This window comes from Pangasianodon hypophthalmus, chromosome 23 (genome assembly GCF_027358585.1).
Source record: "Pangasianodon hypophthalmus isolate fPanHyp1 chromosome 23, fPanHyp1.pri, whole genome shotgun sequence".
NCBI classification, from domain to species: domain Eukaryota; kingdom Metazoa; phylum Chordata; class Actinopteri; order Siluriformes; family Pangasiidae; genus Pangasianodon; species Pangasianodon hypophthalmus.
The window spans coordinates 7,247,251-7,319,339 of record NC_069732.1 but is presented as its reverse complement, the minus strand read 5'-3'; the positions used below and the strand labels follow the sequence as shown (position 1 = coordinate 7,319,339).

At 39.5% G+C, this 72,089-nt stretch overlaps 1 protein-coding gene across 1 annotated transcript; it reads right to left on the bottom strand.

Annotated features, from left to right (window-relative positions):
• Window positions 1–19,799: 19,799 nt before the first annotated feature.
• tshz1 (teashirt zinc finger homeobox 1) lies at window positions 19,800–61,938 on the bottom strand. The gene is made up of 2 exons (XM_034298549.2): window positions 61,378–61,938; window positions 19,800–24,367 (listed from the first exon to the last, which is right to left on the bottom strand). Exons 1-2 carry the CDS (start codon window positions 61,415–61,417, stop codon window positions 20,994–20,996), a joined length of 3,414 nt encoding a protein of 1,137 aa, XP_034154440.2. The 5' UTR covers window positions 61,418–61,938; the 3' UTR covers window positions 19,800–20,993.
• Between the last annotated feature and the right edge of the window lie 10,151 nt (window positions 61,939–72,089).

The following is a 72,089-nucleotide window of genomic DNA, read 5'->3' as shown; positions in this document are numbered from 1 at the left end:
ATAAACTGTGTGCCATGCCCGTGCCAGCGTCCCTCTCTCTGTGCCACTCGGACAGGAAGTAGCGCCCAGCACTGCACTGAAAGCCTCTGTGCCAATCTCGGGTGCTCCAGGCTCCTTTCCCTGAACTCAGTGTGCCCTTGAAAACACCGGCCTTTTCTTACACCTGCCATGCCGTCACGCTGCCACTCATCACACTTTACATACACCACACTGTGATTACACGCCAGTGCATGCATGGGCCTAAAGTGGGTGTGTGTGTGTGTTTTTTGGGGTAAAAGGATCACTCCTTAGCTCTCTATTGCATATTGTAATCATATAAAAGTAACACAATACAGGCCAATTTAGTGTCTCGGCTATTACTTTTTGTATTCACAGTTGCCAGGCAGACAAGTAGAAAAAAAAACATTTAATTTGTTATGTTCAGTATGTTTAAAATTACATGCTTCATGGTGGTGTGATATTCTGAATCCCAAAGCCTGCTGCACTACACACATAGGCCAAAGCGATCTAGCTAACAGTTAAACAATTTTTACTAGGTGAATGAATTAGCATGCACAAATGACAGGCTGCCTTATACTGTAACTCTACTGCTCACTACACACACAACGCTGTTAAACATATCTAGAGACAAAGATGCTAGTCAGACTCGCATAAAAACTTATGTGCGATGTGAGTACAGAACACCACAGAGCATAGGCCAATCATTCTCCAAAGATTTGTTAATTTTCAGTTGGGTGGCAGAAATACAGTAAATACTTTTTCTTTTTTTTTTTTTTTAAGGAGAGGATATGTTCAGTCATTTCTTAGCTGACTCATTTGTTAGCTTCCTTTAGTCTGTATTAAAGCACAGAACTAGCTCGACATACACCATTACATTATGCAGCCCAGTCAGTTAGGTTAGGGAGCCAAATCATCGAACTGGGCAGCACATTGGAAATTTTACTTACCCTATGGGTTAGTTAATACATTTTTTTTTTGTTGTTGTTCACCCCAGTAACAGTTTTCAACATGATGGCCAAGTTTTTGACAGCTACTAAAGAGGTTAGGCTGTAATGTTACAAAAATAAGCAAAAATGTCTTTTCAATGTTCTAAAAACATCAGGTTTTGTTTGTTTGTTGGAATTTTTATCTATTCACTTTTTGTGATACTTTACTTACTAGATACTTTACTACTTGTTCAATTACTATGATGAAAGCTGTTTAGTACTATAAATAGCAGTTATTTCTTTTTTAGTTTGTATTTTTATTGTTTTAGCTTTTTATCCAGTCACCCAACAGACAAAACTAGAAAAGTTAACCTGACCTAGCTCTATCTGTGCTAAAAAACCGATAAATATTGCCATATAACTGTAAAAATGAGATATCAGAAAGGTGCAAAAGTAGATATACACCTGCAAACAGCAAGAAAACTATGCAGCAAAAATCAAACAAGCAGATGAACAGGCTTCAAAATGAAGGCATCCATATGAGAGAAATATATACTGATAGTGATTAAAGTGAATGGGCAACAGGTGTGTGTGTGTGTGTGTGTGTGTGTGAGCTTGGGTGCTGGAGAGCTTGAGTGGGTGTGGCTGCTGGCAGGGGATTCTGGGAATTGGAGTTCTTGCAGGACAAAGCATTCATGACAGTAATATTTACACAATATTTACATATGACAGTAATATCTTAAATCAATATGTAAAGACGTCATCCAAAAACTAAAATTTAACATCTAAAATTGGGAGATCAGCTGTTACATTACGAAATACCACGGTGCTGTTAAATTCTCTGTTTTGATTGGTCAGAGAGTGTTGATTCATTTTCTAATAACAGCTGCTCTGACAGTAGATCTAATTGCTAATAAATTATAATTTCTATAGTAAGAGCTTGTATGGTGGATGCTCCACATAAGTATATTTTTAAAAATGGTGTAATTGTTGATATGGTAAAGTTTGGAAGGAGTCTCCAGTCTCAGTGCATTTACCAGTCAGAAGTAAAGCTATAACTTCAGATTTCCAAAAGTTTTTATGGTGTGTGATACACGATAAGGCAAAAATGAATCCACCTATGTGTTTAATTTGAGCTCACTGACTATGTTGGTTGCACATAACCATCATTTATGTTATGCACCAACAATGCACTAAATTATTGCTTATTATGATATTCCATCAGAAAAAGGAGTCCAATGTTGACTCTAGCTTAGTAGCTATGGAATGGAAGCAGTTTCTGAATTCAGTTCTGATTTTTTTTTTTTTTTTTTGAAAAAATAACATAAAGGCAATTAGAAAATCTTTAATATTAATTAAAGATTAATATTAAATAATAATCAGATTAGTAATAAGGACACTGGAAAATAATTTACCATCTGGCAAAGATGGTCTACCAGTTTGATCAACTCTGCCAGTTTTTTTGGCAGTTGGTAGCTGATCAGACCAATCTGATCAATCTGAGTTTTTAAGCACAAAAAGGATAAATTATACACCAAATTATGTACAATTTTTTGTTATATTTGTATATTTAAAGCCATTCATTTGTACATTTATTGTGCTATGGTGTCGTGCCATTCAAATTCTCCCTCAGATTTGCTTATAGACGGAACAGAAGCATTTCCAACTCTAAACTCATAGCAGCATGTGACAGCATTGTAAGCCTCTTAATATTAACACCAGCTGAAGCACTCGTTGTTCATTATTGTCCAAGTAACAGCAAAAGTGACAGCTGTAGATTAAAAAAAACACAAGAGAGAACACACAATAAACGAACACTGCAGAGAATAAAAAGCCAGCGCCACAATGGCGGGAAATTGATTTGGAGTTTTGTCAGCCACAATACAGGCGACGTTCCTTCAGAAACACTTCAGAGAACAAAATGTGCTATTAAGACAATAATAGGATTATTATTTCTGTTTGTTTGTTATGGTGGATCAAGTAAATCGGGGTTAAAAGAGAGGAGATTAACTCGCCCTCGTTATCGCCGCTTGACGAAATTAGTGCCAGCCGCACAACTCATCTGCATACGCATTTATTGTGGTGCGAATCTGCCCCGTTAATTAGACATCAAGAAGAGATCAGGGCCTGTTCTGATAAACACACAAAGCACCAGCTCCTCGCTGCCTGGGTTTTTGTGTGGCAGGAGAAACCTGGAGGCTTTGCGACACCTAGACGAGTTCAAGTGTGATAAAGAAGTGGGAGGTGATTTCTTCTTATGTTACATCAGACTCGAAAAGCAGGCACGTGCAAACTGAAGTGCGTCAAAGAGGTGTGTGTTTGTGCACGTGAGAACACAAGAGCGTGTCTATATATGCATGCAGTATGTGTGTGTGTGTATGCGTGTGTGTGTGTGGTTATGTACGCATGTTCTATGATCCTTTACAGACACGAGTCACATGAACAAGTCACATGACCTTCGCATGTGAATAATCACGATTCGTATGTGATATTAAAAACAAATGTGTTTTAGACATTTCACATGCTATGTTTCACATGTAATTAGCTTTCACATGTAGTGCACATGATTTATTTTCACATTATGTTCTCACATGATATATTTATTCTCATGTGATTCTTTTAACAATATATTTTTTACATGATTTTCTCACACAATTCCTTCATTTTCACATGTGATTTTTTTTTAAATCATTTATTTACACATAATTAATTTTATACCTGTGATTTTTTTACACTTCATTTATTTATACATTACTTTTTTCGTGACTTCTTTATTTTCAGATGAGTTTTTCACAATTCTTTTATTTTTATGGTTCATTTATTTTCAAATGTGATTTTTTTTCACATTATTAATTAATTTTCACATGTGATTCTCCCATGATTATTTTTACAGTCTTTTTTTTTTCATTCATTTATTTTCACATGATATGTTTTTCTCAATTTCTTTATTTTCACATTTTTTTTTACAATTCATTTATTTTCTGGTGATTTTTGATCATTTATTTATTTTCATGTATGATTTTAAATTAATTTTGTGATTTTCTCACATGATTAATTTTACACGTGATTTTTACACTTCATTTATTTTCACATTACTTTTTTTCATGAATTCTTTTATGCATGTGATTTTTTTCACATGTGATTTTCTCACATGATAAATTTTTCCATATGTGATTTTTTACAGTTATTTTCATGTGTGATTTTTTTTTTTCATAATACATTTTTTTCAGGTGTGTTTTTTTAAAGAATCATTTTCATGTGATTTTTTTTCATATTTTCTTTATATTCACATGTAATTTTATCACATTATCGTCACATTCACATCACATTTATCACATTTATTTTCACACTTGATTTTTTCCAAATGCTTCCTTTTTGTCCACATTTTCTCACATAATTATTTTTTTGGTTGAATGTTCATTTATCACATTCAACCAAAAAATATGCTTTTATTTTTCACGTTTATTCACGTGGAATTCATTTATGCAATTTCAGGGCATTGGGTGGCAAAATGTACCATCATGTTTTTCACATGTGAAATGTATGTGATTTTTCTGCAAGAGATTATTCACATGTCCTTCCTTTTCTACATCTTAAGTGCTAAATGGAGAGGCAGAAGTTTTTTTTTTTGTTTTTTTTTTTATCATGTGTGAATTGAGAGTCCTTGAAGCGGGCTGATTTTTAAGACATGTTCTTCACCATGAGAAGATAATGTGACAGGTTGTTAATTAAAGTTACCAGTTCTTGTCATTCGTAGAGGCTAAACACTGCCTACACCTTTTGAGTCGCACTGAAGAAAAAGAAAAGCACATTCTTGGAGAAACACACACAGTTTTGTCTTAGGGCCTCTCACCTGGGAGCAGGTTCGAACTAAAGAGTCTGAGTCAGATACATGCAACAATGAAACATTTATAGGATCACCTGAGGGCAATTGGAAGTGTGCTTCACAGCTCACTCTGGCCACTACAGGTGAGATTCAGGTGGGAGCACCATCTGTGCTATAGCCAGGAATATCCAAACATCTCTCTGTCCTCAGTTGTCCACTGTTCATCTTCCAGGCTTTCTTGTTGAAGCCAGTAGTTCTTAAAAATGTTTCCTTCTCTGCACTTGAGACATAAGCTGGCATTTGATTTCCCAGAATCAGAGGAGGGCTATGGCAAAGCAGGTATGGGTAATACAACCACAATCCAAATAAAACTACTGTAACTATACTTCTAATGTTTCACATAACTACTTGAATAAGAAATGATCTAGTGAAAAGATGACTCAAATGGAACATTACTCACTACACAGAATGAGATTTACATTTCACATAAAGCAGAGTTGCTGCTTCGGCTGTGATCAAGACTATTAAGGCCAGCAGCAGCAGCTTGTCCACAGTGACACCATTTATATCAGCCATTCAACGAATGTTAATCTTCATAAAGTCCTCATTCACAACTCCATACGTAATAAATTTCATTGAAATCCTACCTCTTTTGAGTGACCAATAAGTTAAAAAAAAGGTTACCATTTGGCAGATATTAGCCGATTTTCCACTGATTTGCTTGCCTTTCTAGATGTTATGCAGTGAGTTCACTGCCTCATTTAGTTCCACAGAGTTATTATTGCACCTAGTGATCAAAAATGGGAACTGCAACAAGCACTAATAGAGGCCCTCTAGGGCAGGAATCACACTGCCACATGTTCAAGGGAGGAGCAGCGGACAGGAGAATTAGTGAGGTTGCCATATTGGTCAAGTTTAAAGTTTTACTCTTTAGCCACCAAGATCTTTTTTCATAGCAAATAATCAGAATTAAATCTAATACATTTCTGCAGACAAAGGCAAAGTGTAAGTGCAGTCAGTGTGTATATGATAAACAGAACCATTTCTACTGTAAGATATGTTGCAATGATTGGGAGCGGGAAAGGGGGATTATGTATATATAATGTCTGTAGATCAGAAATGTGTGTGCACCACGGTGACCTTGTTTCCATTGCAAAGGTTAAAAAAAATAATAATAATAATTGACTCCCTTTTCCAATGCCTGATTTTTTTTGGCTAGTTTCAGGTTTTGTGTTTTTTTTTTTAGATGAGCACACCTGCTGTATGCTGGATGACTCGATATTGTTGACTCTGAACTGCTATTTGCGTTGATTTACTCTAAAAATTCACTAAATAGTAGCCTATAGTGTAAATCAAGTGTTTTGGCATAATGTTTTTTTGTGGCACAAAGTAGGCAACGTATGTGTGGAGGTCTGGAAACATCCATCGCAAATCTTTTTATATACCACACTATAACACTTCATCTTTAGGAAACAATAAATATATTTTGCAAAAACAATGATTTTGGAAAAGATTTCATTTTATCGCAAAAATGCAGAAGTAAAAATAATTTAAAGATGTCTAAAACATTGCAAGCTAAATAAAAGTGCTATATCACACGCACATTTTCCATGTGATTATGTGAGTAATATGTGATCACGTGTGAAAAAACATGTGAACGTGCATTTCAACATGTTATGGCCTGAAATTGAATTCAGGAAAAGCATGCTACATAATGTGAATAATATGTGATGAATAAAACCATGATGAATGTGAATCATGAAAAAACCACATGAAAATCACGTAATTATTCAAATGTGAAGGTTGTGTTTGTTTTCTGTAAAGGATCTTAAGTATACTGTATGATATGAATATATTGTGGCTCTGAAGGGCTTTCACGGCAGACGAAAAGACTAAAATATTGCTTTTTGTTGAAAATCTGTAGCTGTTAAAGGCAGTCAGAGCCCTGTGTCCAAGTCTCTTATGTTAGAATTATATTTTACATTTGGGTTTTTAGTTGACTTGTTCTCTCTCTTCCTCATGTCTGCTCTCACTCTCTCTGAGCACGATGTTCTATTCACATGACTGCACTGCGAGGTTGGAGGAAATGGGGCTCTACCTTGCATTATTCTCCAAAGGGTAAAATCAGGAGCTCAAGATAGACAAAGCCGATGGAACATCGAGAAATGAACAAGATGGCACACTGCATCTCCCTTTCTCCCTCTTTCTTCCTCCTTGTTTCACACACACACACTCTATGTCTGTCTATCTCTGTTTCTTTACTTACAGGCTTGTCCAGCGAGTGTTGAGCATGTGTCCATCACACAGATCAAAACCCTTTTCCTGCAGCCTGCAGGCCCTCAGGGTAGACAAGCTAAATTAACCCTGTCTCTACCAGAGCACAACGAAGATCCAAGTTAACAAAGTAATGCTAACCTACGCTAAACTTACGCTTGCTGCCTGGCAAGCAGTGCTTTAGAAATCATAGCTGTCGTTTTGAATTACGTCTTCTAATGTCAATGCGATGATGACAAGCACTTCATTGTTTTAGATGGCGATCAGATCCAATGACATTTTGTCCTCGTTGGAGTCTCAGCCTCGGGTCACTGGCGTAATGAGCAAGCCTACGTCGGCAAAGAACAGGCGAATGTTCACAGATTATGCGCATTGGCCATGCTGTGATGCTCGAGGCTAAATGCCTACATAGAGCCAAGATGGAAAATCATATGTAAAAGCAAGATCCAATCACTTATAAAATCCAAAATCAAACCTAGTGCTCTCCTAGTACTTTACTGATCACTGTTCATGCTAATGTCAGTGGGGAAATAATCCTTAATTCATTCAGTCAGTTTTGTTGGCTAAATTTCTTATTATTAATGTCTTTTTATTTGGTCATGTAAACATTTTAAAACTTTGTCTGATGTTGACTGCACAAAGAGTCAAAGCGTTCCTCTTTGTGTTGATGCTAATGCGACAGCGCAGGACAGAAAGCCAAGGCAAGGTAAGAACGTAACCTTAATAAGAACATTTCCATGTCATGTTGGTAAAATATATTTATGTTTTGCTAAAATAGAGAAGTCAAAGTATGTTACTTGCAGAAGAACCCAACTTTTGGTCTAAATCTGGTTTTCCAGACCTCCACACATATATTCATTCATCATTCAGCTTCAGTAACCACAGGAATACTGGGTGTGTGAGGCAGGAATACACCCTGAATGGGACACCAGTCCATCAGAGAGCACCATGCACACACATTCACAAACTCATTTACACCTAGGGGCAATTTAGCATCACCATTCCATCTCCTGGCATGTTTTGGGGTGGGTGGGAAAAAACTGCAGAACCTGCAGGACATCCACATGGACACAGTGTGAAAGTGCACAGAGACAGATAAGATATAAGGGCAATATTATAACATTAAGAAGCCTGCATATAACGCACCTCCTGTGTGAAACAATGTCACACTATAGCTTATTTTTAGACAGATATGCCTTTTCCAACTTTCAAACCCCGGATCTGTTCATCATTCTTTGTGTGCCGCACATGGCTCCGGTGACATGTTTGATTTGTCGACTTGCTGGGTGTGTGTACGTATGTGTGTATAAATACCAGAAGTGACTCTCCTGACAGTGCTTTGTGAGGAGGAAAAGTGAGGATTGCCAGTTCTCGGCTCATCTCCTGGCCGCCTCGGCTCTGACAGTTCTGATCACAGAGTGATGACAGCCTATGATTGTCAAAATACGTGTCACTGACTGGCAGCGCCAGCTTTGGCACATGCTGAAGCTCAATTTTCCTCTTTCTTTCTGTCTGTCTTCCTTTTTTTGTCATCCCTCCCTCCTCTCTTGCTCTACACACCACCACCACCCCCCCTCTCTTGGCATCTCGGTTTGGGTTAACACCAGCCGAATGTGGACAAAGAAACATACGCGGGCGGGAATTAACTCGCCACGTGGTTGTGTGTGTGTGTGCGGCTTTGTGTGTTGCGCTGGAGTTGTCACACATTGTGGTGGTGCGTGTGTGTGTGGGCGTGTGCTCTGTTGGAAGTGTTGCACGTCGAAGAGCATGTGCGTGCGCGCATGTATATGTGTGTATGTGAGGTGACAACGAGCAGCGAAGGGACGTGTCAGCCCGGGAGTGGAGGCAGCAGTGACTGAGCCATGTTGGAGATTGAGCAGGCCCTGCCTCTCAGATTTGAAGAGAGCAAAAAGGGGAACATGACTGACAGCTTGCCTTGTGGTTGTTGTTTTTCAAAGGGTGTCAATAAAAATAGTGCCGTGTTACAGCAGAGCCTGCTGAGAGGTGTTAAAGAAACACACTTCAGAGAAAGCTCTTTTTTTATGAGTGCCTCTGTTGATGGTATTTTAAAAAAATCTTGCTGCTATGGCCATGATTAGCTAATGCTTAATATATTTATTTTTTGATTACTATCCTCACATGAATATCTTTTTTTTCAAAAAAATGGCCTACATTCAGTATAACACCTTATCCAATTTGGCACATATCAGACTATTACAGCAGGGTGCAAATGATATTAAGTCCCTTGAGAGGCCCTTTTTTCACTATACAGAACAAAACAGAACAGGTTCTAGTTCATTTTCCATCAATGTGAGAGACGACAGTAAAAGTGACACCATTGTTAAGTCCAACCTGAAAGAAGTGGTTTCCCAGCTTAGACTAGCTGCAATGATATGACTAACAAAAAGGCTTGTTGACAACAGTTTTCTAAGAAAATGTGAAGCAAACCCAGGCGATGCAGGGAAAACATGCAAAACTCCATACAGACAGTAATCAGAGCTCAAGATCGAATTCCATCAAGGCACCAACACTACCTGCTGTGCCAACCAATTTCAACCAATTGTTGGCAAAAAATCTCTTTAAAGACAGAACCTAAGATGAACACATTATAACTACTCAGTGAGGTAACAAATAACAAACAGTGGTATTCAATCAGCTACCACCATCAGGTACCACAGTTAGATCAGGTACCACCAATCATACCACTAGAATCTTTGATATTGAACTGGTAGCTAATGGAAAAAGCATTTTTTCAGCTTTCTGGTGCCAAAACTTCTGTTGTTGTGTGCAGTCAGAAAGACCTTAAAAGAGGTCCTGTACTAGAACATTTTAGGAAAACAATAGCTCCATGTGAAGCATGGCACAACATGCTTTTATTATGGATGATGAGGAAGTTTGACGTGACACCCACCCGATCGCTCTACTCCTCAACTTCCCTATTATATATATCCATTCATATGCATGAGACAGGGAACACCGGTGCATTTAACGTTATTGCAAAGATGAACTTCACCCCCTCTGGCAGCTGACAAAGAGAGATTACTCTGGCCGACTGACAGGCAAGTGGCAGCCAGTGCACTAAATCAGCACATGGACAGGATCTATGAAAGCGAAGCTCATCTGCAGACTTGTAAAAACGCCTCTTCGCTTCACTTTGGGCATTAAGTGGATTGTTTGTCTCCCTATTAATACAACTCTTAAAGAAGCATATGTCCGAGCCAAGCCGATAAAACTGCGACGCGACACACTGTGATTGACGTTCATTTATGGGCCCTTGCTGTTATTTCACTCAATGTGCCCGGTGGACTCGAATAAACTTTGTCCGTGCTTCATCTACGTGTTTAACACGCGCCGTGACTGAGAAATGCACTCTTCACAAGCAAGGAGGCAGTTAACCTTTAAGCAGATGGATAATTCCAACTTGCACTGTAAAATTAATAGACTCTAAACATCAGCGCCCACAGCAGTCAGCCATGTCGTCCTGAGCGTGCATATATCATTCATCAGAGAGCATCTGTCCCTGACAGATATGGGACATGTCCTTTTGAAGAATAAAAAATGTTAACGGCTGATGCGTTTATGGACCTCGCATACATTCAGGGCATTTCCAAGCTTGAACACTGATGTTGATGCACCCAGGATTCCATGAAAAATGGAGACATTCTCGGAATTGAACACGGAGTCAGACTGTTTAAACGCACCAACCATTATGTTCATTCAGAATTAGGTGTGGACTTGGGAATGGGGCTGACAGCTAACAGCTGAGTCACTGGTGGTCTACAAAGACCTATTAAATGCTTCACCAAGCACTTGAATTAACTACTATTCTTTAATGTTGTACTAACATCTTTCAACAGGGTTTTAGCTTGATGGTATTTTAGTCCCTGACCTACTGAACAAAGATGAGGACTAGAGCAAAGTTCTAGCTATCACTAGAAATTCTGGCATTTTCCATCATTAAATGTGACCAAGAACCATCTAAGAAGAGGTCACAGAAGTAGAGGCCATTTGACTAACATTGCAAAAGACTAAACACAGAATTTTTAAATTGCCAACACATCAGGGTATCTGATTTACTCACCACTGACTGCTTCAAACTAACTTTTTAATCATTTTTAAAGATGAGATACCATGAAATTTTTCAATCCAGCAGCCTTGCTCCAAAACTGTTCAGTGAAATGTATTTTGCAAGAGTCTGAAGCTTGTGGCCAGAAAAGTGTGTAATAGGCGTGGAACAATTAAGGCTGAGACAATACAACACCATATACCCAGACATTCATTCCTTGAGCTTCAGTAACTGCTTTATCCTGCTCAGGGTCATGGTGATTCTGGAGCCTATCCCAGGAACTCCGGGAGCAAGGCAGGAATACACCCTGGATGGGATGCCAGTCTAGCACAGGGCACTATTTACTCCTAAGGGAAATTTAGTGTAGCCAGGTTGATTATTTTCTTATAACAACATACCCCATCATGTTTTATTCCTCTTATACCACAGCAATTTGCTAATGATAACAATTTTAAAAATCTATTTATTAAAGAACATATTTAACATACTTTTTACCTGTTTATAGTTATGTCATTACCTCCCTCACCTACCTCTCTTTCTTTCTTTCTCTTGACGTTAAAAAGACAAAAAAAAAATCAGGTTGTCATGTTACCTATAAACCGCAAAGTCTTTCTTATGTCAAAAACTTACAGCTACAGCATTGCCTCTGACTGTTAGAAAGCTCTGAAGCCAGAGATTCCTTCCAGAAACCTTCCCCATATCAATATTTACACACGTTTTTTAAAACAATTGCACATTTTTATTAGCACCAGAATCAAGTGTAAAATCATCACCCTTGAAAATTAGCATGTCTACAAATGGGTTCGTAAGACATATTCTGATAGGTAAAGTATTGTTTAGCACCTCAGGCTAAACCTTTTGTAGTATTTCCTGACTCAGACTGTGCGAATTCTGATGATTCTGCAGTAGTGTGTTTCCGTTGGTTTAACCTTTTTACCTTTCTAATTCCGAATGAGCCTTATGACTTTAAACGTCCATGGAGTATATAAACACTGGAGGCTTTTGTCTAATTGTTATTTTAAACCATTAAACAATTCGGTGACATTATACCACTCAGCAAGGGCCAAAAATGAAATGCCTAAAATCATTCTTAGTCACAGCTTGACCAACCACAACCTACGTCGCACCATTTGCATGACATTGGCCCCCGCTGTGTGTGGCTAGCTGCCATTTATCTGACTCCAAACACTACTTAGACCCAACCCCAGGCCTGTGTAGTGTGTTAAGGTAATCAATGAGCCAGGCTCGGTGGAGTGCGCGAGATCTCCTCACTGCCCTGGCCTTGTCAACCTTGCTGTGGTCAAACCAGGACCTTCTGTAAGCCCCCGTACCTTGGCTAATCTTGTTATTACACTTAAGATAAGGATTAGCGCCTGTGCAGGAGGAGGCAGCCACCAATATGACCCCTGATATGCATAATGCATGGATAGATTGATGGATGAAGGGGACAAAATACCTACAGAGCAACAGTGCTGCATACATTAAGTGCTGGGCTGGAAAACAGGAAGAACTCATTCTCAACGTTGATCGATTGTCTGTGGATGCAACGTGAAGGTTTTCATACTGTACATATAAGATGAACTATGGGTGCTCACTAAGACATAATTAAAGTATATAAGAATGGATCGGCTTCATTGTAAAGAATGTTCCTATTTATTGCACAGTAGATGTCAGAAGATGGGGAATAGGTATGTGTCCTACAACGCTTTCTTTTTTACATTTGATCCTCGTGGCTTTTCTTGTTGCTCGTCCCGACCAGAAATAAGCAGCATTGTGGCGACATAAAGTAACCAGCCATGCCTTATCTGTCAAATTATGCTGATTCAATTGCATGACAATTGGCACTGGCCTGAAAGGTGATGTCTAACTTGCCAAATAGTGAATCCCAGCTAGGCCCTGTTTGAGGAGGAACCACATTGGCAGGTCCTCTCTTGGACGGAGACTATGATCGCTGCAGTAGCTTTTTGAAACGCAGCCCCTCCGCTTCTCTAGCGTCAAGGGGAAGCAGTCGTTTGAGCCCAGCAGAACTCCCCCATATAAAACCCTTCCATCTCTTCCTCGCACCGATTTCCCCCCCGTCCCAGTGTCCTCTGCTCCTGCTGCACGGCTGACAGCATGCCTGCACACAAACGTGGTGTTACCTCCAAATTATGCGCAAGCGTCCGACATGTGTCAGGGCCGCCATGTCTCCACTGAGCTAATGATGCTGCGCCGGACAGCCCACTGTCCTTCTGACTGTATGCATGAGTGCGAGTGTGTATGTGTGTGTATCTGTGAGCCAAGGCATGTCAACGTCGGTAGGACCCTTCCATCCGATTAAAACAAACCAAAACAAGCAAAGGCATGTGGAAACTAGCATGCGTTAGTGTCAGGTTAAGCTAACGGTGAGGTGGACATGCTAGTGCTCTTTGTAGTACTGGAGAGGATGGTGTGGCGCATAGGGCTAAAATTTTCACTCACAACCAAAGAGAGGATGACTGCACTCACATATATCTACACTTCTGATGCATTGAAACATGGTTGTCCTGCTAGGTTTACATGCTAATAGAGCCCAAACTTATGCATTTGTGCAGGAATTATGACAATAATGATTTTGAGTTTGACTTTTGTTCTGCACAATAATGTGAAAAAAAGAAAGGAATTTGAACTCTTGCAGTTCTGGATTCATCTATCTTGTGCGTGGTATGCTTACATCGTGCAACCTATCAACCTGTCTCTGGTAGAGAGCTGTCATGGACCCCACAAGACAGGTATTCACAAATGTACCAGTGGCACTGATTTCTTGCTGGTAAGAGCATCAGGGACAGGAATTATATTATATATTTCTTCATAAACATGGGTACAGACCCATACTGATCTATCTTTTTTTAATTGTTAATTTGCCAACACACAATCTCTCTGTCTTTATTTCTCACTTGCTCTCATTTTTCTTTTTAAAACACCAATTTAAGTAGAGATTGCACTGAAATCCCATAGCAACATGTGCAGGGGCTTTTGTTCAGTATGCCGCCCTCTGCAATTACATGCTGTGCAAATATCACTCAGGCCTGGCAAAATTCAATCATTCACTCATGAATGCATGTCAGTAAATCACTTTAAGTGGAAAATATGTGCAGCCACCACAGGAAAGGAGGTTTGAAATTATAAGATGTTTGCTGTAAAGAGAGCTCTGCCTGATTTGAATCAAATGTTTAACATTCAACAAGGAATTGAAAATTACAAAACAAGACTAAGGAGTGAGAATAAATAGTTCTCATGATGAGGGGAGTCTAATAAAATTGAATACATTGTATGGAAATGGGAAGGTCAGGAAGAGATTCCCTTCATGTCCAAAGCCTACAGTTTATTAAAGCACAATAATAGTGCTTTTTTAGTTCTGAAGTTTTTAAGTATTGCTTGTCTGAGAAAAAAAAAAACATTAACACCTGATCAAAGTCAGTATGTACGACGGTCTGGGAAAAGTCGTTGGATGTCGCCGAGGCTGAATTCTGGAAAACAGCCAAAAAATGATGAAAAAATTGGGTTTTGACAAAGTAATATTTTGACACCTCAACTTTAAGAGAACAGAAATATATTTCACCAAAACAACATGAAAAGCTTTTTATTTACTTTCTAATCTTGCCTTGGATATCTGCCTGCAAAAACCATGGGAAAGGAGCCAGTCTAAACGTCTAAAACCTTGCTAGCTAAGGGTGATTTCCTCACACAGTGAATGGCATGCTTTGATCAAGTTGTTGGAAAGTTGTTGGTTATAGCAAAATATATATAAGCCTAATCAGTTTGCAATCAGATACCGACTCATGCAATGGCCGCAATGCTCCTGCACCATCACATCATCATCAAAACAGACAACTTACACACTCTGTACAGATGACAAAGTGTTAAAGAGATCTCTGCAAACATCATGAGGTTTAAATGCTGTGAGTGACTTTTAATGAGGCAGACTAATATGGTTGATGTTCATAATACATACAAAAGGGAAACATATTTCAGTTCAGGGGAGCATGTAGTTTTTAGAAATATATCTATATATAGAAAATGTTAAGTTTTGACCATGTGAATAGTTTTTCCAGGCTGCCGCACGTATAAAAGAGCACTTCACAGAGGATATGAGAAGTACTAAAGCGTCTTTGCAACCCAAGGGTATCCCATCCTACTCACATTATCAAGACGAGTTAATAGTGTCGAATGAAGCTGATAGAACAACTTGCGTGGGGTTGGTGTGAGGTGTTTATTTTGCCTGAAGTTTGAAAATATCAGAATCTTTCGATGACTCACTGTGTAGGTGGACAGCACCAGTATGGAACGTTGGCTTGTTAGAATCAAAAGATACTGCATGATATACACTACACAAGAAGTTTTAGGTAGTTGAGTTGTACAGACACGTGGTACCTTCTGCCCAAAATCTCAAGTGTTTTTTTTTTTTTTACAAGGTTTAGCAAGATTAAGAAGGTCACTGCACCCAGTGCTCAGGGTCAGAGAATACTAAGCCCTCTTTGTGCTTTTCTAAATCAGAAGTGCCAGTGCTTTAGAGAAGAAGGATGAAGTCTTGTCTGCTGTGTGTAAGTGATGAGTAAGAGAAGAGACGGGCTGTCACAGCACACCTGTAGGCCTGCCAGCGGAGTCCATCACGAAGCCAAGATTAAAAACACTGCATCCATTAGGCCCTGTGTCAGCCATCATTATTCGATAAAGGAGCGATTTTGTCACATCTCCATTCTTCACAGTGCCGTCCTCGCTCTGATGAATAACGCACACATCCCATCTCTAAACACGGCTCACTTTTGACAGCAACACAACCATTTACAGCGCCGACTTCCATCGCGGCACGCGTCAAGTCCTAAAGAAACTTCAAATAATTCTCATTGCAATGATCTCGCAGTCCATCACAGGAAGGGATGCAAAGTATTTATTCTCTGAAATGTACGATATGTTCTAGGGCTGTCGATCAAAATGGCCTCACAATTTATCAGCCTCATGTATTTAGCTGACAGGCTTTTGTTTTCTTCTGTGTGCTCAACTGTGATTCAATTTTACTTGATCTGATTCGTTTGACAGCCATCATCTGCCTGCGAGATAGACCTAAATGTGGTTCATTTTCGAAAAACAATTTCAGACTAAACAACATTCAGGAGAGAAAGTGGATTTTAAAGACATGAATAGGCCTTTATTTAATTGATTTTGTGTATGTACAGGAACATTTTTTTCATAGCTGTCTCTGTGAATTATAAGATCTTCTGACACACTTGGTTCTGAGCGTTGTACTAGCAGTTGCTGATGACAGCTTTGTGACAGCATATGGGTATGATGGTGTACTGTGACAAAACCATTTAAAATAGTACTACCATTAACATAATGCTATATTCCCATGTGCAGTGCATAGATTGAATGATTGAGGAGACATTTGTGTGCCACTGATGTTACATTTACAAATATGTATGTAAGGTAAAGCTAAAAGACATTCTATTGCAAACTGTTTAAATGTGCATGTTTTACACAAATAATATATAATATTATTTAAATCTACATAGCTCTTAGAAATCCTATTTTCCCATTAACTTCAGTTTACCTTGAAATATAATCATTAAAATACTTCAGAAATTGTATTATTTGTGCATTAATGCATGAATCCATTTAACATTGCGTGCTTGAAACATCCTTTTCCATGAGTCATCCTTTTATAGCTTATAAATAGTGCATTTTAGTTCCACAACATTCATTTACTCAGCCATGCTGAAAAAATTCACCCCTATCAAATATTTGGAATGTTCCACAAATCCCAACAGGAAGTTGTCTTCCAGATTTCCTGAAGATCATGGGACAAAGAAAAGTAGTTGCTTTCATTCTTTTTTCCTTTATTTTCTATGGTATTGTGATATTGGCTGATGCGATCAATTTTAAAATATAACCCTGTTACCCAAACTATAGATTGAATGTAAATTATTAATTTAAAAAAATAAGTAAATCATCAGAGTGTCCTTAAGCTCGTCATGCCATTAGCATGGATGATAGTTAACCATATTTTGTGTATTTGATCATTCTAGGGTTAAAAAATAAAACCAAACAATGCTACCATGCTACTCATTTAAGAGTAAACGCAGTCATTGTCAGCAAGGAAACTTTAAAAATGAGATGATGTTGCCTGAGATGGGCTAAGACATTTTTGAATGGTTAAATGCATTTTTTTTACATTCAATGTTGAAATATTAAAATGAATTAGAAGAAAAGATGCCGCTAAAAATCCTGAAAAAAGCCACTCTTGCAAACGAGCAATTTGCATCTTCCTTGCTTATCAGTATGATACAGTACACAAGGTAATACTTTACAGAGAAAGCAGACAAAATATAAAGGAATTTTATTATTCTACTTCTGCTTAATTCTACTGAATATGAAATTATATATTCAAAAAAAAGACTGGCAAAACATACCTGTGAGGGTGCTTAAATCTCTAAATCTCTAAGTGTTTACCTTCTCAGTTGTCTTTGACTGTTTCACTCTAAGCTTCACCGCTTATATAGAACTCTAGCTTTAAGGTACAGAACACCAGCTGTGTTCAGTGTGAAGCGATTCAGTGTGAAACACGGCGTTGTTCTATTGTTTCTCAACGCAGTGCCTCCGGCAAATGTAAAAGTAAATGGCAGGCAGGCAGGAAGTCGCTCTGTGAAATTCCTCTGGAGAGAAACCTGGTGTGTCCTCTTTATCTTCACTGAGAGTCACGTACCCATGTGTCGGGAAAAATAGAAGGCTTAATTTAATAATACACCTGAATCTGCTAAGTCTCCGAAAGGTATGATTTTAATAACAATGTTTCTTTCGTCTTGTTATTGTGGAGGCAAAAACTGCGCCTTCATGCATTGTTAAGTCTGTTTAACTCCCAACTTGGTCTCAAGGTTTGCTTGCACCTTCACTTGAATTGAATGGATGGCATCAACTTTTAAATCTCCTTCTCTCTCCTGCAGATTGGAAAATTAGCACTTGAGTTTTTTTTTTTTTAAAAGTTTCTTTTGCATTTACAACACCATTTTATGACCTGGGTTGTAAAATATATTTTATCCGTGCGCATTTTGATTTCTGACAAAATCCAAAGTAAATTTCTTGCAGCAAGGGCCATTTGAATGACAAATTGCAGTAATTGAAGAAAAGCAGAACTTCTACGCTGAGGCTCGGCATACACGCTATGGGACTACTGGGAAATCAAAACATGCCAATTTGAGTGAGATTGTATTCTCAAATAGGACAACTAACAAGAGGTTTGCAACGGCAACTCCCCAAAGCTGCTTCGAATGGAGGATTAGATTATTGTGCACACACCATGTATATCAGTCATTGGCTCCCTCAGGTTTTCTAACGCTCTAAAGCCCCGGTGTCCATAGGCATAATCACCCAGTAATTGAGTTGAAAAGAGTAAATTGTTGGATTCCCAAAAGATATTGGCCATTTTCCTATAAAGTCAGAAAACCTTGAGAAATACCCTGTGGAAAATATTTGTTGGAGTAGGCAAAAGTTATGCAAATCTGCTTAAATGGCATCTATCTGCTGATGTCTCGGTTGGCTCTCCAGGTACTTGCATTGTAACATTTTTCTGTGATTATAGTAATTTACAAAGAATATATACGGGGGCTGTGTTAAATTCCTTAACAAAAGAGGGATCTAGATCTGTGTCTGTTCCTGCCTGCAGTCTTGGATAGACACGTTTAATGGAGGTGCATTAAATCCAAAGTTTTTTTTTCCCTCTCTTATTTTTGGTGAATGAGTGTTTGCAGCAGCATTTGTCCCTGGAAACATTCCCTCATTTACATACAACACAAAATTTTAATGCTGAATTGACAACTTTCACGAAGGTGAAAACGTACTGGAACATTTAGACTGAAAAAATATTTAATAATGTAACAACTCAGTGCTGGCACACTCTCTGGCTCTCTGGCTCATTCAAACCACAGCCCAAAAAGTTTAGCATTGAACATAGCATTTTGCAGGGTGGCATGGTGGTGTGGCTGGGAGCATTACTGCCTCACAGCTCCAGGGTCCCTGGTTTGATACAGAGGTTGGGTTACTGTCTGTGTAGAGTTCCACATTTTCCCTTTGTCTGTGTGGGTTTTCTCTGGGTCCCCTGCTTTCCTCCTACCTCCTGAAACCATAGCAATAGGTAGACTGGTTATATCAAAGTGCTCCTAAGTGTGAATGAGTGTGTGAATGTGTGTGCATGGTGCCCTGCAATGGATTTTTGCCTCGTCCAGGGTGTATTCCTTCCTTGTGCCCAGTGTTCCTGGGATAGGCTCCAGATCCACAACACTGACCACAATAAAGTGCTTACTAAAGACAAATGAATGAATTACATTTTGCAGAGATTCTAGGCCCCAATTCAAAATTGTCCTGCCCCTCTAGGACTAATTCTGAATTTACTACAGAGCACATATAATAAGATTATTATATTACATATTATATATTAATATTATATTATATATTAATATTATGTAAAAAGGAGTTCTTTATGCAGCTGATGTGCACGCTTCAATTCAAGAAAACTTTTCTCAGGGGGGTTGGATGGATTTTTTTTCTCAAAGGATTTAAGAGTTCCCCTATAGGGACAAACTTATGAACCCTCCAATGTACTAGATTTTACCTTTTCAAAAGCTCTTGCTTGCTCGAATGGGATCATCACATAATCACATGATATGTATGGAACAATTAGAGAATGGAGGCTTAGTCAAGAAATGTCAGGATTTATTTTACAATTGAGAGACAAAAACAATATTTTTTATGAGTTGATGAGACATTTCACAATGGTATGATTAAAAACATTGAAATGCACTGGCTTTCCTGTTGTGCATTGCTCTTTTTCACTCAGGCATAATGTGCATCTGAGGATGCATTCCATCAAACCAATTAATATTAACCACACTGGAGGACCAAAAGGATGAACGTCAGCGCTACTGTTCACATACCGTCTGCATATATATCTATTTACATATTATTTCCTTTTTGTTTACTATATATAAAATGACAATATAAAAGAATGCACACCATACAAACAAAGCTGCGGCAACTGGCAAGATATGATGATGGAAAAATGTACATGTACATCATTGCAGATCATTTAAATATATATGTACTGTATATAAGGATTTGATTAAGTCTTTACAGGTTGAAATCGAAGCAAACCTATAGAAAGAGAAAAGTCGGTACCAAAGCATACATTTCCAAATTGCTACAGTAAAAAAAGATACTTAACAACAAAACCAACTGATTTAACAAAAATGTTAAAACAAAATCATTTAAAACACAGAGTGTATCATCTGAAGCAGCCAGTCAATCATTATCTGTTGAGGTGTTAAAGATACAATGCTGCCTTTTGTATATTTTCAGTGATTTAATGGGATGTTGGTATTGTTGGTATAAAGTCAAATTTGGGAATTTGAGCTCAAAACAATAACTCTATACTCTATATATATTCTTTATAGCCTCTGCACATTTGTTTGCTGAAATTGTCAGTTATTTTAAGAATAAGGGATGATAGATTCAATGAAATTCACGTGGTATTCCTTATTTTCACGTGTTACAGCCTTGTTTTGACCATGCCCATGGATACCATGCTGGTCTCATTCTCGATTCCACAAAGTACAAACAGTGGAAAATTTGTTCAAATCTGGACTCACTAGGGAAAAACATGCACATAATTAACACATATATAAATACAATACAAAGTAAGATATAGAAATCAACAGAGTGAAAAAAACAGCAACAACTGAAAAAGGAGAGACAGATCATGGTCCAGTCAGGCAGTTGCACAACAAAAGTTTTAATCAATTTTGACTGAAGGCTCAGTTCAGATGCAGTGCAGAACAGTGATGTAGTGCAATGATTCTCAAGTCAGTCACTTCACTGCCACTGGCCTGCTCCTTTATGCTTTATCTAACTTTTCAAGCTCGGACACAAAGATCAAGTGGTCCTCTGGAGACTTGCCATGCGTTTTGCTGAGGTGCAGCTTAACTGCATGTTTGCTGACAAAGGTCCTATTGCACAGTTTGCACTGATAGATGGAATTAGAGTCATCCTCGTTCAAGCCGAGGGAACTGAAAGTCTTGTCCGTTATCATTTTTGTGACTGCTTGCTGCTCTCTCATAAGGTCTATAGACAACTTTGACAGGTCCTTTAAACTGAAGCCTAAATGGGATTCTAAGTGGCTAATGTAAGTGGAGGGAGTTCTGAACTGGGAGGCGCAGTCACTGCACAAGAACAGAGGCTGGCCAGAGTCAATGTTCTTTAGAAACTTGGTTCCGCCCGTCCGCCTGAGCTGGTACTTCACATTGGCGAGCCAGTGAGAGATTGTGGTCATTGAGAGACCTGTGAACTTACAGATATGTACACGCTCCTGAGGACCCAGGTCTGTGATGACAAACTTCCCCTCTGGAGTTTCACGAAGGCTGGATGCAAACTGAGCCTGTAGGATCAGCAAGTGTTGAGGGTTCCAGTTGGACTGCCTCCCTTTCCTCTTCTGGACATGGGTGAAATCCTCCAGGGCATCCTCAAAAGCACTGCCATCTGCTTCTGACTTCTCAGAGATAGAAGAGGGTGTTGATGACTTTGGTGTCAGGCGGCCTGTGAGGTTTTTCACCATGTCCGAGATGTCCATCAAGGCATTTTCCCTCAGAGGGGAAGACAGCGATTCAGATAAGTTGGAAAGAATGGGTCGATTACTGTTAGGAATGCTGCTGTTGCTACTGTTGCTTATGACAGTGGAGGAGCTGTTTGGACGCCCATTGCTGTTCTTGGATTTCGTCAAGTCTATCGGCTGGTCCTCGTTGTCATAGTATCTATTGATGGACTCAAATTGCTTAACCTGAGTTGGACTGTAAAAAGGTTTCTCCACCATGTTGTTGCTGATTTTGTACAGCATTGCTAATGGGTCTAACAATGGGCTGACAGTTTTGGATGCCTTGCCCAAGTGAGTGTTCATGATGGACTGCAGTGCACTGAGATGGTTAACTAAAGGCTGTTCTGGTGAGTGGTCAGTGATTATTCCCAAACTACTGCAACCATTGCTGACTTGCGTTTTGAGGGTGTCCATTCCGTTCTTGTCTGGAGTTTCAGCATGACTCTCAGGTTGTTCCCCTTCCTTACCAACTGACTCAGTCTCCTCAGTGATGCCATTCTTTGTAGGCTTGCTAAGGTCAGTTGGCTGAGGGAAGTCTTTTTTCTCCTTGGGTACAGGTGATGGTGATGGAGTAGAGACATGTTTTGGGATGCGTTCAGTAGGCTTCTCCTCCTTCTCCCTTTTAGACACAATTTTTCCTGTGACTTTCTCTACTAACTCTTCCATGGCTAAGACATTGCTCTTATGGTTTGGAGGTGGGGATGGGCTTCCTGGGGAATGGATGAGGGCACTGGTTTCATTTGACAGAGACTTCAAGCTGCTAGCACTGAATGTGGGTTGCATTTTGACACTCTGGACAGCAGAGAGAGACTTCATTGACCCTTGGAGCTGGTAGGCAGCATGGATGCTTGGATAACCACCCCATGTAGGGGTGCCTGTCTGAGCCTTGCTGATTGCACTAGAAACAGTATTTTCTAGAGACTTGAGAATGTCAAGACCCTCTTTTGGGGTCTCTTCCAAATCCTCTTCTCTGAGATATTTGTACTGGCCAGGTTTTTCAGAGTTCTCCGGTTTGTCAGAGGGGTCCTCCTTTTCTTCTTTAATTTTCTTCTCTGGCTCATTCACCTCTTTTTTCTCCTCCTGTGAATCCTTCCTCTCTTCAGTTGTAGAGGTATGTAAAGGAGAGTCTATTTGTGACTTGATAGTTGGAACTGGTAGACGTGTGGTGGTTGGTGGAAGAGGAATGGACTGAATTTTTTCCTCCACAACTGGGTCAAACACTAACTGTTTCCCCTTTTTTGAAGCAGAGTTGGTGACTTTGAGGAAATGTCCTGTCACCATCATATGAGCTGTAAGCTGCTGCAAGGTGTCATGGGAACTTCCACATTCCATACACTTGAGGATCTGGGCTTTTCTGGCTTCAAACTGCCAGGTGTAACTTGCACCATTCTGATAGCCATATCGATTGTTAGCAGTAACATAGGGATTAGTAACCTTTTGGTCTTTGGTGGGTGTGGATTCTGTCAGTGGAACACCTGTTGTGCTAGATATGGACTCAGGTGAGCAGGGGGACACTAGGTCATGAAAGACTCGTTTTTTGGTAGAGGGCACCAGCTTTGAGGCAAGAGCTGGCATTGGTTCTTTGAGAGGCACTTTCTGGTAGTGTTTTGTTTTGATCATGTGGACACTTAGGTCTTGCAGAGATTCAAATGAGTGTCCACAGTACATGCACTTTAAGACTTTCTGAGCATCCTCTTTGCCCTCCATCTCCATCAAGGAACGCTTCCTTGGCTTGGACCATTTCTTGCCCATGTCATCCTCCTGATCTTTATTGTCATCACGGTAATGGCCTGTTTCATTCATGTGTACTGTGAGGCCTACAAGTGTGTCGTAAGCTGCACTGCAGTCCTTGCATCTAAATTTGCTGGCACCAGTAAATACCGGCCCATACAGCTTATTGTTTTGCCGGTACAGCTGCACTGTGCTGAAGAGACTGGGTTCTGGCAGAAGGTGGTATGGTGTATGCTGTAATGTTTTAGCAAGTGCAGCCTGGTGCCAGTCATAAGAGACACTTCCACTACTGGTACCACTTACATTTCCATTGCTATTACTGGTTAAAGTAGTGGCATTGGCAGAAGTGTTGCTTGGGGTGGTGCTGGTTGTGGCACTAACACTAGCTGTGCTAATGCTACTGCTTCCACTGCTGTTAATGTTAGTTGCATGACTATTCATAATGCTATTGCTCCCCTTGTGGTTGCTTGTGGTGCTGTTGTTGCTGACATTAACTTGTTTGCTTTTTATAATGTCCCTTGTGATGCTAGACCATGAGGAATTTGAGATCAAGTTTGCATAGGCGGCTTTCATCTTTGCCAAGCTGTCTTGCACAGAAAGACCAGGCTCTGTCTCCATGTCCTCAGTCTCATCCCTCTCCTGGCCCTCTTTGGAGGAGGTACTTTTAAAGTCGGCCAGGTGATCGCTGGTGTCACTAAGGGGTGAGCCGTACCCGGCATCAGGGTTGGTGCCATTGCTGAGAGGGGAGTTCTGGTAGCTCAGCTGCTCACGTGGATCCTCCTCCTCGTTGCACAGGTACTCTGTGTCCTGGCCATCTAAGGAGAGGCCATCATCCTGCAGGTGCTCCTCATCGATCTTGGCTGCCTTCAGCTCGTCCTCAGGCACGTAGGCTGTGAAAACCCAAAGCAGAAAAAAAGAGAAAAAAAATGATGATGAAGCAGAAGGTTCAAAAGGAGAGAAAATGCAACTTTCAAAATGGATTTAGTTGTTGAAAGTTATTTTGAGGTTTCTAAGGCATTATTTGATGTATGAAATTTTCCTCCATGTGTGCTTGCACGCCTACATAATGATCCTAAAGAGATTTCTTGTCAATAGTCCTGGCAGAGGACACAGGTTTGCAATTATAAAGTGGCAAACATCCATATCTTGACTATGATAGATAGTACCCTTCACTGCTGAGACTAACAAAGCTATCGAATATTACAGCTCAGCAAGGGTAAAGAAGAGCATGGATGAGCAAGAAAAATAAGTCCCCTTGAGGATGAAAACCAGGGACAACAGCAAAAAAAGAACATTATAAAAAAAAATGAGATCAGACAGGTGTTTGGAAAAAAAGCTTCATGGTGTGCCTAGCTGAAAATTAGAAAGCAAAATCCATTTGTACTGAGCATTTATCATGTGAATAACCAGCATTTTTATCCCAATACTACAGATCTTATTACTTACTTATTGGTCAGATAAAGTTGTGGTAAGACTATACAATTGTTGATCACTTCTTTTATAGTCAAATTTAAATGAGGCCACTGAAATCTCAAATTAATCGCTATGTCTCAATATCTGCCCCATTTACCAGGCAAGTCATACTACTGACAAAAAAAGTATGATTTCTCTCTCTGACTCTCTCCCTCATAGTTAGAGGGCACAGACTGTGAGTGACTTTGATCCAGTTTCCCCCACCACTGTGCCACTCAAGTCAGGCTTTTCTGGGCAGGAGACTGCATCTGAGTTATTGCCAAAGATGCGGTGCTGCACACAGTGTAGTTGGCAGCAGTAGTAGAAGTTCTTGCAGTGTGTCGTGCCGAAGCACGAGTGGAAATGACATGTCTTGTTGTCACGGTCCATGTTGTACTAAATCTCTGGGAGTCCACTGTGTGTGCAGCCTCGGTGTATGTGCATGTCTGAGAATGTGAGAGTAAAAAGAGACAGAGAGCAGGGAATGATGGAAAACCTGGACTGGCTTCCAGTCTGATTATGACTGAGAATATTTAGTGTCTGAATGGACTAAATTCTAAAGCTGTAATTCATTTTATTTTCTGTTAAGAGCAGTTGTTATGATGCCACGAGTGCAATGAAGTCTGAAATGTGATTCATTTTATTGTCTAACAATTAAAGTTCACTTGAGATACTGTTTTCATGCTATGATCTAATACAGCATTGAGCTTAAATAAGACCACAGTTAGTCATCAATTAGTCAGGAGATTTGTAAAACTTGCCGTACATTCAGTCTCTTTTAATTAGTCTCTGATATCCATTCATTACTGGTTTGTGAATGTTGAATTAAATGGAAATTTACTGAAGCACAAAACAAACCCCACTATTTAAATGAACTCTAATTGTTTAAGGATAGATGGATTACCAAATGATATTAAGTCTGTTATTTAAAGAAATGCCAAGTAGGATTATGATTAAATGATGCAACGTTATGATTTAACACACTGTTGGTAAATAAAGCTCTCTTTCTATTATTACATACATCCAAATTGAGATGTTGCCTGTTTGTAGCTGAAATGGCACAAAAATACCCCAGTATTCTCAAATGTAAGGTTTTGTGTTCGAAACACAAAAAAACTGTTTCCATGTATTGTATGCAACATGAGCTGTGACAGAAAACAGAATAATAGCACACTGTCACAGCAACCGGAAAGACAGAGAAAGAGAAAGAGAGAAATAGAGAGAGAAGGAGCTAGAGAGGTACATTATTTGTTTAATTTGCTTAATGAAAAGTGAATAAAGGACCATGAGACCAAGTTTGTAATGAGGAATGGTTGGATTAAATTCCTGTTTCATCAGCTGGCTTCGATCTGCATCAGGAGATAAACAAAATGAGAACCGAAAAACACATCAAAGCACCTCTGCGTCTGTGTGTGTGTGTGTGTGTGTTCGTTCGGAATGTGTCCAGCTCTGAAAAACTCTTTTCTCCCTATGCAGGAAGTGTGTCTGAGGGGGTTTGTTCTTATCAGCCATTTTGAACACAACACAACACAACACAACACAACACAGCTGAATCTCTAAAGCAGCCTGTACAGGTTTGAAGGCAATCAGAAGAGACAGAGGAGGAAAAAGAGGGAGCAGAGGAGGAGACGGAGAGAGCGGAGACGCAGGCAGGGAGATAGTGAAGAGAAGAGAATGAGACAGACAGTGTTGAGAGTTGAGAGTTTCTCCTTTATCTCAGTGAGCCACCAGCAGCTATCTGTCCTAGATGCCAGGATCCGTCTGAGGCGCTCCAAGCAGATGTGCTGTCAGCTTCAAACAGCGTGCTACTGAGCGTACTGTAATCAGACCGGACGTGATACCTGATGTTTGTTAGCTGCCATTTATGGCTGCATACAAGAAGCTGGGGAGAGATGCAGGAGCAGCTGCAACTGACTGACTGATGCCTGTGTAAAAGGAGGTGTAGTCACTCTTTTTACATTTTCATTAATATGAACCAATGTCTAGCAAGTGTACTGTATATATTAATATTATAGCAACTAATTCTTCATTTAAGTACTTAATTGGTGCGACACTGAAGGCCGATCTGAGCTCGGCTTTAAACTTTTCACCGATATCAATCCATCAGGCCCGCTGAGAAATCAAGCAGGCGGCGTAAAGCAACAGCACTCATTGAAATAAACATTACAAACTGTCAAATAACTCAGTTATCGGAAATTGCAGCGAAAGGAATATTCGCCCGGAGGAGCGGAGCCCGGCTAATTCCCTCAAGTCAATGCAGCACTTACGACAGCTTATCACATTAAAACAACAAGAAAAGAGAACTTTCTTCTTCACTATAATTACAGAGAGAGAGAGAGTGCATACTAGAGAGAGACTGAGAGACAGAGAGGGAGAGAGAGAGAGCCATTCGCTGGAAGATGGGCAGAAGCTGACACTAAAACGAACACGTCTCTTCAGCCTTTGACGCCACGTGGCGTGTGACAGGCAACGCGTGCCGGCGTGTCACTGTCCGCGCATCAAGCCTTCAAGGCCCGACTTGGCAATTTTTTTTTCTTCCTCCCCTCCATCTGCGTCAAGGAGCCGCCAGACGATCGCAACAGCGCTCGCACTTAATAACCCAATCAGAAATTTGACTGCTGACATCTTTCATTGAGCCTCTGCTTTTAAGCGTCACGCCGAACAAAGAAAGAGGGATTAAGGGGGGAGTAGGGGAGGAGGGGGGCCTTGTTGTGTTTGTCAATCAACAAAATATAAAAAAATAATAAAAAATAAAAAACCCCACATTGTACTGTCAGGGGTGAGAAAAGGACAGAAGTTTTCAAGAATACATACAATTAAAGGAAGCAGTAGTGACTGAAAAGTGGAAGCTGCTTCGCTAGCAGAGAGGAAAGTTTGATTTCTAGATATTGGGCAACTCTGGCTGACAAAATGAGATGATATAGTTTTAATGAGCTATTAACTATGTTGATAGAAGATGAGAATATCTGTATGCACACATGTCCTTTAATGATGTCCTGACTGCAATACAGCATTATTTAAAGTTATGCTAAATCTCATAAATTATTATTATTATTATTATTATTATCATGTTGTTGTTGTTGTTGTTTCAGGGAAGTTCATTTGTGCTGCAGTGTTTATTCTGTGTTATTTCTTTATGAAACAAAGGGAGCGAGAAATCTAATTGAATATGTGAGCTAAGTATTTTTTGCATAATAAAATATAAGAGCCAATCACATTCCAGTATGCAAATACAGGATGTGCAAAATGCACTGGTTTACCAGGGGAAGATATGGTTAAGGTTATGGTAATGTTTACAGTTAATTTGAGGACCAAAATGTAAGAATGTTTCTGTGCCATTTTCTCTTGTCTACTGACACATTTTTGTGGATGTGCCAAGCAATTTATGCTTCAGTATATAAAAAAATTCAAAGTATATATATTAAAAAGTAACATTTTTATCTAAATCTAACTTGTATCTTAATTTTGACTTGTTTAGAGATAATGTACAAAGCAATATCTAAAATAATCAGAGGAGATGTGTCAGCTTGGGTTTGTGTGTGTGTGCGTGTGTGTGTGTGTGTGTGGTGCAGAAGGAGAGCGAGGCCATCTGTGTCCAGAGCGGAGCTGTCACTGTGGCTGCTGAGACCTCACAGAGTTTGGACAGGTGACACAGCGACGGGACATGAGCAGGACATGAGCAGGTCACACACACACACACACCACACAGTTTCACTGTCACAACCAACAAAGATGAGATGTAGAATATGCCTTGGACACTGCAGACTTTCATCCAAATATCTCATATGTATACACACACACACACACACACAATACCCTAAAGGACCAGCCTTATGATGTCCTGAGCTGACTTAATTTTTCCTTATAAATGCAACGAAGGCGAAAAAATGTTTCGTCATTTAAAGCTTAATTGCATTTAGTAAAACTAGCTCTGGTATTTCAGACATGGCATGTGCATCTCTTCTGACTCTTGTTAGACTTTACAAGAGGCCATAACAATCTTAGATTTATGACATTCAGACGTTCTTAAACCATCATTTCCCAGAACCATGTCCAGAACTGCCAGGACTACATCTCTATGGAATCACAATCGTCTCATTAAAAAGAAAAAAAAATGCTAGACTAGTAATTTAGGACTACTTAAAATGTGGCCACACACTATAGATTTATAAGGAATAATATCAAGCCGGCTTTCGTTCATAGGTCTAAACATAGATGTAATGTGATTGGCTGAACAGGAAAACATACCTGACTGGCTAGAGATAACAACATTCACAACCAAGAGAGCTTAAAAATCTGCATTTGTGTAGCATTTATTTAAATAAATGTTTGCTTTGGCAAATATTTGTGAACATTTATTTATTCATCACCACATCTGTTTTCGCTGATTTATGTTTAATTAGACCATTCTGATTCTATAAATCTTCCAACAGGCTTCATATGGACGCCATGAAGTCAGAACAAAACTGCCAATTTTAATATGAGCATGCATATGGCATGCCCCAAAATCCAGAGAAATTACACAGGACTGATGCTGAAAGGATGCGCAGATGTGCGAATCTGCCATCAGCCTGAGTGTCTCCTACTGCAACTGGCATCTTCCACCTTTACACCCCTCCCCTTCCTTATTTATTTATTTTATTTAGCAGGAGAGGGGGCAATCACGGCAGTCATTTGCAGTACTAATGTCCAATTCAGGCGCCTCTCCGTCGGCTGATTTAGCCGGTCAGAGTGGTTTTGGAGTGGCCAGCGAAGAGCCGCGCTGTTTAGCCGACATTTTAATGGGAAAACTGGCAAGTCTTATTTGGCCGGCCGATGTGGTTTGTCACCGGGTCTCCATTACATGCCACTCAGCTCTGATGCCTTTGGACAGGTCTGATCAAACCACGTCATTTGACCTAGGCGGCCTGCTGAAGTGGCGGACGGAGAGAGGGATCGCGAGAGCGAGAGGAAGAGGGGGAAAATGGGGGGGAAGGCCAGGACACTGAAGGCTGTAAATAAAATGACATTATTATTTCCTCTGTCCTATCATGTAGAAAAGCCAATTATGGTAATGCACAGCATGTCAGTGGGAATGCAGCAATCTCTTTCTCTCTCTGTCTCTCTCGTTTTCTCCCCCCTCTTTCTGCTCGCCGGTTGGAGCGGCACAATGCTGTTTGATCCAGTCTGCTCATGGCCTGCAGTGATCCTGTATGTCTGCTGTAGAAATGCTTACAGCCTCCGGAAAGTTTAAGGAAACACTCACTGGACTAGGGAAAGGAAAAATAATTGATTCCTTGAAGCATCACAAAAAAAGTACTGCAGTTTCAGATGAAAACTAAACACTAAGCTAGGGCAAATTTGAATGACTTATTTTCATTTTCATTTTAAATGAATTTGAATATTAAAGAGTATAATTGTACGCAGTCACAAACAACAGCACTATTTGTAGATTTGCATTTGTAGATTTGCGTGTCTGTTTTTCAGAGAAACAAAGGATATGTTTTTTATGCATTTACCTTCAATTTGTCTTTTATATGCACATGAATCATTTACGGTGAACTCACATCGCGAATGATCTTCTAATCACTACATATGCTCACTACTTAGGGTATTACCTTATGGCAATGAAGAACCTACATAGTGCACAATTACCCCCCCCAAACAAAAAAAAAACAAAACGCTATCTGAGATTTGGCCTCAGATTTGAGAAGTGCTTGTTGGACATTGTTAACTACGTATGATGGATTTGATCTAACATGCATCATCAGGTTTTGCACAAACTTGTGGTATCCATGCGAATATACACTGTCATTAAAGCAAATGTGTGAGATAAATGACAGAAATTCTGAAATTCATGTAAATATTTAAAAGATTCTATTTTTCACTCAAATTGGGCTGATAATATAATTTGTAATGAAAACAATTGTATTAAATGAAAAAAGAATTCAAAATAGAACCGCACTCTATGTATAATATAACTTTTATGATGCATACTTTGTTTGATTTTTATTTTTTTTATAATTAATTAGCTAATGAATATATAATTTTAAAAAATCTAAAATAATTATGCACTTATACCTTTACACCACTAACATTAGCAAGTGAGAATTCAAACAATCCAAACATCCAAAGATGAACTTTTCGCCTTTGTAAATATTGTTTTTAAAAAAAAAAAAATCAAATAGTGTACAAACAGTGAAATTTGTTCTGACAGCCCTAATGGAAAATGCAAGGCTAGTGTCTCTCATGATGGATGAAAATGATAATATTACGTTCTACAAGCAGGAAGTGAACATACTGGAAAAATCATGAATTTTCCATGAACCACGTATTGAAATTGAAATAAAAATCGAATTGTGAGTGTCCATAAATATTCCCACCCCTACTCCCAATATGACATAAGTCAAGGTTATGTGTCCAAAGTGCTCAGTGGATGGTCCAGGCACTGATATAATCCTGAAATCTGTCCATCCACGGCTCTTGTGATGGCCGTGCGTGGGAGTACAGCACCTATTTAAACCCTTTGTAAGCACTTTTTCCCTACTCGTAGTGCTGTGTGTGAATGGTGATTAATGATTACAGCCTCCATTTGGAGCATGGTCACTGATGAATGAACTGTGTGGAGGAGTAACGAGCTCGCTATAGGGATGGACAGATTTCCGGGGGTTCAGATTCGTCCCCCTCGCCCCACCTCCTTCCCCTGGCCCAACATGAACCTCGGCGAGCAGAAAGCCTTCACATTTTTCATCATCTCGCACACAATCCTTCGCTCTGAGGAGCGTCTTTGTCGTTTTTTTTTCTTTCGCCTCTTTTCACCGCAAGCCACATCTAACTTTATTACAGACTAAACAAAGGGAGGCTTTGAAGTGCAGACAGGCGTTTTTACAGCGACCCAGCCTACCTCTCCTCACCCACCGGCGCTGATCTGTGTTGCTGTGGATACGGTGGAGAGGTGTCTCAAAATGAACGGCGCCATCTCGTCTATAAGTGACGCAGCTCGTGAGAGGCCGGCCCGAGCGGAACAGGCCGCCATATGGCAGGATAACTCCAGGGTCCGGCACAACTGGTGTGCCATTCAGCTTCACGCTCTGCTTTCTCTTTATCTCTTTGCTTTACACTGAGCACGATTAGAGCCATGTGAAAGGGGATTTTTTTTCTAACAGAAAAGTGTCAGGAGTAATTTAGATGAAGTCTAGTAATCTAGTAACTTGAAACTATTAAACCAAATTTATACTTGCTAGCTAAAGCCACAAATCAAGTTTTCTTTGTAATATGTAACATTTCTTAAACTGCTGAATGAATCAAATTCAAATATTCACCCACAAAAACAAAATATCTTGCTCACCTTGCAGAAAGACACGACTGTACACACTGTACACACACACACACACACACACACACACACACACACACACATGCTCCTGAATGTCGAGCCCATACTTATGCAAAGCGCGGCCCACTTTGTCATTTAATTTTTAAAAACCCTAAGGTCGTATAACACACTCTCCCTGTCATTTGCAAGCACATTAACTCACTGGCCACGCGACAGCCAAATTATGCTAATGGGCCGCTAAAATGGGTCATATAGACAGTGCATTTTGCATTAGCTTCAAACAATAGGCAGGGAAAGAGTGGAGAGAAGATGTGAGCTGTGCTGTTCTCCTTTAGCCGTGCCGTGACGCTTTCACCACGTACACCACAACAGAGCCCTCACGCACCCACCAGCCTGCTAAATGCCGATATCAAAACGGCCGATGAATAATGAAGGAGCTCAATTAGCAGATTGTTAACAGCAATTTACATCAGCGAGGTAATGCGTTCCATCATGTACAGGCTTAGATTGACTATACGGGTCTAGTCTTTTAGAGGGGAATGGTGTGACATAGCAATCGTGTGATTTATAAAGCAATGGCTCACGTTTATGCTTAATAAAAATGAAGAAAAATAATAAAAAAGTGATCAAATAATTTGTATTCAATTACCAATAGCATGTGTCACAGATTAATACACAAAATTAATTAATTAACATTATTAAGTTATATAACAGAGCACATAACCGTGACACACCACGCAAGCACCAGACAAAAGTAATTAATAACCTACTTCTTGTTGGTTTTTAGGAAAAGTTGGACTCAAACACATGGCAAAGACAACAACTAGACACAAATGTGTGAACTTTAAATAATCCTCCATACCAGCAGAGGGCAACAGTTTGCATTCACTCGCATTCATTTTCAGTAACAGATTTATTCTGTCAGGGTGGTGATGGATCCGGTGTCTATCCCAGGAACACTGGATGTACATTCTTGATGGGACCCCAGTTCAGCACACATACCTAGTGGCAATTATCTACCTACCATCATGGTTCTTGAGGTGGGAGGAAACAGGAGAACCTGAAGAAAACCCACACCGACATAGAGAAAACATGTGAATCTCTACACAGACAGTAACCTGAGCTCAGGATCAAAACAAGGTACCTGGAGCTGCGAGGTGGCAACGCTACCTGCTGTGTGAATTCATAATCAGTGTGTCAGGTCCCTGAGGGTGACAAGCTAACGGATAGATGCCCTATAGTCCAAAAAACACACCGAACTACAGATCTACCTCTCTCAAGCTTAAGAGGTGAGCTGAATCCATTACACACCAAATTTTATGCCCCCTTGGGAAGACTCTCCTGTCTTATACATTGGACTAACTTTAATATCTCAGCCTCAACTTTTCCCCAGTTGAACTCCTGACATCCTTTGTGGGATATAAACAGCGAGAAGCTAAAAGCATCTGCAGCTTGGCTAATTAAACACCGAAATTCATGATTGCTGAGTAATTGAGGGCACCTTAACCTGGAGGTCTCGCACAAATCATTACCTGCACTTCAATGAAGAAGTGTTTATGGGACGAGTCCGAAATGCAAGCGTATTGCTTCGAATTAAAAGCAGACGTCAAAGGAAGCGCTTAATAATGGATGGGAATTAATATGGTGGGCTGAACGAATTAATTAGATTAATTGATTGGGTGTTTCATGTTGAGAGTGTTAAGTGGCACAGATTTCTTAGAAAATCATAAGAATTGCAATGAAACAAATTACCACAGGAAAGGGATAACTTAAAAAAGCAATCTGAATGTTAATGGCAAAACTACTTAGGACTAAGGGCTGTCATTTCATTGTTCAAATACTATTTGAATTTTTTCATGGATTCAAAGGCAAAAAAACAAATCAACAAAATATGTTCAACGTTTATTCACCTAGTGCATGTCTATTAAAACATGTTTTTGGGTTCGGGCCAAAATTGTAATACAGAGGTAGCAACATTACTGACAAGAAAATCCTAGCAGATTTGAAGCTAGGAGAAAAAACAAAACAGAGAGAAAAGAGAAGAAAAAACAGAATTTGACCACAAAACCCCCAAGTGTATGTTGTATGCCTTATTTATTTTTTATTTATTTTTTATTTTACTTGTGCGCCAAGTAGCGGTAAAACAGTGAGTCAAAAGTTTGGTGTGATGCTACGTAAAAATTAGCGACTCCTCCGTTTTTGTCCTACCCACTTGTTCTCTATTGGCTCACAAGACTGGTTTGTAAATTCACAGGTGAAATTTCACCTAGATACTGTATAATCAGAGTGAAACTAGCTGCTAATAAAAGCAAATACATATTTTTCACATCCCATATCCTTTCCCTTTATTTGATTTTAACACTACTTTATGTGGAAAGCAAAAAAATATCATATATATATATAGTATATATAGTTTTTAGGTCTCTCTCATATCGCCGTAGCAAGAGCTCACAAATCATAAATACGCTAATCATAAATGTGTAAATGCTAAAACAATAGACGCTAATATCACCTCCTTTGGTTTTCTTTTCCTAAGAAAGTGAGCTTTCAACCTTCTGTGTTTTATGATATGAACCCAGTGCAGCACTACCACTAATGTGTGAAAATCAAATACATTTTTAAAGGATCCAAAAGATGTTTGAAACTACACTTTTAGTAATTTTGAAATTCTCAACTAATACGTTCTGCTGCCTCAGATCATGTTTTGTAGTGTGAAAAAACAGGCATTTTCTGCATCCAGGTGCTTCTGCATTGCAGTGCTTTACCCTTTTTCTCTCCTTTTGCTCCCTCACATGCTCCCTCTGTCCCTTTCCCTCTCCCGTTCTGACTGTGTGTGTGTGTGTGTGTGTGTGTGTGTGAGCGGGTGGAGGGCCGTTGTGCGGTCTATAAATCACCTTTCCCCGCTGTCACAGAGGAGCCGTGCAGCTGTGAGACAATGGCCATTAGATCATAAGCACCTCAGTCCCTCCTCCCATCTGCACATTTTTTTGCAGATCCTCCCATTTTTTTGGCGAGGACCAGCATCCTCGCTTTTTTTAATCCGGTCCAGGGTTCGAGCACTTGGGAGTCCTCCGTGTAACCCAAACATGCCCGGATATCGTGGGATGATCTCCTGCGTCACGGCTTTTGCAGAGACACCGATAAGGTTCTACACATGCGGTGCCGAGAGACACAACAGTCTCAAAGCAGACAGAGGACCCCCATGTGGAGGGAGAGAGAGAGGGAGAGAGAGAGAGAGAAAGAGAGAGAGAGAGAGAGAGAGAGAGAGAGAGAGGCGAGGGGAGGGGGGGGAACAGCAGGGAACGAAAATGTTCTTTGTTTCTTTAAATCCCCCATTATGGTGTCTCGACCAGACCATAACCTGTGCTGAGTGTCTGACAGAAAACTCAGCAGACCAAACACACACACTGAGACACACATGTACATACACACACACACACATACACACACACACACATACACACACTCACACACATACACACACCAGCAGCTGCTCCCATTGCCTAGCAACTACCAGGTTGATAGATGATCCTAAAGATGGATAATTGCCATAAATCAGGCAGTTCTGAAGGAGAGTGGAGATGGAAAACAATTAGAGCGGCTGCACTACACCTTGATGACCCGGCACCAACCCCGCTCCATTCTACTCCAACACAATCGCAGCCTTTAATTCTCTCTTTCCCATGGACACGGCCTGCCACCCATTTGAGCTGCTGACAAGGTTTGATGTACAGCTTTACTGCTTAAAACACTGCTAACAGTCAGGGAACGGCTGGGAGAGTGCGTATGGCAATAAAGACTGTACAGGCTTTCTGACAATGAATAGATAAAATAACAAAAAAAAAACAAGATTATCATACAAATCAAAATCATAATGATAAATGAAAGGGCAATATGGTGTAAATATATGGCATTACTTGAAGATGATATTTAGTTTTGCTAACAGTGTCAGTAAAACAACTGTCGCTCTCTGGCTTGCTCATTAGGGATCTAAATATAAATCTACATCTGAATTTCTGTAAAGCTGCTTTGTGGCAATGTCTAAATGTTAAAAACGTTATACAAATGAAACTGATTTGAATAAAAAAAAAAACAATAATGTCACAATTAAAAAACATGAAAAAAATCCCCTGTGAGTTTAATTAAGTTTTTATGATGTATATTATTATACTTTTTGTGATGTAGTGAATTCATAGGTAAACAGACAGGTGATAAATTAAAGGAAAAAAAACAACATAAAGTGTCTTTGTACCATGTTGGGCCTCCACGAGTCTTAGCATCGATCCTACAAATCTCTGGAACTGTATTAGAGCAATGACTAGCGTTCTTCCTAAAGAATTTCCCTTCACATCAAAATCTCCCACAAGTGTTCAACTTGGTTGAGATTTGGTGACTGTGAAGGCCAAAGCATATGATTTACATCGTTTTCATCCTCATTAAACCAGTGACGCTTGTACCCTGTGGATGTGGGCGGAGTCGTTCTGGAAGAGACCACGCCCACCAGGATAGAAATGTTTCATCATAGAATAGGAATATGATCAGTCAGAAGGACTTTATGTTGTTTTGCGGGGTGGGACAACAAATGAAGCCAAACCATGTTAGCAAAATAAATAAATGCCCTCCTCCCACATACACACACACACACACACACACACAAACACACACACATACACACAGCATAAGAGAGCCACAGTGTTTTCCTTTAATTTGTCACCCATCTGTACATATTATAGCCCTAGATGGATAGGTAATAAAGTGCACACTACTACAGCCACTTCATCTCCACGTTTCCCTCTAATACTTGGATTCATTTATGCCGTAATGTTGTGTACTACTGCTAAAAGATTATTCCCTAATGCTTCAACATTAAGGTTCCCTTAACCAATATTATTTAACTTGAACATTATTACACCATGAGTAACATTAACAAAGTAACTAACACTTTCTATTGATATCTTTTCTCTTAGCAACCAAATAAACCAAATGCTCACATCATCAATGAGTAAAACGAAGCCAGCGATGACCAACATGAACAACACCTTAATGAACATGTTTGTGTTTGTAAAAAAAGGTAAAATTCACACCTGAGGCTGAAAAGCAACTTCCAATATTTATAACTAGAAATCACATACAGTTTTGTAAATTATCCACATTTAGGAACATGCTGTAATTTAATTTGTGTTAATTTATGTCGACTTATTTTTAGTCACGGATTGAGTAAACAGTAGTCCAGACGTGGCAGCACTGCTAAGACGAACATCCTGGCAGGCAGAGAGAAAACAAAAATGAAGTTTACCACAAAAACCCTAGCGTACGTTGAGTGTTGAGTGTATGATTACACAGCTTTTTTTTTTTCAGATAGGCTCCAAGAAATAGTAAATATCTAGCGAGGTAAAAACCTGAAGTGACTGCTACTTAACAATTAACAGCATCTCCATTTTTTATCCATCAAATGGCCTAAACCGTAAATGTTGGCACCTCTGTTAGCCAATACTATTTCATATATAACATTTAAACAAACATCATTTACTACATGTGGTATTTGGGTTATTAATGATGAAGTTAACTGAACCTTAATATAAAACATTACAGCTTTTTTGTTTGTGCTGTGTCTGAATGACAGCGCTGGGTGTGGGGCAGCGTGTTTGTGATTTAATCTCAGCTCAAAGAAGGAACCAAAGAGAAAAAAGAGAGAGATGTAACATGTAACAGAGCTCTATTCAGTGCCGAAAGTACAGCGAGAGCGGGCTGAGCTATTGCTCACCGTGACGAGCTCTTCTCTCTCTTCTCTCTCTCTCTCTCTCTCTCTCTCTCTCTCTCTGTGCGGCAGAAAAGAGGGCTGCAGTGAAGTACAAACACGGTTTGATAGCAGATCATAGATTACGTTGTAAACCATAACAAAAGTGATTGCGATGAGAGCACTTTGTTGAAAAGTTGCTTGAAAGAAGACACGGCTGACGAATTGCAGCAATCAACATGCGGCTGCAGAGAATAATTCACCAAAAAAGTACAGGAGGAATCCATGGAAGGGAGACAAAGAAAACAAAACAAAAAAAAAAAACAGGGGGAGTATTGAAAGGAGATGGTCAGCAAAAAAGAGAGAGAGAAAGCGAGAGGGAGAAAGAGAGAGAGAGAGAGAGAGAGAGGGGAAGGGTGGGAAGCAGATGAAGAGAGCGATTGAGAGGGATATGGCGAGGTGAGAATGGAGGGAGAGAAAAATAGACAGGAGGAGAGAAAGAGTGAGAAAAGAAGAGGGCAGGAAGAGGAAAAAAAGAGCTTGTGTTCAGGCCACGACCTCACCGGTTCAGTCTAGCTGAGTCTGGTTGCACAATAACCCATCAATCAACTCCCCCAGTACCGTCATCCCTCCCTTTTCACACACACACACACACTCACACACACACAGATTCCCAGAATCTGACCCTTATTTGACCGGGAAACCCGCACATGCTGGAGACAAATATGGGCAGCAGCCATTCATTTGTGACACCCACCCACTCAGATGCGCACACACACACACACACACACACATACACACACACACTGCACATGTGTCATACAGGAATGCTACAACTGAATATTAAAACCTGACATATTTCATTTCACTCTCGATATCGTGTTGCATTTTCACATACTTAACATTTCATGTAATAAGTAACTACAGTGTTCAGGATGTTGAAACACTAACACCGTACATTTCTATCCTGTTAAGACATTATGGCTCATTTCCCGTCTGTACAATACATGTCTAACGCAGAACACAGTGTTTTAGCCATGTGGATGAGACAGCAATGGCTTCTCATCATAAACCTGAGCTCCTCACAGAGTTACTAGCCGGTGTCAGTTTCCTCCTTGAAGTGTGTCTCTGGAGGTCTGGTCTCGTAAATAACCCCAACCAATCCGGCTCGTAAAGCGGGACAAGTTTCTGAGACCTTTTTAGCACAGTAATCCATGCAGTAATCCATTCACCTTCCTATACTGCATTTCGGTAATATGACGGCTTGGTCAGATCCATGGTCACTTTGGGGATGTTGTGGAGAAAAGAAATGAACAGAGGTGGTAAAGGTGTGGAAGTAGCAGTGCGCTGGCAAAGGCTTTTGGCTCAATCAGGAATTTTTCCTCAAATCACAAATCTAGCACGTGCTCCACTGTATTAAAACCATCTGTCAGTGAATAAATGGAAAACATGGATGCGCTGATCTAAAATCAGAGCTCTGAGTATTGATACTGATTTAAATCAGAAGTTTTTCACATTAAAGGAAAGCTCCAGAATTTTTCATCCTAATCTCTGTGGCTTATGTGTCATTCCAGGAAACAGGAATTTCAGCAAATTTCCCTGTGCTGGGAAAAAAAAACCTCACATACGAAGAACCAAACTCACTTATAATGCAAGTCTAAGGGCAGCTGATGACTTCTAGCAATAAATGTTGAAAATATGTAACTATAAAATACGTAACAATTTTAAAATTACAACTGGTCCACTGAAAGAATGAAGGCCTTAGGGTGAGAGAGATGAGAGAAAGTCTTACTAATGCTGCTCTTATGGAGTTTTTATAATATTTCAAAAACAAAAATGCTCACTTTCACTTTCCATAAGGTTTTGAAGTAAAAAATGTAGTGCCATCTCTAAAAGAATGAATTCAAGAAAGTGTTAAAAAAAAATATATATTGAACACCTGCCCTTAGACTTTCATTAAAAGTGTATTACAAGTAAACCGGGTTTCTGTTATTTTCTTTTTTCAGTACAGGGGAACCTGCTAGAATTGTAATACAGTCCATATGCAGTCAATAGAAATTGAACTTAAAGAAAAAAAAAAAACATGCTGAATAGCTCCTGAGGGGTGCAATAGAAAAGCGTTCACCCTCTTGTCGGGAAATCACAATTTTGAATCCTGATGATGCCACAACCATCCGTGGTGAGGAGCCAAGGGAGTAAAATTTGGCATGAAAGGATGTCAATCACAGTGACACTAGCCAATCATGGGCGTCTGTGAGCTCATGTATGCGGAAGAGGGCAGATAGCGCTTTCCTCTAAGTGTGTCACACTCCCGTAGGACAGTTCCTGATAGCAAATATTGATCCTAACTATCTGACCAGTAAACGTTGCATCTCAGAAAGAAAGAAAGAAAGAAAGAAAGAAATTTAAAAAATACAACTTAGTAAAAATGTTATATAACCTTCCATATTCATGTATTGTCATATTTATTAAATTCATGGTATTTCTAAAACCATAGATCAAGTATAATTGCAGAACAACCAGAACAACTCAAATCAAACAAGAAGGCTATAAAAAAGCTGGAGACTTCTCTAGATAGGCTACAACACCGCTATCATCTGGACCTGATGATTTACATCCGTATAAACTGATAACAGTGTGTGTCTTTTATGAAGAATTACTCGGAAATCGGCTCTCCCACTGAATCCTTAGTGACTCAAAATGAACTCATCGTGATGAATTCTTCAGTGAGAGCAGAGCAGTCCCACTCCGAGCGTGGACAGGAGAAGGGGAGGAGACATGTGAAGAGGACGAGGAGGCTCTCTTCTTCCAGAAGGATCTGGGAAAGTGGGCGGACGGAGGAGCGGGGTGTGTGGAGGGTCCGAGAGGAGCGTTAAATCATACAGAGGCCCACACCACACACAGAGGAAGAGAAAGAGAGAGCAGATTTCTCAGGACGAGAGACAGGAAAACATGTCTTACCAGAGCAGTGATAACAGAGAGGTGGAGTGTGTGAGTGTGTATTTGCAATCGAGTGTAAAAGAAAAAAAGATCTCTCAGCAAAACACAATATTACTGAGGAAAAGGCATCAAAAGTTCAAAAGCTTCCCTGAAACGTTCTCTCCTGACACACACACAGCAACAATTAAACTTTTGGCGCCCTCTAACAATGCCCCCCCATCTCTTGTTCTGTGCCTTGCACCTGGATAATATTCACAATGATAAATGATGCCATAACTCTGATATCCCCAATCAATCTGGCCTTTAAACACACATCCTTCTTTCGCAACGCCGGTGTTGGATTCAGTGAGACGAAGAGACGCGTCCGCTCGACTGACCTCTTGCTGACTGATGCCTGTCAGCTCACATCTAGCTACGAAAATAAATTAAGCTTATGAAGACAAATGAAAAGCCCTGGCCTGTCTCTCACACGCCACACTCACACACACACACACACACACACACAGAAGAGTGAGCGAGAGGGGAGGGAGCGAAAGAGGGGACTGGGTAAAAGGATGAGAGGCGACCTAGTGAGAGGAGGTGAGAGTGAGAGTGCTCCAGAAAGAAACAATCCAGTGTATGTGTGTGTGTGTGTGTGTGTGTGTGTGTGTGTGTGTGTGCGTGTGCAAATGCATACAAATGCACGCATTTCTAACATGCTAGAGGTACCAAAAACTGAACTTCTTCCACTGGTCACTAGACCTGTATTGTGTTTTGTGGGGTCCAGGAACCTCCCAGAGATCCTTGAAACATAGCCAATGAATCCATTTTTTTTAAAGAAAAAATAAGTTACAGTCATGGAAAGGATCCATTACCAAAGTTTTTGTATGCATTATTGAGTTCTTATAGTTCTCAGCATGTTTGACTGGTCACTTGTGTTGAACAGATTTAATCCAAACCTGAAAAAAGTGTTCTGTTCAAATTTTTGGGAATAAAATGCTTGATAACTTAGATTATTTGATATTTGATACAATGATACTTAAGTAGATAAAGTATCATTGTACACATTTGAATAAAAAGTTTGAGAACTGCTGACATATGTGTAACGTTTGAGAAACCCTGACACAATGTTCTACACCACATACTCAAACATAAAATATTGTTTCATTTTGCTTGTTACTTTTTTCTTGGCTCATTCATTCATTCATGCATGCATTCATGCATTCAGTATGCACTTCAATAAGCGCTTTACCCTGGTCAGGGTCATTGTGGATCCAGAGCTAATCCCAGGAACACTGACCACGATGCGGGAATACACCCCGGAATTGATGCCAGTCCATCACAGGGCACCTTCACACACACATTCACACCTAGGGGACCTACAAGCATGTTTCTGGGAGGTAGGAGGAAACCAGAGAACCTGGAGGAAACCCACATAGACACGGAGAGAACATGAGAAATCTCTGCACAGGCTGTGCTGAATTTGCATACCCTTTTCCCCAAAGTATCAAGAGTATAGTACGAGGGACAGGTGGGTGGAGCTGGAAATAGCGCAGACAAGTCACAGAATTAGTCACTTGAATTAGACAAGCAACATTTTAAGGAACACTAGTTAGCTGGAGGTGCTTTTCTACTGGAATTTACATCTTCAACCATAGTGTTTGGTAACATTACCTTCAAATGCAATCAAAAAAAAAAACCTGGAAAGTTTGGTTCGATCAGCTTCTGAGGTGGAACGGAGGAGCAAATCTAACTAGATCTGGAGTCCAATGTATGGGTTCATTGATTATTGCTACTGTTGTTAGTGCAGGAAGTAGTATGACCTCCTATTACTTTCAGTGGTACTCATTATAGGATGGAAAAGCAGACACAGGTACTCAGCTAAGGTACTGATGGTTCCATATTCAGCCCATGCTGTCATGTTGAAAAGTGCTACACTGCAGTGTAAATAAAGTGGACACTATCTAAAGATCCACTTCCTCTCCACCCATGTCTCTACATAGCACTCGAGCAAAAATACACAGCTTTCTTTGAAGGACTGCTGGATCCTTCCCTAGAGATGTGGGTAATGCAGTGTGAACTGTATTTGACCCTTTCCACCCCCACTATGGACTGGGACAATGAAGAGACTCAGATGGATCCTCTTGTGATCGGTGCTCTCCCACCGTCTCGCTTCTGTAGCTACATACAGCACCGAGCGCTGGATCTCTAACTATAGCGCATTCCATAATTAGCATGCTGATTAGCCTTAATCAAGCCCATTAACATGTAATACTGATTAAACAATGCCGGTAGTGCTTGTGACACGACCGGTAAACACGGCAAAACATAAATAACTGTAAACAACTGCTGGTAAACAGTCGAGTGAAATATGTTTGGCAGCGAGGAAGAAGTTTTGCCTGTGTGTATGGGGCGAGAGACGCTGAGAGAAAGTGGGAAAAAGATGGAGAGAGAACAAGAGGGCGAGAGAGTGTGTGTGAGAGAGAGAGAGAAAGAGAGAGAGGACAAGAGGGAGCAGTGGTGTTGGGATGACAGAAATATTGCAGGCCTGTTTTTTGGCAACAGGCGAGAAGGTGGGAGGGGACAGTGTGTGTGTGTGTGTGTGTGTTTGTGAGAGAGAGAGAGAGCGAGAGAGAGGAGCTGGAATGAGAGCAGGAGAGAGATGAAGTGAAAGTGTGTTTGTGTGTGTGTGTGTGTGTGTGTGTGTGTGTGTGTGCACAGGCAGGGGAGTGAACTCTCCCAGGCTTTGTCATATGAGTTTTCCCAAGCCTTGGCCTCTTTGATAAATGACACATGTCATTCTGTCAGTTTGGGACAGTGCAGCTGGGAGGCCCTCTGATGTATGGCCCCTCTGCAAAAGGAAATCACCGTCTTCTGGCATGGACGCACACCGTGCCCTTTATATAAGACCCCTCCTCCTCCTTTCCTCCTCCTCTTCGCCTCCTCCATTCCTCCTCTGCCGAAGGAGAGCACTGTAACTCCGGCCGGCGAGGTTTTTTTTTTTTTTTCTTCCCCGTGCTTCAGCTCTTTGTGAGGGCCTGAATTGAATGCAGAGATTGATTTAAGGCTGCAAGCCACTGAACACTGCGCGCAGGTCAGTGAGGGGTGTTAGGCGGGGTAAAAACACTAATTCCATGGCTCTGGGTTTTCTCGACCTAACCGCGTGAACACACACATGTAGCAGACACAATGTACACATACACACATCCACCACCAAGTCCTGCTATGTGTTCTCATCTACTGTAACTGTTACTACTATAATTAGAACTAAGGCTGCACAATATTGGCTAAAATGATTAGGATTAGCGTTCATTTAACCACTTAAAGACTTATAAATCTTATTATTTTAATCCATTTTCAGTAACTATCACTTATTCAGTAATTACAGAGAATCTATCAGGAAAGATATGTAGTTATAGAAGTGAAGAATGTCACTCTTGACCTGGGTTATGGGTTAACAGAAAATCAGAATCTTTTCACTGCACCTTTAAGGGTAAAAACAGTGTCACTGGGCTGCAGCCCTCAATGGTTTTCTGGGAAAGTGAATGTAATATATGCTTAAACGTATTTATAAGCTCTGTTCTAACTTTAAAGACACATTTTCATTGCTTACACATTAATGAACCAAACTGTACCTGAATAGTACCTTTACTTCTGACATTGTATAATTCTGTATTTCATTATGAGTATAGATCTTTGAATTAGAAGTTCTTTAGTCCCATTAATGCTAAATCTAATATAAGTACTTATTATTATTATTATTAGTAGTAGTAGTAGTAGTTGTAGTTGTTGTAGTAGTAGTAGTACAAGTACTAATGGTGGGTGGAGTAATGGTAGTAGTAAGAGGAGAAGTAGTATTAGTTTTAGCAGTAACAGCAGTAGTAGGAGGATGCGTAATAGTACTAATAGTGGGTGGAGTAGTAGTACTAATAGAAGTAGGAGTAACGGTAATAATAGTAGTAGTAGTACTAATAGTAGTAGAAGTATTTGTAGTAGTAAGAATAGTAGTAGTAATAGTTTTATAAACAGTATAGTTGTGGTGGTAGTAGTAATAATAATAGGAGTAGTATCTTCTATTTCATCTAAATGTCCTAAGTAGCCATTAACATTTCTTCATATTGTAACACACACATTGTGTATATTGTTCAGGTGTAACTACCAGTCAAATCAGGCTCAGTGTCTTTACAGCTGTGATCCAAATTTGGTGTGGAGATGGAGAGATAAAAAACATCGAGGGAGGGGTGGAGAGAGAGAGGGAAAGAGGAGGAAGGGGGATGAAATAGAGCCTCACTTGGCATTTTGATAGTTGACGGTTCGCAGGACAGAACAAAACAGGACAAGAAGCAACTGAACAACACACAACTAACAAAACATCTTCACACAGTCATGTGCTAAACATGTTCAGCGTGTTACTATCAATCAACATTTAAAACAAGAAAAAAAGCACACAAGGCCTGACATATTTCAGTGACAGCAGCAGAGAGACTTCTTTCAACTCACACACCACGAGAACAGCACAGAGCCTATAAATCTGCCATTCTGCTCACAAAACACCTCGCGCACACACACACACACACACACACACACATGAACAGACGGGCGGCGGGAACCAGTGACGTTGGTGAGATGGAGAGGAAAGAAAGCTGGTCAACGATTTAGGGGAAAACCCAAACACACAAACACACACTTTCTCTCTCTCTTAACCCTCTCCTTCTGTCTCTCACTCACACTTACTCAAACACACACACACACATACACACACACTTGAGGACACAGAGGTACTACGGTGGCCACCTGGGGGTCGTGAACTGTGCATGACCCCTGCTCTGACTTGCGCACACCCAGGAGAATGAGGGAACGGGAGAATAGCGAGGATGAATGAGTGAAGAGTATCATTAACCAGTGAGTGATGAGCGTTAGACAGCAATGACACCCATCCCCCGTTCCCAATCCTCTCATTCTCACACACACACTGGCCTAGCATAAACAACGCTTTTAATCAACGATTCCAACCAGCGATTCAATCGGAACACACGTCTTTTTTTACCATGCTTCAAGTGGAAAACAGTGAACGTGGGTCCAATCCTCTGTATAGCATGGCACACACAAGAAATATCCAAGACCCAAAAAGTTTCCCAGAGACTTCCAAAAACTGAAAACCAAAAATAGCAATAACGTAGCATCACGACAGAAAACATTTTCACTCTAGGGCTGACCGATAACGACATGATATCCCAGGTTATATATTAACTATAATCATGACACACTTTTCTCTTGACTAAATAAGCTCTTGAAGCTATTCTCTTGAAAAGGTAAACCTATTTTTTAATTTAGTAATTCATTGTTCTTCTGCTATATACCTGTATGTGTCCCTGAATTTACATTATCGTAATTTCAATAGCTATTCCTACGTTACGTAATAGATGATATGGCGAGGTTTTCTGTAAAGAGATGTTTATTTAGCATCCTTGAAAGGAGTCTCAGTGTCAGTGCTTTGTAACAGTCAGAGCTAAAGCTCTAACTTGAGGTTTTCCAACACTAGCAAGTCTGTAGGAGGGCTTTGTTGTTCCATGTTAACATGATGAGCTGCACATTTTGTCTAATTTACTTCAAGACAAAAAAAGAGATGATTATGAGGGAATGAGTGAATTTATAGCTGCTGTAACGTAAATGATAACAGGAATGGCTGCTTCACCGTTATTCCACAACATTAACCATAACTATAAATAGATAAAAATTTATAAATATTTTCTTTGATTATCTGATAATAATTGGTAGTTATTTTCTTGTAACAGTACATCCTATCATGATTTATTCCTTACATATTGCCTAGCCCTAATCTCAATATGCCACAATATTGAGTATAGAAGTACAGCACAGTTAACGATGTCCTCACATAACCAGCAAAGACTACATTTTCGATTTCACATTCACCCATACACACACACACACACTCTCCAGCAGTTGTGCGCATATTGACGAGTGATGGCTAAAAGTGTTACACTCCCAGCAAAGTGACGGAGCTTCAGTATTTATGACCCACCATCACTGAGTCTCGTCACACACTGCAGCTGCTCTGACGCCCATAAGTAGGGCTGGATTGCACTGCCATAACCAATTTAACATGGAGATGATGCACTATCCTAGACAAGCTACTCACACACACACACACACACACACACACACAAGTGGATTCTCCTGTGTCTGAGAATGGAGACGAACTAAAAGCCATTAGAAATTTTCATGAGCAGCTAAATTATAAAATGGAAAACAAGTGTGTAATTTGTGATACTGATTCAGTCAACCTGAACAAGTCACAGTAAACAGAACAAATCTATTCTGTTCATATTAATAAAAGCAGATATTTAATTAATGGACTAAAGCACTTTCTGTTTTATATATATATATATATACACACTGCTGAATTCTCAAATCGGATTGGTCAGAAGATTGTTGATTAATTTTCAACAACAGCAGCTCTGACAATAGTTCGGTTTCCAGGTGAATACCAGGTTTATATTAATGCACAAAAGCTAATAAATTATCGTTTCAGTAGTAACAATTTAACAATTTACACAGGGACATGCATTTTCTAATTTCTTGGTAGCATATCAAGCTGGTTTTTTTTTTCTTATTAACTTTGAGAAATTTAAAAAAACAGAGGCTGGTGAGAGAATAACTGTTTGTAGATGCTTTAACGTAAGTGATAACAGGAAATAACTCGCTTCACAAGATTAAACCAAACTCTAAATAGATAAAAAGTATCCCATGTCATTCTTTAATAAACAAACGTATGTAAACCATTGGCAAATTACTGTGGTATAGGAGGAATAAAACATGTCAGTACATGCTGTTATTGAAAAATAGTCAATTTCGGTGTTGTAGCAGAAACTCCCCTTCATGTCAGGCCACATTTCACCAAACTGCCCATCACTCGACTAAAGGTTTTTTTGTTACATAATACTTCGTGCATTGATATGTAGCCATAACTCCATATATTAAGGAATAAATATAATACTGCCCAGATATGTCCAAGTGAACAAGGTCAGCGCATTAAATATACATAAACCATGAATATTTCTACGCCTAGTTAAAAAAATACTCCAGTATCACATCTGCAGTGTATGTGCGATTACCAAGGACAAGAATTTCAACACATTTCCCATTACTGAGAAAAGCATGAAGACGTGTTTACTCTGGACCTGCTTATTAACAAAGTCTAAGGGCATCTGTTGAATTTTGGCAATAACCTGTTAAAGTGTACAACTATAAGACGAGAATTCAAAACTACACCCACTATATTCCAGCAGTATAAGGTTTAAGGATGAGAGACATGACATGAGTCTTACCCAAAGTGCTCTTATGTAGTTTTATCCAACTTGTAAACATTGGAACAATACAGTAACAAATAATTCCCTGTAATCTATCCCTCTGAAGAAAGTAGTCCTATCTATTAAAGAATGAGTACAGATCCATGTGTTGTGCTTTACTGATTGTCCTAATTAAACTGCCCTTAGATATTCCATTACATATGAGTTTCGAGTAAACAAGTGAGATTCGAGTGTGTGCGTATATCAGCAGTTGGCATGCTCAACTGGCACACCACGGTCCAGATGTGGTCCCTACAAAGTATTTTTTAAAGATTTCAAACAGAATACTAGAGCTAATAAATGGATTTAAAAAAAAATCAGCTCCAATTCAGCGACTTTTCTAAACAGGAACCAGTTGCAGCCAATTACATGCATTTATGTATTTTTTTTTTTTAGCTGAAGGCAGCTCATTGGACCAGAGATTAGCTACAGAGATTAGCTAGAGACACTAGCTTAAAAAAGGCATTTCTCAAAGACTTTTCATTTTATTTACCCGCTCTGCTCTGAAGAGCAAACCGACAACATGATATGTTTAACAGTTAAAAAAAAAAAAAAAAAAAAAAAAAGCTCCAGATGAAAACGAGAATGTTTACCAAATATTACGTTACCAAAGTGGTAACATGAAGTACCAATACGGTACAAAACATAACAACATTGGATTGTTTTATTTAGAGCCATAATCTAATCAGCATAGTTAAGAATTTAACTGTTGTCGCCATTCAGTCATATTATTTGCTTATCCAGACCTTTTGTGTAGCCATGAGATTTTGTGTAGCCATGCATTCACAAATTTTACCTGAATACCCCTGGCTTATATGTATTCCAGTATACACACGCGCATGTATTTCAGACTCTAGTATTGATGAGTGAGTATATATGCGAGCAACAGAGCCTGTGTCATTCATAACATCCCTATCTCCTGTCTGCTTCCGTGCATATGGCCTCAATAATGAAACACTGTGATGCGTCAGGCTTTCTCACACTGATAGAAACAGCAGGAAAAGAAGCAGGATCGGTCCCTACGGTTTCCTCCTGTCTGAGACTTGTTGCCTGTGTGAGGCTGTCTACAGATCATGTGACTATTTGGCATGTGAGTGAAATCATGTCCGATCTCTATAATTACTGATAAAGTCGAGGCAGGGAGGCGAGTCGCGACATGCAGGCCCGCCTGTAATGAGCAAAAATGCTTCATAAATACACAAACAATACACATTATGCTCATGCAGCACTGGAATGTACTGCAAGGAGCGTAGATGTTCATTAGCCATCTATTTCAGCATCAAAGCCTAGAAATAAACGGAGATGAAAATGTGTGTAGGATGTTTTTATGAGTTGGGTCACATTAGTGATTATGATGCTGACACCAATTACCATATACTATCAGACAAAATAGTACAGAGATGGAAAGGAAAAGAAAGATATAGAGTAAGAGATGAAGCATGACCGGTAGTGAGAGTGTTAATGGTGATTCTTAAATTGAAGTGCCATTTGTGTCCTAGTGAAATTACATTTACAAATATGTATATAAAGGTAAAAGACGTTTTAAATAACTTAGCACTTAGAAATTTTAGCATTTTGTCTGTCCCAGCCCACTTTACCTTCAAATATAATCAGTAAATTATTTATATAACTACACTTTACCTTCAAATATAATCATTAAATTATTTATATAACTACACTTTACCTTCAAATATAATCATTAAATTATTTCAAAAATCTCATTTTTGCATTACACTGTGAATCCATTTAACATCTCATGCTTGAAACATCATTTTCCACAAGTCATCTATTACAGCTTATGAAAAATATACTGAACATTTTAGTTCCATACCATTCCCTCAACCCTGTTACTTGAACACAATGACCACTATGAAATATTTAGAATATTCCAAAACAGGAAGTTGCATCATCTGCATTTCCTGATGATCATGGGAAGAAGAAATTAATTTCTCTTCTTTTTTTCTTTTTTCAGTGGTATTGTGCTATTATCTGACATGGTTGATTTGAACATACACCCCTGTTACCTAAATTATAGATTGAAAGTAAATTATAAATTAAACAATTAATCATTTAAAAAAAAAATTCTAATCCGTAATGTCCTCGTATCATTAGCATGGATGTTAGTTATGCACATTTTGTGTTTTCGCTAATTCTATGCTAAAATACTCAACCCTCTTACTCGAATGATTAAATGTATGTTTTTTCTTTTTAAATAAAGTTTTTCATTTTTACAATTTACAAGAGATAAACGGCACCCCAATCATGAAACCACCTGAAATATAATAGTCATTGCCCTGTCTGGTGTCCATCTCGAAGCCAAACGGCTCTCGTCGGCCGTATCCATTCCCAGCTGCCTTATCAGCGCTATAAAACTGGTGGCCAAAAAATGATATTCATTACTTCTTGGCCTGCTATCAGTTACATACAAGTTCTCCCCACTGGCTGAAAATTACAGCTACCCCAAGCACTACCTTGCTATTGTCCTACTCCGTGCACCCTGGTCTTTATCGGTGCGGTAATAAAAGATGGGGGGGTGACAGAGTCCTCTTTCACCAGCTTAAAGAGTGATGGACTGCAGATTCAGCCCTAAACACTCCACAAAAAACAGCCAATGAAAGTGTCACGACAGAAACGCTGGAAGTCAAGGCGTTTTCGCGCAACCATTTTAAGACGTGCTTCAAGTTGGCTCATAAAAGGCGAGAGCAGTCTTTATGTGGCCGATTCAGAGCAATGCATTATGGGCTTACAGACAGACAGAGAGAGAGAGAGAGAGAGAGAGAGAGAGAGTGAGAGGGTGTTAACGGTGGCTTGTCTGCTTCACTGTTTTATGCTGCTGAGGTTTAGAGAAATGACGAACATGGTGCAGTTCAGGATGAGATGAAGAAACCTTTTAGCCATGTTAATCATGATCAAGCTTGGCATTAACGGCCCAGAACCAACAGGTCTTAGTCCTGAAAATGTTATTAGAGTTTATGAACTGTGAATCGTTGAACTGGCAATGTTTCTGCTGAATCAAATATGAAAAGTTCATCTGATCTGTAGTCATTGATGTGGCCTCACAATAAAAATTGATTATTGTTTTAAACGTGTAATTTGTGAGTTTTATGATTTGTAAGTGATTTTTAAACTATTTTTAAAATTCTTTTCACATCAGATCTACCCAGAAGGAAAAACTCTAGTCACCATGATCTTGATAAAACCACCAACATCCAACCAATCAGGATAAATAGGCAGCTATGCTTGCCTGTCCATCATGTTGGCTGTTATTCAGAAAGCTCCTTCTCCTCCACTAGTATTCAGGTGTTCTAGTCTAGGTAGTGTGCATGTGTTCAGAGATACATTTGTTTAGATTTAGAGTTGCAAAACTTTTGCAAATACTCCTGAATAAACCTTTAGATTGTAAAACTTTTCAATCTAAAGCAATACTGCATGAATTCAAGAGGCTTATAGCAAATTTGTCAGTAGTCATTTTAAAAAGATTAGAAATGTTGTTTGTTAATCATCATCTCAACATTCATTTTGCAGAGCTCTGTACTATGCAAATGAACTCTCTAAAGAAACCAGTTTTCTTGTATTCTGTGATCATTCTACCCATCTCAGAGATATGTTTTCTGTAGCTGCTTTGATAAATCACGACACTGGCATAATTTTGGTCAAATCGATACACCAATTTGTATAATATATTGAAAGTCACTTCATAACCTCAAGGTGTAGCAACATATATTATTTTCATCTATATAGTGCAGCTCTAGTTCCAGATAAGTTTACTGTGGGTGTTTTGATCAATCGTGGACTCGTAAAACAAAAGAAATAATTGATTTTGATTTTGGACAATTTCATAATGGCCAAACTTTAACCATGACACATCACAGCTTGTCTAGTTTGTTTAAATATGTGGCAAGGCTTAACACAATCACAACGTATAGCAGTGTAATTTTAATATGCTGTTTTGTCCATATTGTGATTTGCTTGAGTGCTCTTTTGCATATTGGAGTCTGTAACCTGGAAACTGGAACCTGCAGAGGTCAATACTGCAAGAATGATATATTGCTCAGGATTGTTGTAATGTGTTTTTCTTTTTTATGTTGTGGTGTGTGTCTTTATGTCGCATAGACACCACTATAAATCAGTGCTTAATTTTATAAAATGTATTATATTATATGAAATTTTATATGAAAAGGTCCTTTATGATCAGTGAAACAGCCCGTACTGAAAGTAAATATAATTGCATATGTATATGTTAGGTATGAGGGAAATACATGCAGTGTAAAATCCAGTCACTGTTGTCATTATGTAAGGAATAAAACATGACAAGAGAAAATAATCAGCAATTGTATGTTGTGATGTAATGTAGCCCAACTCAAATTTGCCAATAATTACAATTTATTACTTATTAAAGAACGATACTTTTAATTATTTGAAGTTACACTTATTGCTGTGGAAAGTCCGTGAAATGCAAATTTTGAGAAAAACTTAAAGTTTACTATTAGAAAGCACTGACACTGGAGACTCCTTCCATAAACGCGAAATAAACACCTTCTCACAGAAAACGTCACCATATCAATAATTACATGCTTTTTTTTTTCAAAATCATTTATGTGGAGCATTCCCATATTAGAAAAAGCGCAGTCTAAACTGCTGTTACAGAAGAAGAATCAACACCTTCCGGCCAATCAAATTCGAGAAATATAAGTGTGGCATATTTGTATATCTACAGTCTGTATATGTAGATAAAGATCAAGCTGAAGGAACTGGAACTTTGTTTCGCAAACATAATGGACTTCAGCAAATACTTCCAGTGTTTCAACAGGTGTCTGTGGGCAGTTTGTCATAAGCTTCTCCTTCCAGCACAATATGCATGGCTTCTTTGTACAAAAAGCACAGATGGTCTTCTTACAGCCAGTATCACACTGGTTACTGTGTTATTCTTCACACTGACAATGTAATAGAGTACTAATAAAATTAACATATACAAAAGACACAAGTACCCACACAAAAACACAAGCCATATTGGAGTGTATTTGGGTTGGCGTTCATTTTAAATGGGTGTTAAAATAAAAATGTGCTTCCATGTGTCATCTACGCAGGGAATTGAGTAGGGCTGCATGATAAAAAATACTGCAATACTGCACGACAAAAATACTGCAATCACAAGTAAAGAATCGAATAAAACAGGGTGCGCTCTTATTGGAAAATAATCATTGATGTAATGTGATGTGGCCCAATGTGATGCGGAGTTACTGGTACCACCCTGACGTTTATTATTTTCCAATAACCACACACTCCAAAGTGTTTTATTCCTTTTATATCATAGCAATTTGCCAGCAGTTCCAAGTTTTACTTGGTAAAGAATGATGTCATACTTTTTTACCCATTTAAAATTACATTTCATGTTGTGGAACATCCATGAAACAAATTAATTCCTTAAGTTATAGAAGCTATAAACAATTGTTCTTTCACCAGCCTCTTTGCTTCTCTCTTGAAGTTAGTAAGGGAAAAAAAAAAAACAGAGCAGCTTGTCATGTTTCCAAGAAGCCAGAAAGTGTCTTCTGTCGTGAAGACTTTCCAGTGGAGGAAAACCTACCGACTGTTACAAAGCACTGACACTGGAGACTCCTCACAAAAATATCAACAATTTCAACGATTAGACATTTTTCTTTGTTAAATAACAACACATTTTTAAATTTGTTTATTATTAGTCTTAGATTATGTAGAGCTTCTGCCGTACTAATCCCTGTGTAAGCTGTTACTATAGACCCAATAACGTATTAAAGTAAGCACACTGATATAAACCTGTGAGTTGCCTTGCTGTCATAGGGGCTGTTATAGAAAATGAATCAACACCTTCTGACCAATCAGATTTGAGAATTCAGCAGTGCTGTCATTTAATAAAATAATGTGGTGAGGTTAAAGTGTAAAGAGTATCCTGAACGTGTTTACATGGATTTTAATCATGCAAACTCTGTGATATTTCAATATTTTCAACAGAACCTTATTTGGAACCTTGGTGACTGTTCGATCAATATTGCGATTCTGTTTACCAGGCGATATATTGTGCTGTCCTAACACCTGGGTCTGTTAGCAGCAGGCTTATCACACACTTCTTTCCATCAGCATCCATCCACTGGCTGCGTCAGATGGGACTGTATTTCACGTCCCACACATACACGGGTGTGTGTGTTTGTGTGTGTGTTTGGGGTGGGGGAACTAAAGAGGCCTGTCTGTATAACGGCCACTCATGATGGAGGGCCTAACCGGGCTGCTAACACCGTGCACTAAGATTGTTCTAGACCTCAGGGCCTCGGAGGAAACATATATCCACCTGGCAACAGGGTTGCGAGTGTGTGTGTGTGTCTGTTTTCGGGCAGATCTAATCACGGGCTAATAACAGCACAGTAGGAGTCGTTGGCCCTCGTAAATCAATGTGCAAAATAATTGCTAATACACTGGTTATCGATTGGCGCTTGGGCGGCTCATTTTGCGAAGGCCGGGGCGAAGAACTAACACAGTGACAAGGGTAAAGTGTTATTTCTGCGGTGCAGAGACAGCTGGGCTGCGCGGACGACTCGGGCACGCCGTAATTCTTAATTGACACCTGTCAGGATAATGACTGCAGGCCCAGCTGCTGCGCGAGAATTTCTCTCCACTTCTGTTCATCTGTCAGCTCTAATACCTTTCCGAATGCCACTCCTTTATTCTCGCTCTCCAGCTCTTATTTTAGGCCCCATTCATTCTCTCTCTCTCTCTCTCTCTCTCTCTCTGTCTCTCTCACACCTTCTCCGCTCTCTCATCGAACTAAAATAGCTGAAAGCTTTTGTTTAAGGATACAAGTTAAGAGGCTGCAAAAAAGTACGTTCTCTCACTTTCATCTTGGCCTTTTGTATGTTGCAGGATATTTGGAGAAGGAAGAACGGGGGGCGAGGAACACAGAGTCCCAGGACGGCACTTCCCCGAGTTTGAGGAGGCGTTACAACGTGTTTACTGAACATCATCAAAAGGCTTGCTTTTGTTTCATGTTCATCTGTCGAAGCCGATGTGTATGACGCTGTTAGCATGGAAGCAATGCTACAAAATCTTTCAGTCGTGACACGAGTGTGTTGTGTGTGTGTGCGCGCTGTGAAATGCTGGTTTCATCCTTCGCAGGTCAGTAAGTGCCTCGCTCTGAGCCAGAGACTCAACACATCAAAAGCTGGACCCCTGCGACGCGGTTTAAAGGACGGAGCAGATTTGTGTGGCTTGAATGTGGATGTGCGAGGAACGCTGATTATCTGTGAGTGTGCTTGCTCAAGTGCTCGAGTTCTCTCCTCGCTGTATAATCTAGTAAACATCCGCATCACCACTTCCCTTCTCCAAGAGTGTGACAAAACGAGAGAACAGATGAGAGCAGTGCAGAACTTAGAGGAGTGAGAGGAGTGAGACGACGTCCCGTGGGTTCACACTGACCTCTGCATACTCCCCGAGCTCCCAAACTCTCATTACCGGGGCAGGACTTCAGCTTTTCTCTCTTTTGTCTTTTCCCCCCCTCCCTCCCTTTCTGTCTTCGCTCTGACTCACTGCAGACCAAATTAGCTGAGAAATGAAACATACGGGATCAAAACAGACAGACTGAGAGATGGAGAGAGAAAGAGAGTGAGAGGGAAAGAGGGAGAGATAAAATGCAGCTGGCCTCTTTGATAGCTCGAGTTCCCATAATACCATGCTGCAAGCCTCCACTGGTGTTAAGCTACCTCCTCTCTGTCCTGCATTTTCTGCTAGTGATGTTGAGTAATTGCAGATACACACACACACGCAGTGTCCACACTACACATTCATATGATAGATGTTCAATATAGTGTTTATGTTTCAAAATGTCATGACTATTTGAGAAGATGGACCTAGATATGCAGCATATTTTAGCTAGCATTTGTGATTTGTGTTTGAGAAGACAATACAAGGACTTGTCTGAAATTTTGGACAAACTGAACACACTGTCCTGTGTGTCCTTGTCAAAGAAGGCAATCTCACAATTCTGTTCCCCAAACAAAGGTTCAATTAAAGTTCACTTGAATGAAGGATAATTGGTTAACAACATAGTATTTTATTATTGTATCACATCGCTGTTGAATTCTTTATTCTGATTGATCAGAAGGTGTTGATTAACATTCTATAACAGCGGCTCTCAGTAGTTCCAGCTGCAAGACAAATCACAGGTTTATATTAATGCGCTCGCTCTAATGCGTTATCATTATGGCAGACACTCCATATAAACAGCTTAGAAAAAAAAGTGTAATTGTTGATATGGTGAAGTGTTCCGTGAGGCTGTGCTTATATAGCATTTCTGGAAGGAGTCTCCAGTGTTAGAGCTTTGTCAGTTACGGTCAGTTTTCCGACATGGAGGACTTCTCCGCGGTTTTTCGGTAAGGTGCGTTTTTTGTCTTATTAACGTAAAGAAAGGCAAAAAAGAGGCTGGTGATGGAACGAAAAGTTATCACTGCTTTATTGTAAGTGAAAACTTGTTTTGTGGATGTTTTAGAAAGGTAACAATTAATGGATAAAAAGTATGACATGTCGTTCTTTAATAAATAAAAAATTGTAATCAAATTGCTGTGTATAAAAGCTAAACACACTTCAGGTGTGCTGGTATAGGACATTAATCAACTTCGCGGTGGCAACATTAACTCCCTGTCATTGATTATTTTCCTATAATAGCATGACCTGTAGAGTCTTATTCTTTATACATAATACTGTCATGACAATGTTAACCCATGTTAATAGCAGGGCTGTTTGACATGAAGCTATAATAACTAAAAAATATTCACATAATGATAAATTACATCACAGTGTACTTTGTTTTAAGATATCATGGATGTTGTCAACACTTTTACACCACTCGTTATCTCATTAGATGTAACACAAATATAGTTCTATACCAAATTCTAAGAGTTTATTTTTTTTCAAAAGCGTTAGTGTGTTCACAACATCATCACAAGGTGTCCTTTTAATTTCATGTTCAACTGTCGAAAATGTCTATAGTAGTGTGGTATTAGTAGTAATGTAGACGTGGAGTAATGTAGACGTGGAGTAATGTAGATGTTAAAAGTAGGGCAAGGTGCAGTGACGATATAATGTGATGTTATGACACCACAGTGTTCTCCTTTTCCACATAATTTATTGATTATTTGTTTATATAATTTGTAAACAGCGTTATAAAAATGTCATTACACTCTTACATGATTTTTAATTTAGTTAATTTGTTTACTTGTTTTGTTGCTTATTTTAAACATGGACCTAAATATCAAACTTTAATATCATGACATATATTGTGTGTATTGTGTATACTGCATTTACTTATCGTATCGTATCACGATATGATATTTTTAGCCATATTGCCCACCCCTAGTCAAATGGTTTGGTATTTATGACAGTATGAACATTACGTATAACCACAACCCCAGTTCTCTCTCTCTCTCTCTCTCACACACACACACACACACACATACACACACGGGAGTCTGGAGACCTCTAATTCGGTCTGGGACGAGACGGCGAGTTGACATAACTTATGTGGAAACTAAAAACTCCCAATTGTATAAAAGCTCATTAGGCTACGAGCGAGCTCTATTGCACCGCAGCGCTGCATGCAGTCATACCCCTGGCATACGGGAAACCCAAACATATTTTCATTTCGATCCGTGCTTTTCCCCATAAAACCTGTCATCTATCTTCATTACTCAACTCAACCTCAGCGTTGCGAGGCAAGCGGCTCGTCGCTCCCACCCGCCCCGACAACTGCATACTCTTTGATTTCCTATAGTCCACGCGCTTTGATCCTGCAAATGCAAATTAAACTATTGCTTTCGAGTGCTGGGCCTAAACATGAATATCGACTAAAGAGGTCAATGTCACCTGTTAATGACAGCAGGCTTGATTCACGGTTACATTATACATTACAGCCTCGCTGCATGCCGATCACTCAGGCTTTTCATGCAATGAACTACGAATCTATGAACCACACGGGAAAAGTATAAAAAGTACAGAAATACAAGTACACATTTTTTTAAAAATTGCAGATGTCATTTATTTTCCAGAGTTTTTCCTTCAAAAAAGGTGTATTAAATTGATCTGTATCAATATCAATGTACTGTGTAATTTAGAAATATTTTGATAGAGTGATTACGATTATGAGAGTAAGCCAAGGTCAGCATAAACAAGTGTGATCCTTTACGGGTGAGTACTGCACACTCTGTAGGGAATAGCAATGCTCACACTACACACACACACACACACGCACACAAAAACACAGCAACAGCTATCTGTCTATCTGTTTATCTTCTTCATCTGATCCAAAAAAAAAGATTAGAAACATATCTTCAATTAAAGAGCACTACTGCAGCCATGATAAATACAGAATTACTCAACGAAACATAAAAGCCATGTACTCCGCTACATAAACAACTCCTGTACTTATTCCTCTCCTGAGATTCCTCTAACTAAGCATAGTAGCTAAAAGAGTGGTGTGTTTCAAAGTAGTGCACTTGGTTTAAGAAGGTGTGCTCAGGGTTTGAGACCCAGGCAGCACGTTCAATAACATACAGGATGGTGGTGATTTAACACCCAGAGATAATGGCAGTGTCTTGACTAAACACGGCACCTGATTGGACGAGAGAGTCTGCGGGCCCAGCGGTGCGGTTAAGAGCCAGGATTACCAAGGTCATTAAGCAGCATCGCTGCCGTGACGTGATTAGTCAGGTAGCAAAGTCCATTTGTCACCTGCGCCTGAAAATTGAGTTAATGCGGCACTACGGGCTATGGGAACTGTATAATATCAACTTGATTACATCAAGGCAGCTGCCGAGCTGACACCTAGCCGAATTTGTCAGCTTTAATCGTTAGGCGCTGTCACAAATCCATCAGAAGCTCAGATAATTAGGGCCCCTATCTAACGAAAGCAGCAGACGAACTGTTAGCTTTTTTTTCCCTGATAATTAAGAAGCCTTTCGTCCTCAGCGAAGGGCCGAGTTTAATGACTCCCTGTGCTGGTTCAAAAATGGTGGCTCCTCGTTGCTTATTTGTCTGGACCTATTCTCAAGCGCCCTGATTTAACCACAGAAAAAAACAAGTGTACACTGTCAGACCTCATGAGACACAGATGAAGGCGAAGAGGTTTTAGGTTTTAGAATTAAAGTCAATCTCACACAATTATGTTTACGCCCATACATAAGCCAGGCATTGATAATTTGTAAAGAAAAAAAAAAATTGCAGTGCAGTCAATTTTTGGGAGTCCTCCCATGGAGGAGACTTCAAAAGGCTTCGAATGTAAATACAGACTTGAATGCTGAGCGGTTTCGCTCTCCTGTGCTGCTGCTCTGGCTCTGCGCTCAATATGGGAGGCCTGCATGTGTACGCTTCAGAGGAAAGGCAGCAAATCGAAACGAATGGCTGCAGCAGGCCGACACACTCGGCTCCCGCTGCACCAACACGACCGAAGCAACGGCCGAGCGGGGATAATGATTCTGACCAAAAAAACACGAGGCTGTAACTGTGAATAAAGCACACCAAGACTGTCTAGAAAGGAGGAGGAGCGGAAACAGGACACATCCATGTGCCTCGGTCCTCCATAATGAGAGCTAAAGTAGTCACGAATCACAGCACAATAACTTTCAAATAAAATGATGCTCTTCTGAGACTTCCTTTCACCCTCGTTCTCACCCCAAGGTTAAACTGACTATTTCGGGTGTCCCTGTTTGTTTTGGTTTCGATTGTTCAAAGTGTCATGCCGTGGGATTGATGGAAAACCGGGCCTGCCAAATTGTGATTGACCATAACAGCCAATGATGCATATGGCTGTCAAAAGACAGACAATTAAATCAATATTCACTGCAGGCAGGGGGGTTTGATGGCTTGTTTTTTTTTTTTTAGGTACAACCTGCCAGGTCACATTACCAGCTGCCATCTCACCTCGGAGAGTCTTTAAACTCCCGGTGACAGTCTCTACCTACGAGTCTACTCAGCCGAGTTCGGGAAATAAAAAAAAAAATCCATTTCACACTGATGCGCCTCAAGTTGGGAGTAGGAAATTAAGCCTAGTAAGGAGAAGCATGTGCCTAAATGTCAGCGCTTCACTTTAATACCGAGTATGTCTAGTGTAACTCAGCTATGTGGTGTCACCGATTTTCCTCTTATAATTCAGATTTCTGGGCCTAAGTACTACCGAGACGTGTTTTCCTGAATCCTCGTTGTCAGTGCTATTCCGTCAGAGGGAGCTCTCGTTTCCAAGGGGGACAGACCTGTCTGTCTCAGAGGAAGGACACGTCCACTGCTAGGCAACTGTCCACTTATACGAAGCTTCAAAACAAACACTAGGAACAGAAAGTCAGATTAGTAGTAACGAAATAAGAACTGAGTTCGCACTCCGCCAGTTAACAGACTACAATCCGTTTCAAAAATGCACTATTATTCATTACAAAGTCTATATCTTCTATAAACAAAGAGAGCTTTTTGAATGATTTAGTGATACCGACACACCCTGGTTACCTCCTCTCTCTCTCTCTCTCTCTCTCCCCTTCTTTTCTGTCTGAGATGAAAAAAGTCCAAGAATGCCTCCCCCTCTTTTCTTTTCTCCCACCCCCCACCCACCCCCCCCATATCAGCGGGGGCAAAAGTTGTCCTGCGTGTCCAGCCTCGGGAAAAGCGCGCATGCGCGTTTCCATGGTGAATGATTCACTGATGGTTATCGGGAATGAATAGATCAAAGGCGGCCACGTGACAGGCGATCAATCAAGCATCAAATCCAGGAAGGCAACTACACAGGAGTGCAGAAAACTCTGGAAAAGTGCAGTTTATTGTCCGGGGGGTCTTGGGCACGATTAGATTCGCATTTTTAACATAGTTTTAAAAAGTTTCTGATTTCAGTCCGTGCTCACTTTGACTCTGGATGTTCATCATACACAACACCTAATGCATGTGCTTGTAGTAGCATGCAGATAGTGTGATGATAGTGAACTCTGTGTGGCCTGTGAGGTGCCACTGATTTGCTTTTAAATGTTTGTTGATGTTCACAACCAAACAACGCATGCGTTTAGTGTGTGTGTGTGTGTGTGTGTGTGTGTGTGTGTGAAAAGGGCTTACCTGAAGATCGCCTCGGTGCTTGCTGCTTTCTCCGCGGCATGCTCTTCTCCAACTCTCTCCACTTGACTTTTCATACAGAATCGAAATACAGGCGACGACAAAAAAATAAAAGAAAAAAAGGTAAATCTTGTATTCGGTCCTTTCTTTTTAACCAGCCAGGATCAGGATTTTAGGATTGTTCTTGCTTCCTTGCTTCCTTCCTTTAGAAAAAGTCACTCAGTTGATTAAAGTCTCAGCTCGGAGTGTTGCCCAGTTTTTATTCTTTACTAAAAAAAAAAAGAAGATGATGATGAAGAAGAAGAAGAAGAAAGCAAAGGTTGTTGATGGATCAAACTGCACTCTGGTGTGGAGGTAAAGAGTTCAGGGGCAGCCCCGGGTGTTGACTCAGTGCATTAGCGGTATCTCCGGTGTCGGTGTGTAACGGCGCACAGCTCGCTCACTGCTCAACAGCCGCTCCGTCCATTTCTCCCTGCTCGTCCCCGCGCGCGACGTTTCACCCGGACAGCAAGCAGGAAAGAAAAAGGGAGGAAACTTCCACACAGAGACACACACACACACACACACACAAAAAAAAAAAAAAAAAAAAAAAGCAAAAACAACACCACCCAGTCCGACTGTATTTCCGTCCGTCTAGGCGCTCGCGCTCGTCCCGGGGAGGGGGCCGGCTCAGGCTCCTGCACTCGGAGAAAAGACAAGACGGGGACGCGGTTAACGTCAGTCAGTCAGCGGGAACGACTCGCGCGCGCGGCCGGCCGGGCGGAGGAGCTTCAGCTTTCAGCTTTCAGCTCTTCAGCTCTTCAGCTCTTCAGCTTCCCCACGTTCCCTCCGGTATTCACAAACGAGAGTGTCCGTGCATGCTCGACCGACATGTGGACAGCTGATTTCGGGCGTGATAAACAAGATTTCAGAGAGACAGAGAGAGAGAAAGAGAGAGAGAGAGAGAGAGAGAAGAGGAAAAAAGAATCTAGAACCAGGTGCTCTTGCGAAAAAAATAATAAATAATAATAAAAAAAAACGGACAGCAACTAATTGGTGAAAGTACCGGGAGCGAAACGGTGAGGCTCGAGGCTTCGGCTGGTCGCTGGAGATAAAAATATATATATATATATTTATATATATATATGAGGATCGCACGTTGAAGACAGGAGAGCGTTTCAGACAGTCTCAACTGATAGACAGACGCATCGAGTTGCCTTTCCTGCTCCTCTACACTCCACCCCTCCAGGAGCGTCACTCTGACAGTGAAATCCGAGCTGTCAATCTTTTTAATTGCTCTGTTTTTTTCTCTCTTCCTCCTCCCGAACAGGGTCGACTGGAGTAAAAAAAAAAAGGGGAAGCTGCTTGTTTTTTTCTTCCTTTCAGACAACGGATCACCTAATAATAATCATAATAATAATAATAATAATAATGATAATGCTAATCAGACATAACAGACTGATGTGCATCCTAACGTGTGGCTATAGCATATCATATTCACGCGCGTCTAGTGCTCTGTCTCTCTATCTCAGTGGAAGAGAAGGAAAAAGAAAAGTACTTCACGCACGCTCAACGCAAGAAGTTTACTATTCCGGCATGACGTACTGGTAGGTGTCATCATTTTGCAGCTGAAGGCATGCACTCACTGCATGTCTGCTGCTGATAAATCTTAGATAACTGCACACTTGTGATCTGATGACTGGGTTTGATCTCTTTGATCGTGTTATTATAAGGACGCGGAAACTTCACGCCCACAAAACGACTTATTATCCAGTGTTGCGTTTGTGAACACATTATTTGATCATTTCGTGTCGGTTTTTTTTTTTTCTCTTCTTCTTCTTCTTCTTCCACCCCCGTGTAAAGAACGCGTGGGAAGTTGCAGGATGATTCGTTGCACCTTACTAGGAAGTGAAGCACTTTGCACGGGAAGGGGAGGGACTCCGGGAAATAAGTTCAGTGGCCACGTCTGAGAGCGCGTACTAAATAGTATGGGTTAAAAAAAAAGTACCCTACTGAGCAGCATGCACACTATTTAATACGCAAGTATGCAAGGATGCTTGTTAATTAGGCTGCTTATTCAATTGCAATACATGCACAAACTAATGACGTCTTCCTTGCATTAGCCTATAAAGTGAAGTCTGGTAATAAAGCGTTATAACTGAGCAGCACTTCTTTCTCATCTGAACTAAAGAAGAACTTTTTTTTTTCCTCGTCGACTCATCACCCATTCTTTTTGAAGTCTGTGCTGGGCCTGGGTTTGATGTTTTAAGTGATTTTTGTAGGAGGGGTGGCCTTGAAAGCGCCTGGCGGACGATGCACCTTCCTTCCAGCGGATTTTTAAACAGTCTTCCTTGCGGCGGCTGCCGGGAGCGCGCGTGCTTTACAGACACACACACACACACACACACACACACACAGGAGGATGCTGCTAGCGATCGTATTCACGCGAACACCGGACTCATCTATAAGGTATGTATTTACAGAGCTCTTGTTTCCGAATTGCAGTGCGTTATTATAACTGTAACTTCGCTCGCTCGCGCGCGCAGTTTCGATAGCACACACACACACACGCACGCACACACACACACACACACGCACGCACACGTGCGCGCGCGTCCATTACGGCATCTCTATCATGCTCCACAAGCCAAACCGCTTCTTTTGCACAGTTAGGTGTGTAAAGCAGTCTGCTTACCTTTTATGGAGCAGCGCATCCTTGAGATATTGCCAGCTGCGCGTTTTACGCTCTTCTCCTGGCAGGCAGAGGCGAATAATAATGCGGAAATATTTCCAAGTTCCGCCCCAGCATCTGTCCATCTATCCACCCATCCATCCACCCATCCATCCGCCCATCCCCGCGTCTCGCGCGAATCTGCCTGTCGCCTGTCGTTGATGCGTCTTACGTCACCGAGCTGCCATCAGAAACTCGTACAGGGGAAGCGGGACACACACACTCACACACACACACTCATACACACTCACGCGCGCGCGCCTCGGCATACAACTGGAACGTTGAAAAAATCTTCCAGCGCGAGTGGAATAGATGTGATGTTTTTTTTTGCTTTATATTTTTTGTTTTTGTTTTTGTTTTGTTTTTTCTCTCTCTTTGTCTAGACTTAAAATAGACTCACGATTCGTAGGATAGAACAAAATAGTGAAAATAGAAGCAAATAAATCTGGTAAATGTGTTTTATCTACTCTAAACAGGGCAAGACTGATTTGAAGCGTTTCTCACTATACACACTCTCAGTGTAGAAAAAGTGCACATGGAGTTGTAAGGAAAAGCTCATCACTGTGGTGTGTACACAAGACTGTGCGCTTTACAGGAACATCCTATAAATACAGACAAACCTCTGAAATAACTGCCTATAGAACCTGAGCTGAAGAACAAAACATATCTATACAGACATATCAGGAACAAAACATCTATACAGAACCCTTTTATGACTTTTTTAAAAATAGTGTATATAAAATAATTATACTCGCATATTATTATTATTATTATTATTATTATTATTATTATTATTGCTTTCTTTAACGTTTAGTTCACTAACGCAGCCTGAATAACCACTAAAACCTTAATAATTTAGAAAAATCTCATTTTTGTACCCTTGGGAATATGATGGCCTACATGCGTTAATTAACTTTTTGTGCAAAAACAACAGAAAGGATGTGACTTTAAAGTCTCACTTTATCTCTCTCGAATCAGTAAAGATGGTCAGAGTTGGGGTGTGTGTGTGTGTGTGTGTGTGTGAGAGAGAGAGAGAGAGATAGAGAGATAGAGAGAGAGATAAGCGCACACTGCTCAGGTAAACCACAGGACCAATCTCGCTTTTACGCACACGTAACCCTGACTGAAAACACACACACACACACACACACGCACAGAGAGAGAGAGAGAGAGAGAGAGAGTCGATCTCGATCAGTGTATTGATTTAGTAAAAAAAAAGGCACATGTGGCCTAAGGAGAAAGTTGCGGCGTTTATAGTTGCGCATCTGATTTGCGCACATTTTAATCACTTGGGCTGCGTCCCAAATTCGCACCAAACAGTGAGTTAAAATTACACTAACGCTACATGCACTAGTTCTATTAGTATTTCAGTCATACAGTAGTGTAGAGTGAGGATTTGGGACGTAGCCTGCGCTGAAGTTCAGCGTCCGTATCATGGTTAAAATCCAGACCTTCTGTTTTGGCCACTTGGGCTTTTTGTAAAAGTTTAACCATCCGCCATTTTGATATTATAAAGCGAATTTAAAACCAGTGCAATCAAAAAGCCAGTCTATCTCTTCAAACGTGCTGTGGACTATTAGAGTAATTATTAGTCATTAGTACAATTATTAATGAGCAAACACACGCAGGGTACACGTAATCAAAAATCTAGAAATAGTTTCTCTTTATTCACCATGTATTACAGGTTACAACAGAATTTGCCAAATAGGCTAAGTAAGCATGTGTGTGTCTGAGTGTGTGTGAGTGTGTGAGGAAGAGAGAGCAAAAAGAGATGCATGTTTCTGTGTCTCTGTCCATCTGTGACTATTTCCAAGCACACACTCTTATATAAAAAATCTTTCTGTTGCTTATAGGCTAGTGTACACCTGGATTTAACCACTGAGACTGATTTCACTACATAAAGCTTTACTGGACTTTAAAAGTTGATTTATTTTTCAACTGAAATCCTACAGCTAGAATAGATAAAGCACACGTGTACATAATAGAGAATTTAAAAAGTGTGCTGTCAGAATGTAAATCCAGGTATATTGATCATCGAGAGTTTTAATACTAATATTTGAATGTTTGGGAAAGGTTGGGACACGACTAAACACATCTGCACCAATTATTATTCATAACAGCGTGCAACATTATCACATATATATATTAATTCGACAGGTTTACAGGCTGCTAATCATTCATTATTTATCCCTTTACCATATTTTCTCTGCAGTTATGCAGAACGGTTCTTTTTTGTTCTTTGGAGTATCTGTGTTTTCATTTTCACACAAACTCTCAGGCTGAGTTGATGATTAACACAAGGTTATTGCTATTACCTATTAAGTGTAAGGTAGGTGGCGCAGGGATTGGAAGTGAAGCACCGGGAGATTCAGAGTGTCCATCTCTGAACCAGATTCTCACGCACGGATCGTCACATTAGATCAACATTATTAGCCTAAATTGCTCGCGAGCTATACAGCGCCATTGTGCATGTCCATAGACACACACGTCAAGATCTAAAGATCTGAGCATACCATAGAACAGTGTTGTTTTTATTTCTCTGTAAGGGTGGAGGACCTTTGGAGACTTTTCCAACGACAGTGTTTTCTCTCATGAAAGGAAAAAGAAACATTTTTTTTCTTTTTCTAAAACAACACAGCTTTTAGGTACTTATGAATTTCTGTTGTTCTTGTTGGAAAGCTGTGTTACGACTTTACTCATGATATATTTGTGTATGCAAACCAAAGCATGTACACAGATGTGCAAAAAAAAAAAAAAAAACATCTGTTCCATTCTGTGTAGGTTGAACAAGACTGTATAGGTCATTTCACACCATGCTTCACTCACTCGGAGATGAAAAGGTTCTTGTTATCTTATTTAAGAGTTACTAAATCTAAATATGTCTAATCTTTTCACTTTATAGGTGATGACATCATTGTTGAGAATGGACATAGTGGCGACTAAAAGGTCAGAGGTCCTCATGCTTGTATGATGATTATTACTTAATAGACACTTATGAATGCTTTTAATGTTTATGTAAAATATTGTATTGGACTGCATCATTCATTTTTGCACTATAGAATGTTATATTATTAATATGTTCTATGTGTATGTGTGGTATAGTTGCCAAACTGCAATATCAGACAACAGAAAAAGAGTTTAATCATGGACCTTTATATATTAGGTTTAAATTATGATATTGAATTATAGCAATTATTATCATTACTTCGATACATATGCATATCAATATATTTTTTGAAAAAACACTAATTCCACCATTACGGTAAGGCATCCACGTTACACTCAATCACTTCTATTCAATGTGCTAGCGTTTATAGTGAACTCATTATTTGCACTGTTAGTACAACTGGGTGAGAACCGCTAGTGCAAAAACAACATTTACTCTCAGGCTACTTTCTAAAAAAGATCAGTGTTGTGTCTAGCGTGATCTGTACTCAGGCACGTTTGAATAATGTTTATACTGCGAAGCATTTGGGACGCAGAACCTTGCACACTAGTGTATTACTAGCTGTATACTATTTACTATATAACACTACCTGTTTCATACTAGAGCATACCTATTTAGTAGAGATGGCATGATACCACTTTTCATTTTCTGATACCGATACTCAAACCTTGACTATCAGCCGATACCAATATCCATCTGATGTTTTTTTTAATTATTATAATTTTAACTACTAAGCTTTCAAATGTGTTTTTTAACTGAACTACTTCACAGTTAAACTCTTTCACACAAAAATTACTGACATTGTAAATATAATAAATATAATAAAATATAAAGTATAAATCAATTCTAACAAAAGAAAAACTGATCAGGTCTCTTTATCTGTAAACATTTTCAGTTCCACAAATAAATTTCTTATCCAAATTCAATTGAAGTCTTTGCCATTTGTTACAGAATCTGAAATATGTTTTCTCCACCATTTTTTTGCTAGTATCAGCCTGATTCTGGTACTGTGTATCGGAATCAGTGTCATGGCTACTATTTATGTAACATATATATTACTATTAGCAATCATTCAACTGACAATCATGTGATGAAATAAATATATACATTTTTAAGAAAAGCATAATTATGAGTACTATATGATATCTTTATCAAAACAATACCAAAAAGCGAAACAGTTTTAGACCTATGCGGTTGATAGCATTAGTATATACAGTAAGTATTTCATTTGTTTTAATAACCTTGAGTGGAACATGGAATTAAATATTAAACATTTCATAAATATTTAATGATGATGTGTTTGATGCAAGCAAATAAAACACAGAAAATCAGGCAGTGGTATTTATTCATTAGTATACTGTAGCTTAAATAATTCTACTTCATAGTACAGCTATGTCCAGGTAGCACACATTAATAACAGTTTGGCTTGCCTGGGACTGAAATCCCTCATATCACAGTTACTTCTTGATATACTTGATTCCTGCACTTTTTGAGCAAGAGAGATTTTAAAAAGTTATTCTATAATGTACAAAATCTTCAAACTTCAATCAAAAGTGGGCCAAATGAGTTTCATGGTCTCATTGACAGGCTGAATCGAAGGATATATGATAAAAAAGAAAACAATAAAGAGCAGGCTTATGACGTGTAGTGAGGACTAGCTGAGAATCCATCAGATAAGGGAGCATAATTAAAATGTCAGCCTGCTCAGAAGAACGAGTCAGTGTGTGACCCATCACAGCTTTACATAACTCATTTCTCCTGTAGTTTAACTAAGTGCTGATGAAGAAACTCGCTCAAAGTTATTCCAGCACACAAACTCACACAAAGTCCTTCCAGCCTGACACTTTAATCTTTACAGGAAGCACAGAAACAGTTAATGTTGATGAGTATACTGAAATGGCCTGTCATGAACACAAGCATATTTTAAGTGTTGTTAATCCATGCTTACTTCAATGTCCAAAGGTAAAAGAGTTGTGTATTGTGTGTTGTTGGTGTGTTTAGAGCGATCTGTGCTAGGCCATGTTGTAATTATCTTTGTACTACAAGGCACTTGGGACACAGCGGCCTGTACACTTGTGTATTAGTGGATTACTACCTTTATATCATACTGCCTGCATGTAATAAATATCACTGTTCACAGTTCAGCACAACTCACACTGTTTGCAGTGCTCATGTAGTGAAGTGCCTAATAAAACAGCTGCAGCAGTACAAACATCAAATTATTTCTTCAGAGACACTGCTAGAATATCTTACATTTTTCAAAAGCACAACATTAAGTAATGTATATGTGAAGTTGTAATTAGATGCACTGATATACCAGCAAATATGATAGCAAATTATATGTTTATTATTGTTCAACTGACCATCATGCATATTAACTAAAATAAGAATGAATGAATAAATAAATAAATAAATAAATATTATTATTTAATTTTTTTAATTGTCAGTACTTTTTTAAAAGAATTAATAATCTTTATTAAAAAAATACTTTTTTATTTATCATATAAGTATTTATTCATTTGATTTATTTTAATAACATTGAGTGAAGAATGAAATTAAATATTTCATAAAATAAAGAAAACCATTTATATTAGAATAATCACTATTACCTGTATGGTTTTCTTTGCTTGCACATCTAATGAATGTCTTTGGTTTTTCTGGAAACTTTTGTGCACATACAAGTATATCTGAGTAATGAACCCTGATATACTCGCACTATTAATATGCTATGCAATATCACTAATAATAATATCAAAAAGAATCTATAGATAGATAGATAGATAGATAGATAGATAGAAAACTGTAGAAAACTGTGTAAGTGTGGAATTAATTACAGAATATTAAATATTGATTGACAGTATTTTTGATGTAAGCAAATGAAGTACAGAGCATCAGGTAATAGTGTCTGTTCATTGGGAAAATTCAGTTTAAATAAGTTTAATGCTGAATACTTGTGGTACTAAACAACATATTAATCTGTCATGCAATACCGCAAGTAATAATATCCCAAAAAAAAAGGAAAAATTTCCAGATGTGGCACGTCATTTTTAATTGCCTAGTAAATCTACTAGATGCGTTTCTACATTTGTATTCTAACAACTAGGAGCAATTTTGAAAATTATGTTGTTGTTTTTTAATATTATACCAGTTTTTCTAATCTTATAAATTAGTGCTTGCAGTGCTTATGTGCTCATGTAGTGAAGTGTCATATATAACAGCTGCAGCAGTACAAACATCGAATTATTTCTTTAGAGAAGCTGCTAGAATATCTCACTTTTTTCAAAAGCACAGCATTAAATAAACTATATGTGAAGTTGTAACTGTTGTAACTAGATGCCCTGATATACTAGCAAGCGTGATAGTGACGTATGTTTATTACTGTGTGAATTGTTTTTCTCATTTCACACATAATGAGGACACGAATGGATATGAAATTTGTGTATCACTCGCAATTTTGTGCTTAAAAAAACAGCCATTACAGCTGACCCGTGGGTCATGTTTTCTGTAAGGACTGCTTTTTTATGTGTTACATTACATATGTGTTCAATTTTTTACTGTTTTTATTTTGCATTTTTCATGCGTTTTCCATTAATATTGTATGGTGACTAATTAAAGATACATGCTTTAAACATATAATTGCTCTCCTGTGCTTTGATTTCCTACATGGCTTTTTAAAGCAAATCATTTTACATGATTGAATTAAAGTTTATACAAACAAAACGTGACAGATTTTTTTTTTGTTATATACATTAAAGAAAAATATGTTCTACTTTTCAGTTGTCTGTAAAATCCATTTCAACACAGCACAATTACATACATACACATGCACTCACCAGTCACTTTAATAGGAACACCTGTCCGTCTGCTCATTCATGTGATCATGTGGTAGGAGCGCAATGCAGATCCAACATATTGTGTGTTCTGCTCACCATGGTTGTAAAGAGTGGTTATCTGAGTTCAGCAACCTTCCTGGGATCTTGAACCAGTCTGGACTTTCTCCTCTGACCTCTCATGTTTTTTGTTTTGCGCACCATTCTTGGTAAACTCTAGAGACTGTTGTGTGAGATCAGGAGTCTCTGAAATAATCAAACCAACCTGTACTACCATGGTCAAAGTCACTAATTCACTTTTTCTTCTTTATTCTGAATTTTAATGTGAACATTGATCTGTATTTGCACGATTATGTGCTTTGCGCTGCTGCCACATGATTGGCCCGTTGAATATTTGCATGAATGAGCAGTTGAACAGGAGTTAAAATGACCAGTGAGTGTACATAATCATTCAGAATATTTTGCACAGTGTAAAAGTGCGCTGTGTGTGTGAATCAGGTGTCTCCTTTTCTTACACACCTTTTCCTGCATATCTAAACAATCCAACACGACTCCTGGAACGCATCTGGAGTTAAGCAACATATTCACCATCCGAGACCACCCGAGAACATGGTCATTCCGTGTGAGCGTGCTGTTAACGCACGTTTACATCATTGGTTTGCTTAGACACATGCAAACTCTGTTCCAATTAGCATTTTTTGAGCCATTAAGAAGGAGCTAGTTGCCCTGAACCATTTGCCTGTGTCATTACCACCAAGTGCAGAAAGCTTTGACTGGGTGCAGAGGGAAATGTGCAGTATAATACATATCCCGTGGAACTTTCTAGCTTTCTAGAGGTCTTAGACACACATTGTAATGCTTTATATATATATATATATATATATATATATATATATATATATATATGTGTGTGTGTGTGTGTGTGTATATATATATATATATATATATATATATATATATATATATATATATATATACACACACACATACACACACACGTGTGACTTTCAAAATATGAGGCTTGGCATTAAAGCAAAATGAATTATACAGACAAACAGAGATTTTTTGGTGTTCTTTAACAGGGAAAATACGAATGAACAATGCTACATAAAGCCAGCTGATGGCTACTTATGTTTGTTTTTTCATAAGTAGATAAGTAAGACGATATACAGTAAAAAAATAGATTTAGGATTAAACTGTATATATATTTATAAATGTGTATATATAA

Bases quoted from the DNA above. Each gene is read 5' to 3' on its own strand.
- tshz1 (XM_034298549.2), bottom strand. From the start codon at position 61,417: ATGCCGCGGAGAAAGCAGCAAGCACCGAGGCGATCTTCAG. The intron at 24,368-61,377 runs GTAAGCCCTTTT...GGGTTTTCACAG, and splicing joins AGCACCGAGGCGATCTTCAG to CCTACGTGCCTGAGGACGAG.